The sequence below is a fragment of the Piliocolobus tephrosceles genome, chromosome Y (assembly GCF_002776525.5).
Source record: "Piliocolobus tephrosceles isolate RC106 chromosome Y, ASM277652v3, whole genome shotgun sequence".
NCBI classification, from domain to species: Eukaryota; Metazoa; Chordata; class Mammalia; order Primates; family Cercopithecidae; genus Piliocolobus; species Piliocolobus tephrosceles.
In genome coordinates, this window is record NC_045456.1 from 6,148,520 (window position 1) to 6,220,608 (window position 72,089).

Here is a 72,089-nt window from a genome sequence, read left to right on the forward strand (position 1 = left end):
GTGTTTTTAGGGTTTTCTACATATAAGATTATGTCATCTGCAAACAGAGGTAATTTTACTTTTTTCTTTCCAATTTGGATGCTGATATGATTTGGCTGTCCCCACCCAAATCTCATTTTGAATTGTAGCTCCTATAATCCCCACATGTTGTGGGAGGGACCCTGTGGGAGGTAATTACATCATTCCCGTGCTGTTCTCATGATAGTGAATAAGTCTCACAAGATCTGATGGCTTTATAAAGAGGAATTCTCCTGCACACATTCTTGCCTACCGCCATGTAACACGTGCTTTTGCTCTTCCTTCACCTTCTGCCATGATTGTGAGGCCTCCCCAGCCATGCTGAATTGTGAGTCAATTAAACCTCTTTCCTTTATAAATTACCAAGTCTCGGGCATATCTTTATTTGCAGCATGAGAACAGATTAATACAGATGCCTTTTATTTATTTTTCCTGCCTAATTTCTCTGGCTAGGCCTTCCAGTACTATGTTGAATAGAAGTGGTAAGAGCAGGCATCAAGGTCTTTTTCCAAATCTTAGAGGAAAAGTTTTTAATTTTTCACCACTGAATATGATGTTAGCTGTGAGTTTTTCATATGTGGCCTTTATTGTGATAGTTAAGTTCTTTCTACACTTAATTTATTGAAAGATTTTATCATAAAATGGTGTTAAATTTTGCCAAATGCTTTTCCTGCATGTATTGAAATGATCATGTAATTTTATCCTTCATTTCTTTTCTGTTAATGCAGTGTATCACATTGATTGATTTGCATACATTGAACCATCTTTTCATCCCGGGGCACAAGTCTCACTTGGTCATAGTAAATGATCCTTTTAATATGCTGTTGAATTCTGTTTGCTAATATTTTGTTGAGGATTTTTGCATATATGTTCATCAAGGATAATGACCTATAGTTTCCTTTTCTTGTGATGTCTTTGTCTGGCTTTCATATCAGGGTGATGTTGACCTCATGAAATGAGTTTGGAAGGGTTCTCTGTTCTACTTTTGGAAGAGTTTAGAAAGAATTGATATTAATTCTTCTTTAAATGTTTGACAGAATTGACTTGTGAAGCCATCTGATTCTGGGCTTTAATTTCTTGAATGGTTTTTTATTATTGATTCAATCTCATTTGTTACTGGTCTGTTAACAATTTCTATTTTTTCTTGATTTAGTCTTGGTAGGTTTTATATTTCTGGGAATTTATCTATTTCTTCTAGATTATCCAGTTTGTTGGTGTATAACTGTTCATAATAGTTCCTTATGATCTTTTTATTTCTATGGCTTCCATTGCAATGTCTTCTCTTTAATTTCTGATTTTTATTATTCGAGTCCTCTTTTTTTTTCTTAGACTAGCTAAAGTTTTGTCAATTTTGTATTTTCAAAACACCAACCTTTAGTTTCATCACATTTTCTATTGTTTCTCTATTCTCTATTTCATTTATTTCTCTTTAATCTTTATTATTTCCTCTTTCTGCTAACTTTAGACTTAGTTTGCCCTTCTTTTTCTAGTTCCTTGAGGTGTAAAGTTAGGTTGTTTATTTGATGTCTTCTTTTATAATGTAGGCATTTACCAGTATAAAATTCCCTCAGTACTACTTTTACTGCATCCCATAAGTTTTGTTACATTATGTTTTCATTTTCATTGATCTTGAGATATTCTCCTTTGATTTCTTTTTTGACCCAATGGTTGTTTAAAAATGTTTAATATCCACTTATTTTTAAATTGTGCTGTTTTTCTTTTGTTATTGATTTCTACTTTCATTCCATTGTAGTCAGAAAATATACTTGAAATGATTTCAATCTTCTTAAATTTGTTAAGACTTGTTTTGTGACCTAGCATATGATCTGTCCTGCAAAATGTTCCATGAGTGCTTCAGAATGTATACTCTGCTGCTATTGGGTGAAATGATCTGTATATGCCTGTTAGGTCTGTTTGTCTATTTGGTCTATACTGTTGTTCATATCTGATATTTCCTTATTGATTTTCTGTCTGGGTGATCTATTAATTATTAAAAGTAGTGCCCCGTTTTAACAAAAAAATTAAAAATTAGCTGAATGTGGTGGTACGTGTCTGTGGCCACAGCTATTCAGGAGGCTGAGGTGGGAGGACTACTTGAGCCCAGGAGGTCGAGGCTGTAGTGAGCCATGATCATGCAATTCCACTACAGTCTGGGTGACAGAGTGAGACCATGTCTCAATAATAATAATAAATAAAAACAAAAGTGGGGTATTGAAGTCTCCTACTATTATTATATTACTGTCTATTTCTTCCTTCAGATTTGTAAATGCTTGCATTATGTATTTTGGTGTTCTGATGTTGGGTGCATATTTATTTATAATTGTTATATCTTCTTATCAAATTGACCTTTTATCATTGTATAAGTTTCTTTGTCTCTTGTGACATTTTTTGACTTAATGTCTAATTATCTAAGTATAGCCGGTTATACTTTCTTGGTTACCATTTATATGGAATATCTTATTTAATCCCTTCACTTTCAGCCTATGTGCACCCTTAAATCTAAAGTGAGTCTTTTGTGGATATCATATACTTGGACCGTGTTTCTTGTCCATTCAGTTACTCCTTATCATTATTATTATTATTATTATTATTATTTTATTTATTTATTTATTTTTTAGAGATTGGGTTTTACAATGTTGCCCAGACTGGACTTGAACTCCTGGGCTTAAACAATCCTCCTAGCTCAGTCTCCTGAGTAGCTGGGACTACAGATGCATATCACTGCACCTGGCGATATCTTTTTATTGATAACTTTAATCCATATACATTTAAAGCAATTATTCATAGGTACAGACTTATTATTGCCATTTCATTATTTGTTTTCTGTCAGTTTTGTGATTATTTTGTTCCTCTCTTTTTCTTTTGTTATCTTTCTTTTGATTTGATTTCTTTGTAGTAATATATAGTCTACGTTGAAACAACACAGGGATGTTACATTAATCTATATTTGTCTATATATTTACTTTTACCAGTGAGAGATATACTTGCATTTGCTTTCATGTTTCTCTTTAGTGTTCTCTCATTTCAACTCGAAGAACTCCCTTTACTCTATTTAGCGTTTCTTGTGAGGCAGGTCTAGTGGTGACAAACTTAATCAGTTTTTGTTTTTCGAGGGAAGTCTTTGTCTCTTCCTCATTTCTGAAGGACAGTTTTATCAAGTATAGTATTCTTGGTTGGCCAGGATTTTTTCCTGTTGGCTCTTTGAACATGTCATTCTACTCTCTCTTGTCCTGCAAGGTTTCTGCTGAGAAGTCCGCTGATAGTCTTATGGAGGCTCCTTTGTAAGTAACAAGTCATTTTTCTCTTGCTGCTTTCAAAATTCTTCCTTTGTCTTTGACTTTTGACAATTTAATTATAATATATCTCAGTGTAGACCTCTTTAAGTTCAGTCTTTTAGGGTTCTTTAGATTTCATGAATCTGGATGTTCATTTTTCTCCTCAGATTTGGGAAGCTTTCATCCATTATTTTTAAAAATAAGCTTTTGCCTTTTTCTCTTCCTTCTTTACTTCTGGAATTGCCATAATGTCTAAATTAGTTCACTTGATGGTGTTCCATAAGTTCCATAGGCTTTCTTCACTCTTTTTTTTTTTTATTCTTTTTTCTTTGTTCCTCTGACTGACTTCACAAAGAGCCAACAAAAAATTTTCAGCACAGGAATCGGGTAATAAATCCCCACTTGAAACAAAGAGCCAGAAAGAAGGACTTTCAGCCCAAGAGTCAGGGAGTGAATATTTACTTGAAACAAGGAGCCAAGAAGACCTTCCAGCTCAGGAGGTGCCTTTCAAATAAAAAATGCTGAGATTCTATCCTAGCCTCAGAGCGTATATTCAGAATCTTAAGAATTCAAAATTGGTCCATACCCTGCTTCAATGAACTGGTATTCAGAGCATTAGCTCAGGAGTTGGAATACCAATGAATCTCTAATCTATCTTTACTTGGGGTCCTGGTGAGAGACTTAGGGATCCAATGATGATTCTGATCCTGTTTCACTCATAAGTCACCATAACTATTAAAGAAAAATTATTCTGATACTTGCTAAAATGGTAAGGAAGACTATTTAGGCCTATTGAGACAGTCATGAAGACTATCACAATAGGGGAGAGAGGTCAGGTTCAACTCGGAATACAACAAAGACAGATGGGGATTTGTAGCCGATGAGCAGAGCTGCAGTTGGGGAGTTAGTGGATGGAAAATTACTAAGAGGAAACATCAACAGTATGGGGATTTTTGCTAATCCTACTTAATAGTATTCTTGCTGAAGGCAGGCCAGGGTGATCAGATATCAAAGGTGGAGAATGAGGAATTTGATCAGATATCAAAAGTAATCAGATTTCGAGGAGGGGGAGATTCTCACTAAACTGACTTAGCAAGATTCTTGCTAAAACTGGGCTAGGCAGGTTGAATAAAAGGCCCAAGAATGAGGCCTAGTTGAAAAGAAGTTTCAGAGGAGCCTGTCTAAAGTTTGGTCAAAGAGAGAGTCTTTATCAACATGTGTTCACTTTACATCTGTATGAAAGTCATGATTGTACTTTCTTTGACAATTATCGCTTAATACAGCCAATGTTTTTGAAGATATTAGCATAGCACCTGGCACATTGTAAGCATTCAACAAAGTTGTTGTTGAGTTATTACGGGTGTTGCTGTTGTTATGTTGATGTGAATCTATGTTCCAACAAGAAAAAGAGCTCAGCCCAGATGGTTCATATGAAGAGACTTGAATGAAGAGATTACTTTATGAGCAGGGTAAATGAACCAACAAGGGATATTAAAGCACCAAGAAACTATAATGAGCAACCAGTATCTTCCCTGTGCTAAAGGAGATGGGGAGGAAATAGTGTCACTGGATCCCAGTGAAAGCTTGAGCCATAGAAAAGGGGCCACCTATCAGGATATGTTGTTATGAAGAGATCCAGCTCTCGCCAGAGATGGAGTACTGAAACAGGGAGAGACCAGGGGAAAAAAAAAATTCTAAACTTTCTCTCTTATTGCCTTCTTTATCACCTGCTAGGCCCTCTCATTGGCTGAATCCAATTAGAAATCAGCTGGCAGGGGAGTGTGGGCGATGCTGTCTGCCTCTCCTGGCACAGATCAGGGCAAAGAAGTATAGAGAATGCATCTTGGGGTACGGGGCTGAAGAATGATCAGCACAATTATTACTACTATATTTTTATAATGCTCAAAGTCTATGGAATATGCAACACCAAGAATGAACCCTAATGTCAACTATGGACTTTCGGTGATAATGGTGTGTCAATGTAGGTTCATTGATGGTAACAAATGTACCACTCTAGTAGTGGATGGTGATAATGGGGGAGGCTGTGCCACTGTAGGGGCAGTGGGTATATGGAAAATCTCTGTACATCCCACCCAATTTGGCTGCGAACCTAAAACTGCCCTAAAAAAATAAAACCAATGATCATGGCGGATGGGAGGCAGGACTAGATTCAGCTCTGACTCGGATGGACAGAGCAGTGTGTGGAGGCTCGTATTGTGAATTTTGGCGCCAGATCAACTGCATGAACAAACCAGAAATCCAGAGAGGACCCACAGACCCTCTGAAGGAAGTGGACTGCTCCTGCAGGACCCGGGAGACACCCCAAATACTGAGTGCCCCAACTGTGGAAGTGGGAAAGGGAGAGCTTCCTCTCCTGACACACACCCACTGGAGAAACTGAAGGTCTGTTTGCAGGAGTTTTCAACCTTACCTGGAACTGAGTAAATTTAGAGAGCCAAGTGAAATACAGGGGTAGAGGAAGCAGAGGAAGGCCCTGGGAGCTTGCTGGGTCCCGAAGCAGGCCATTCCTGCCTGGCACCACAGGGATCCATTGGGAGGGCGGCCAGAGGAGCAGGGAGTAGGGAAACACCACAGGGAGAAGGAAATCTCCAGCTGAACTTTGTAACAATTTGAATGGGGCAAGAAGCCTCCTGGCCAGAACTCAGGGCATGAATCCAGTGTGTAGACTCCACAGGCCGGGGAAGAACTAAGCCCTTTTCTTTCACAGCTGGGAGGTGGGTAGCCTGGGGCAAGTTCTCAAGCCCGGCTTGCCCACTGCCTGGAAGCAGACTCAGGGCTGTTAGAGGGGGCACGGTGGGAGTGAGACTAGCTCTTCAGTTTGCATGGGAGCTGGGTGAGACCTGTGATTGCCGGCTTTCCCCCACTTCCCTGACAGCCTGCATGATTCAGCATAGGCAGCCATAATCCTCCTAGGCACACAACTCTATTGACCTGGGAACCTCACCCCCATCCCCCACAGCAGCTGCAGCAAGGCCCACCCAAGGAGGGTCTGAGCTCAGACACACCTAGCCCTGCCTCCAACTGATGGTACTTCCCTAACCCATCCTGGTAACTGAAAACAAAGGGCATATAATCTTGGGAGATCTAGGGCCCCACCTAACACTGGGAGGCCAACTAGCACAAAAATAGAGCATTAAACCACCAAAACTCAGAACCCTGACAGAGTCCTTTGCACCCCCCTGCCATCTCAACCAGAACAGGTGCTGATATCCATGGCCGAGAGACCCATAGACAGTTCACATCACAGGACGCTGCAGACAACCCCCAGTACCAGCCCGGATCCAGGTAGACTTGCTGGGTGGCTAGTCCCAGAAGAGAGACAACAATCACTGCAGTTCAGCTCACAGGAAGCCACGTCCATAGGAAAAGGGAGAGAATACTACATCAAGGGAACATCCCATGGGACAAAAGAATCTGAACAACAGCCTTCAGACCTAGATCTTCCCTCTGACAAAGCCTACCCAAATGAGAAGGAACCAGAAAACCAACTCTGGTAATATGACAAAACAAGGCTCTTTAGTACCCCCCAAAATCACACTAGTTCACCAGCAATGGATCCAAACCAAGAAGAAATCCCTGATTTACCTGATACATAATTCAGGAGGTTAGATATTAAGCTAATCAGGGAGGCACCAGAGAAAGGCAAAGCCCAATGCAAGGAAATCCAAAAAACAATACAAAAAGTGAAGGGAGAAATATTCAAGGAAACAGATAGCTTAAAGAAAAAAACAATAAAAAATTCAGGAAACATTGGATACAATTATAGAATTGCAAAATGTTCTGGAAAGTCTCAACAATAGAATTGAACAAGTAGAAGAAAGAAATTCAGAGCTCAAAGAAAAGGTCATCAAATTATCCCAATCCAACAAGAAAAAGAAAAAAAAGAATAAGAAAATATGAAAAAAAAACCTCCAAGAAGTCTGGGATTATGTTAAATGACCAAACCTAAGAATAAGCAATGTTCCTGAGAAAGAAGAGAAGTCTAAAAGCTTGGAAAATATATTTGGGGGAATAATTGAGGAAAACTTCCTTGGCCTTGCTACAGACCTAGACATCAAAATACAAGAAGCACAAAGAACACCTGGGAAATTCATCACAAAAAGATCATCACCTAGGCACATTGTCATCAGGTTATTCAAAGACGAAGGAAAGAATCTAAAGAGTTGTGAGACAGAAGCACCAGGTAACCTATAAAGGAAAACCTATCAGATTAATAGCAGTTTTCTCAGCAGAAACCCCACAAGCTAGAAGGGATTGGGGCCCTATCTTTGGCCTCCTCAAACAAAACAATTATCAGCCAAGAATTTTGTAGCCAGTAAAACTAAGCATCATATATGAAGGAAAGATACAGTCTTTTTCAGACAAACAAATGCTGAGAGAATTCGCCACAACCAAGTCGCCACTACAAGAACTGCTAAAAGGAGCTCTAAATCTTGAAACAAATCCTGGAAACACATCAAAACAGAACCTCTTGAAAGCATAAATCACACAGGACCTAAAATAAAAATACTAGTTAAAAAGCAAAAACAAACAAGCAAACAAAAAACAAAGAATGCAGGCAACAAATAGCATGATGAATGCAATGGTACTTCACATCTCAATACTAACATTGAATGTAAATGGCCTAAATGCTCCACTTAAAAGATATGGAACCACAGAGTAGATAAGAACTCACCAACCAACCATCTGCTGCCTTCAAGAGACTCACCTAACACATAAAGACTCACGTAAACTTAAAGTAAAGAGGTGGAAAAAGACATTTCATCCAAATGGACACCAAAAGCAAGCAGGGGTAGCTATTCTTATATCAGACAAAACAAACTTTAAAGCTACAGCAGTTAAAAGAAACAAAGAGGGACATTATACAATGGTAAAAGGCCTTATCCAACAGGAAAATATCACAATCCTAAACATATATGCACCTAACAATGGAGCTCCCAAATTTATAAAACAATTACTAATAGACTGAAGAAATGAGATAGACAGCAACACAATAATAGTGGGAGACTTCAATACTCCACTGACAGCACTAGACAGGTCATCAAGACAGAAAGTCAACAAAGAAACAATGGATTTAAAATATACCTTGGAATAAATGGACTTAACAGATATATACAGAACATTTCATCCAACAACTGCAGATACACATTCTATTCCACAGCACATGGAACTTTCTCCAAGTTAGACCACATGATAGGCCATAAAACAAGCCTCAATAAATATAAGAAAATTGAAATTATATCAAGCACTCTCTCAGATCATAGTGGAATAAAACTGGAAATAAACTCCAAAAGGAACCTTCAAAACCATGCAAATACATGGAAATTAAATAATCTGCTCCTGAATGAGCATTGGGTCAAAAACTAAATCAAGGTGGAAATTTAAAAATTCTTTGAACTGAATGACAATAATGACACAAACTATCAAAACCTCTGGGATACAGAGGTGCTAAGAGGAAAGTTCATAGCCCTAAATTCCTACATCAAAAAGACTAAAAGAGCACAAACTGACACTCTAAGATCACACCTCAAGGAACTAGAGAAACAAGAGCAAACCAAACCCAAACCAAGCAGAAGAAAGGAAATAACCAGGAGCAAAGCAGAACTAAATGAAATTGAAACAAACAAATACAAAAATACAAAAGATAAATGAGAAGCTGGTTCTTTGAAAAGATAAATAAAATTGATAGACTATTAGCAAGATTAACCAAGAAAAGAAAAGAGAAAATACAAATAACCTCGTTAAGAAATGAAACAGGACTGGGCACAGTGGCTCATGCCTGTCATCCAGGCACTTTGGGAGGCCGAAGCAGGTGGATCACTTGAGGTCAGGAGTTCAAGAGCAGCCTGGCCAATGTGGTGAAACCCCGACTCCACTAAAAATACAAAAATTAACTGAGCATGGTGGCGGTTGCCTGTAATCCCAGCTACTCAGGAGGCTGAGGCAGGAGAATCACTTGAACCTGGGAGGCAGAGGTTGCGATGAACTGAGATCATGCCACTGTACTCCAGCCTGGGCAACACACCAAGACTCTGTCTCAAAAAGAAAAAAAAAAAAGAAAAGAAACAGGAGATATTACAACTGACACCACTGAAATACAAAAAATAATTCAAAGCTACTATGAACACCTTTACACACATAAACTAGAAGAGATGAATAAATTCCTGGAAAAATACAACCTTTCTAGCTTAAATCAAGAAGAATTAGATACCTTGAACAGACCAATAACAAGCAGCAAGATTGAAATGGTAATTTAAAACTTACCCACAAAAAAAGTCCAGGACCAGTTGGATTCACAGCAGAACTCTACCAGACATTCAAAGAATTGATACCAATCTTTCTGACACTATTCCACAAGATAAAGAAAGAAGGAGCCCTCCCTAATTCATTCTATGAAGCAAGCATCACCCTAATACCAAAACCAGGAAAGGACATAATCAAAAAAGAAAACTACAGACCAATATCCTCGATGAACATAGATGCTAAAACCCTGAACAAAATACTAGCTAACCAAATCCAACAACATATCAAAAAGATAATCCACCATAATTAAGTGGGTTTCATACCAGGGATGCAGGGATGGTTTAACATAGACAAATCAATAAATGTTATACACCACATAAACACAATTAAAGACAAAAATCACATGATCATCTCAATAGATGCAGAAAAAGCATTCAACAAAATCTAGCATCCATTTATGATTAAAACTCTCAGCAAAATCAGCATATGATGGACATATCTCAATACAATAAAAGCCATCTATGACAAACCTACAGAAAACATAATGCTGAATGGGGAAAAGTTGAAAGCATTCCCTCTAGGAACAGGAACAAGGCAAGGATGCCCACTCTCACCACCCCTCTTCAACATAGTGCTGGAAGTCCTAGCCAGAGCAATCAGACAAGAGAAAGAAATAAAGGGCATCCAAATCAGTAAAGAGGAAGTCAAACTGTCACTGTTTGCTGACAACATGATCATTTACCTTGAAAACTCTAAAGACTCCTCCAGAAAGCTCCTAGAACTGATAAAATAATTCAGCAAAGTTTCCAGATACAAGATTAATGTACATAAATCAGTAGCTCTTCTATACACCAACAGCAACCAAGCGGAGAATCTAATCAAGAACTCAATCCCTTTTATAATAGCTGAAAAAAAATACTTAGGAATATACCTAACCAAGGAGTCGAAAGACCTCTACAAGGAAAACTACAAAACACTGTGGAAAGAAATCACAGACAACACAAACAAATGGAAACACATCTCATGCTCATGGATGGGTAGAATCAATATTGTGAAAATGACCATACTGCCAAAAGCAATCTAGAAATTCAGTGCAATTGCCATCAAAATACCACCATCATTCTTCACAGAATTAGAAAAAACAATTCTAAAATTCATATGGAACAAAAAAAGAGCCCACATAGCCAAAGCAAGGCTAAGGAAAAAGAACAAACCTAGAAGCATCACACTACCTGATTTCAAACTATACTATAAGGCCATAGTCACCAAAACAGCACGGTACTAGTATAAAAATAGGCACATAGACCAATGGAACACAATAGAGAACACAGAAATAAACCCAAATACTTACAGCCAACTGATCTTCAACAAAGCAAACAAAAACATGAAGTGGGGAAAGGACACCTTTTTCAACAAATGGTGCTGGGATAATTGGCTAGCCACATGTAGGAGAATGAAACTGGATCTTTATCTCTCACCTTATACAAAAATCAACTCAAGATGGATTAAGGACTTAAATCTAAGACCTGAAACTATAAAAATTCTAAAAGATAACATTGGAAAAACCCTTCTAGACGTTGGCTTAGGCAAGGATTTCATGACCAAGAACCCCAAAACAAATACAATAAAAACAAAGATAAATAGTTGGGACTCAATTAAACTAAAAAGCTTTTGCATGGTGAAAGGAACAGTCAGCAGAGTAAACAGAAAACCCACAGAGTGGGAGAAAATCTTCACAATCTATACATCTGACAAAGGACTAATATCCAGAATTTACAACAAACTCAAACAAATCAGTAAGAAAAAACCAAACAATCCCATCAAAAAGTGGGCTAAGGACACGAATAGACAATTCTCAAAAGAAAGCATACAAATGGCCAACACACATATGAAAAAATGCTCAACATTAGTAATGATCAGGGAAACGCAAATCAAAACCACAATGTGATACCACCTTACTCCTGCAAGAATGGCCATAATCAAAAAATCAAAAAACAGCAGATGTTGGCGCAGGTGCAGTGATCAGGGAACACTTCTACACTGCTGGTGGGAATGTAAACTAGTACAGCCCCTATGGAAAACAGTGTGGAGATTCCTTAAATAACTAAAAGCAGAACTACCATTTGATCCAGCAATCCCCCTATTGGGTATCTACCCAGAAGAAAAGAAGTCATTATATGAAAAAGATACTTGCTTACTCATGTTTATAGCAGCACAATTCACAATTGCAAAATTGTGGAAGCAACCCAAATGCCCATCAATCAATGAGTGGACAAAGAAATTATATATATATATATATAATGGAACATTACTCAGCCATAAAAGGGAATGAATTAACAGCACTCACAGTGACCTGAATGACATTGGAGATTATAATTCTAAGTGAAGTAACTCAGGAATGGAAAATCAATCATAGTATGTTCTTACTGATATGTGGGAGCTAAGCTACGAGGATGCAAAGGCATAAGAATGATACAATGGACTGTGGGGACTTGGGGGGAAGAGTGGGAAGGGGGCTAGGGATAAAAGACTACAAATATGGTGAAATGTATACTGCTCGGATGATGGGTGTACCAAAATCTCACAAATCACCACTAAAGAACTTACTCATATAACCAAATACCACTGGTACCCCAAAAACTTATGGGAAAAATTAAAGACACAAGTAACATCAAAAATAAAATCTCTTTTAAAATGTTATGCATTTTTACAACGCTTCATATTTTCTAAAACTTTTGCATAAAATTTGTTGTGAAGAAATAGGGCAATTATAGTATAACCATATTACAGACAAGGAAAGTACAGCTTCAGATACTTCAAGTTCAACTGACAAGTGGGAATGTCTAAGTTCAATGTGTATAGAATAGAGGTCAGGCTTTGCTGGGATAAAATTCTAAGGAAGACAAGGAAGAAAGCAAAGTATGGTTGCTTTCTTTTTCTGATTTTTCTGGTTCACATATTGTGTCCCCAGTAGAAACAAGAGGGTATCTTACTTCTTGCCATCAAAGTCTGTCCAAGTTTGAAGGGGTGTGTGTGTGTGTGTGTGTGTGTGTGTGTGTGTGTGTGTGTAGGGGGGACAACCTCATGTGCTCATTCTCTATAACTTCTCCCAGAACTCTTGTTTGTTGAATTGATTATGCCTTGAGAGATGCTTTCCCCTTTCACACACCTACCTCAACTAGTTTCCTGAGGGCGGAGTGGTCCACAAGGATGCTCAGTGTAGGGTGTGTCCAAAGTTCAAGGGTAGGATAGAGGGCTATCGGTGTATCAGCTTTAGAACCTCCCTGCCAATCTATTCTGTCTACCTGAAAAAACTCATTGACCTCTTCCCCTGGCTGACTAATCTGCCTCTTTAGACCTTTAATTTAAATGTTACTTCTGCAAGAGATGCCTTTTCTCTCGACATAAATTAGCTTTCCTCCATTATTCTTTTTCCGAGGCCTTGTTTTTTTTCTTCAGAGTATATCACCATGTGTTGTCATTTAGGCATTTTCCAACCTGTTTATTGCTTGATTTCCTCTCTATAAACTACAAAGTTCATGAGAACTGGTAAACATCATTTTCTAGCAATAACCCAGTGTTCATCACAGGCCCTGATGTGGAGGTGATAACTAATAAATTTGTGTTGAATAAATGAACACATGGATAAATAAAATTCACTAAATGAAACTAGTCTTCTCATGCAACAGCCTTCAATATCTCCAATCAGAGACTATGAATATCAATATACTAGAGGGATAGTAAAGCATTTTGCAATCAGGACAGATCTGACAGAAGATTATAAGGACTTGGATTTGTATTCTGATGAGGTGAGAAGAAGCCACTCGAGGGCTTGAGACAGCTTTTGTTCCACCTTGTATTGCACCTAGCACCCCTTCCCATTCCTAGTGACTTATAGTAGGCACTCAGTAAATTTGTTGATTACATTTATGAATGAATCAATAAAAATATAGTCTCTAATCCTGAAGAGCTTATGAGTGTTGTGATGAAAGAGACTTGGTAATCACCTTTATATATTTTAAATAGGTTTATTGTCTGCCTTGTCTCCACCATTTCATTTAGAAACAACTTCAGAGGAGAGCACAAGTCTACAACAGATTTCAGATCCTTGGGGGCCTAGCACAGAGCGCAGCATCATAAGACCATAAGGGTATACCAGAAATACTCTTCTGGCTCTCATGCTGTTTCACCATATTGGACTTTTTTTTTTTTTTTTTTTTTTTTTTTTTTTAGATGAAGTCTCACTCTGTCGCCAGGCTGGAGAGCAGTGATGCGATCTGGGCTCACTGCAACCTCCACCTCCTGGGTTCAAGCAATTCTTCTGCCTCAGCCTCCCAAGTAACTGGGATTACAGGTGCATGCCACCACGCCCAGCTAATTTTTGTATTTTTAGTAGTGGCAAGGTTTCACCATGTTTGCCAGGCTGGTCTCAAACTCCTGACCTCAAGTGATCTATCCACCTTGGCCTCCCAAAATGCTGGGATTACAGGCAAGAGCCACTGTGCCCAGCTGGATTATTTTTAATGCAGTGTATTTCACATGCCAGCCCTCTAGCTGGACCCTGGGTACCCTCCCGGAGGAACTACCAAATGTGGTTTCCATCATTTTGCACAGCCAAGAGATGGCTCTGAGAATTCTAGTCTTTCCCTTGGTTGTCCTGACTCTCCAGTCCTCCCTGGTTACCAGCAATGGTTGCTGGTCTGGAATCATTGTTTTTTCTCTATAGACTAGGGGATAATGTTTTGGGGTTGTAAAAAAGAAACCGGTCTTGGTTTTAGTTTCAGCTCATTATCAGTGTGTGTGTAGGCTCATCATTTCACCTCTCTGGGCTTTCATTTTTCTCACTCATAAATTTCGAGAGTGAAGGGTGGATAAGAGCATTCTCAAGATCTCTTCCTGCTCTTCTAGGATTCTAATCTCTCATGTGACATAAGAAAATGATTATTTAATTGGCCACAAGCTGTCTTCCAGCTTCCAGAATACTCCTAAACCATATATTTGCTGAATCTCTGGACCATTTCCAGAGATTTCACATTTTGTTCATCCTGAAAGCTCTCTTATTTCTGAAATACCAGACCCTAATCAGTTTAGTAACTGGAGTTTATTTTTATTTTTTTGGCGCTGGATTTCTGACATCTGGAACAATTTCCTGTCAGATCCCGGAAGATTCTCTCCCAGCGTGTCTTCAACAGCAGCAAACAATTTACACCCACCCAGGACCCATCATGTTTAAGATGCCTTGTGGCATCTTATTATAATTAGGAGAAAATGAAACCAGGAGCTCAGTCTGATGAAAATTGAGGTTGGAAACTATTATTAAAATAGAAGTTATTAATACAGGCAAAATGTAGCTGAAAGTGCCAACTCATGTGAGGTGGTATGTTTGGGAGGGCAAGGAGAGAGTACCAAGTAATTATGTCTGCAGTTCTGTGGGATAGGACAAACTGGAGAACAACACAAAGCAATCTACTTGTTGGTTAATGTGCAAGAGATCCTGATGAACTGATAAAACAGTAGAAGCCATTCAAAGACTCCTGGGACAGTGCCTCTAAACATCACTACCTTTCAGGACTAGTCAATTGGCTATTTTAGGTTGAGTTCACCCAGATGCAGACCCTAAGAAAAGAATGGGAGTGCAGTAGCTTATTTAGGAGGTGACCCCAGGAAGCACCTGTAGAGGAATGGGGAAGTGAAATAGGGAAGGGAAGGAAGCCAATAAAGGGAGTATTGTTGTGCAAGGTACCACTGTGGGTTGCTGAGGCTCAACCCTTCTGGAGAACTCTAAGAAACTATGTGGGAAATACCTTAGAGTGTGCCACTTGAGGGGCATGGAAACTGGGGTATTTATCCTCCAACATTTATTTATTATATGCCGAGAGTTCTTTTTTTAAATTATTATACTTTAAGTTCTGGGGTACATGTGCAGAACGTGCAGTTTTGTTACATAGGTATACACGTGCCATGGTGGTTTGCTGCACCCATCAACCAGTCATCTACATTAGGTACTTCTCCTAATGCTATCCCTCCCCTAGCCCCCCACCCCCCAACAGGCTCCTGTGTGTGATGTTCCCCTCCCCGTGTCCATGTGTTCTCATTGTTCAACTCCCACTTATGAGCGAGAACCTACAGTGTTTGGTTTTCTGTTCTTGTGTTAGTTTGCTGAAAATGATGGTTTCCAGCTTCATCCATGTCCCTGCAAAGGACATGAACTCATTTTTTTTTTTTTTTTTTAGACGGAGTCTCACTCTGTCGCCAGGATGAAGTGCAGTGGCGTGATCTCGGCTCATTGCAACCTCCGCCTCCCAGGTTCAAGCGATTCTCCTGCCTCAGCCTCCTGAGTAGCTGGGACTACAGGCATGTGCCACCATGCCCAGCTAATTTTTTGTATTTTTAGTAGTGACAGGGTTTCACCATGTTGGCCAGGATGGTCTTCATCTCTTGACCTCATGATCTGCCCACCTCCGCCTCCCAAAGTGCTGGGATTACAGGCATGAGCCACCACGCCCAGCCAAATGCATCCTTTTTCTATGGCTGCATAGTATTCCATGGTGTATATGTGCCACATTTCTTTATCCAGTTTACCATTGACGGGCATTTGGGTTGGTTCCAAGTCTTTGCTATTGTGAATAGTGCCACAATAAACATATGTGTGCATGTGTCTTTATAATAGCATGATTCATTAATCATTTGGGATTGCTGGGTCAAATGGTATTTCTGGTTCTAGATCCTTGAGGAATCACCACACTGTCTTCCACAATGTTTGCACTAATTTACACTCCCACCAATAGTGTCAAAGCGTTCCTGTTTCTCCACATCCTATCAGCATCTGTTGTTTCCTGACTTTTTAGTGATTGCCATTCTAGCTGGCATGAGATGGTATCTCATTGTGGTTTTTATTTGCATTTCTCCAATGACCAGTGATGATGAGCTTTTTCTTTCATATGTTTGTTGGCTGCATAAATGTCTTCTTTTGAGAAGTGTCTGTTCATATCCTTTGCCCACCTTTTGATGGGGTTGTTTTTTTCTTGTAAATTTGCTTAAGCTCTTTGTAGATTCTGGATATTAGCCCTTTGTCAGATGTGTAGATTGCAAAAATGTTCTCCCATTCTGTAGGGTACCTGTTCACTCTGATGATAGTATTTTTTTGTTGCGCAGAAGCTCTTTAGTTTAATTAGATCCCATTTGTCAATTTGGAGGCATTGCTGGGCTCCCTTCCTGCAGGCTGATCAAGGACCATAAGGGGAAGAGCTACAAGTTCTTGAAATAGGATGACTTCAGCATGTTCTAGAATGGCAAGTGCTGAGAGGCTGGGGGTGGGGCACTGACAGCACCTTGACCACAGTTCCCACTGTCCAGTAGTCAACTCACAATGGGTCAGGTGTAGGGAAAATTACAGCAATTTTGAGATAAGAGCATCTTTTCAATCTCTGGTCTAGCCCCCTCATTTTCCAGATAAGTAAACCAAGGTTTAGAACAGTAGTGTTCAACAGAAATATAATGCAAGCCAAATATATAAAATTTTCTAGTAGCACATTTAAAAGTAAAATGAAACAGGTGAAATTAATTTTAATAGCATATTTAACTCAGTATACCCACATGATTATACTTTTAACATGGAATCAACATACAAATTATTACTAAGACGTTTTGCATTATTTGGGATGAGGGTACTTAGGCTTTGAAATTCAATGTATATTTTCCACTTGCAGCTCATCCCAATTCCAACTGGCCACATTTCAAGTGTTCAATAGCCACCTGTGGCTACTGTCTATTATATTGGACAGTGAAAATACAGAACATTTCCATAATTGCAGAAAGTTTTATTGGACAGTGCTGGTCTTGTTAGTTTGTATCATTTACCCAGTGTTAAGAGCTTACAGTTGACAAGAAGTCAGAAGAGAACCCTAGGCTCTCTGGCTAGGCTAGAATCTTGAACTTTAACTCTCCCAAAAATAGGAGAAGCCCGGTTCTTATGGGGCTTCAGGTTGTTGATGCCAAGATTAACTTGACTGGTTGCACATCCTCCCAGACATAAGAAGGTCCAGAGGTCAAGCTCAGGTAGATCTCTTAAGGTAAGGACTAGATCACTGTTATTCATCACTGTGTCCCCTACCCAGTTGCTGCCCCATGGAAAGCCCTCACGAGAGTTCTGTTGAATGTAGATTAGAAGGTCATGTGAGTAAGACCTTCCTACCATGCATAAACTGGTAAAGGGACAGCTGGACCAAGGAACCTAAAGGGAAAAAAAGTATCTTCCTGATCACTAACCTTTTCTTATCAGACCACTTACCATGCCATCATACAAAGAGAGAAAGAGAGGTGCAGAGCAGTGAAGAGAATTTTCCAGCAAGACCATTGTGTTTGCCTGGAGTGAGCTGCTTTGACAATGGTCCCAACACCCACATTTAACAAGAGGCAATTTGCTCAGGGTTTTATTCCCACAATAAATCTTACCATTTTCTGCTCCTTAGCCTGCCTGTCTTCTCTTCTCTATATTACACTAACAGCTCCTTTTCCCAGCAGCAGTGGTAATAAATGGTGTGCTCTCAATGTAGAAGTTAAGGTTTCAAGGTGAAGCCTTTGGAAGCGATTCCTTTGTAATTTCATTTATGGCCATGCCATATTTTATGATGCAACTTACTAACTCTGTGGGTGGCTTTGTGTGTGTTCCAGAGAAAGGGAGAGTGAGACACATCCCTGCCCTCCAACTTCCACACACCCTTCCCAGTGGAATTTGGAGGTTAAAGTACCTCCTGGGTTTTTAATTTTTATTTTATTTTATTTTTAATTCTAGGTTCAGGGAGTACATGTGCAGGTCTTTTACACGGGTATATTGCATAATGGCGAGGGTTGGGCTTCTAGTGAACCCATCACCCAAATAGTTAACATAGTACTCGACAGGTGGTCCTCCTGGGTTTTTGGAAGGGAGACTTTAACCTCTCCTCTCCTCTTCATGCTTGCTATCTAGCCAGCCATGATAAGAGATGTTTGAAATATCACTGCTCCAGGAAGCATTCCCCGGTCTCTTCAGTCCACCATAAGTCCCCTTCCCTAGAACTCCTACAGCACTGATTGTCGAGCCTGGCCTATGTCTTCTGTCCACAATTAGGCAGCCATTTTTTTGAGAGTGGCAACTATGGAAGAATGTTACTTTCCTGTCACCTTGCCCACTTCATACACAGAGCCCAACCCCACCAGAGCTGGTAATTGGTTGACCCACTTAATGAATGATTGGCAACCTCCATCTCCCTTTTGGGGGTTTTAAAATCGTCCAATTAGTATGGCTTCTCTAGGGGGCACACAATGCAACATGCTTGGTCCACATCCTCCAAGAAGGGACCAAGAGTCCTACAACCAAGGAGGGAAGAAACTATTATAAAGCTATATATAAAAATAGATATAAACTATATATAAAACTATATATAAAAATTGGGGGTCTAGATCAGTTTCAAGTTCTCTCTGAAGTCAAAGCAAAACCTGACTCTGCACACAGATTCCATCAATACACACACACACACACACACTTGTGAGGGTTCTTAAAGCGCTTCTTGAGAATACAGTCAATGTATTCTTTATTGGGTACATAGTGGATGCTCAATAAATATCTGTTAAATAAAACCAGTGAAAGTGGCCACCATGACTTTGTTTATCATGGGGAGGTTGCATGATAAAGTGGGAAAAGCATGGGGAACAGCTCTGAGCTCAAATACTGCCTCCACCTCAAGCTATCTGAATGGCCCTGGGCAAATGCCTTACCTCTGAGAGTTTCAAGTTCTCATCTGTAAAGTGAGAGTAATAATACCCATTGCCAAGAGTAGTTTTGATGGCTACATGAGACATTTCCAGTAAAACTCTTGGGCACCTAACAGGCACATGGGAAACATCAGTTACTTTCTCCTCTGTCTGGAATGTTCCTGGCCACCTAGCTGACTCACAGACACCTTCTGAGGCTCACATTGAATAAAACAGGCCAGGGAAAGGTGATCACTCCTTCTGCCCTGCTTTCCTTTTATCTCTGCAGGCAGCTATTATTACACTTCTCACCCTATACTTCAACAATTTCAGTCATTGCTCTTCATTCTTGAGTTTGAGACCAAGCTTACACCATTTATTTCATTTTATTTTTTTATTTCCATCTTTTAGTTTAGGTTCAGGAAGTATATGTGCAGATTTCGCACATGTACTTTACATGGGTAGATCACAAGTCTCAGGGGTTTGTTATACATGTTATTTTGTCACCTAGGTAATGAACATAACTCGATAGGTAGCTTTTTGATCCTCACCTCCTTCCATCCTCCACCCTCAAGTAGGACCTGGTGTCTCTTGTTCCCTTCTTTGTGTCCACATGCACTCAATGTTTAGCTCCCACTTATAAGTGAGAACATGCAGTATTTGGTTTTCTATTCCTGCATTAATTCCCTTTGGATAATGACATCCAGCTTCATCCATGTTGCTGTAAATAATATGCTTTTGTTCCTTTTTATGGCTACACAGTCTTCCATGGTGTATATGTACCACATTTACTTCATCCAGTTCACTGTTGATGGGCATCTAGGTTGATTCCTTGTCTTTGCTATTGATTTACACCATTTTGTATCCTCAATGCTTAGCATACTGCCAGGCATGTAGTATGCACCTAACCAAAACTTCTTTTTCTTTGCAATAAAAGACATTAAAAGGACACACACTGAAATTTAACAGTGGTTTTATCTATGGTTAGTTGGATTACGGGTGGTTTTCTACTTCACGGGAGTGGGACTCATTTGTATTTTTCAAAATATTTTTCCCTACAATTACCACATTTTATTTGAGTAACAAAATGATTCTGTAAGAATAAATAAATATATGCTCAGTGGGCAGATGAATAGATGGATGGATTGACAGATAGAAGGATAGATGCAGTCAATAAATTTAAGCAGTTTCCATTCCTCTATATTCTCAGTATCTGGGACTGAGACTGAATTTACTGCAGGGTGAGAAAAGTGATTTCCACTCCCCATGAGCCTGTTCCCTGCTTCCTAACACAATTACTTTGAAGATCTCTGTCACCTGACCCCATCCATTCTGTTCAAACTCACATTCTCTGAAACCCCATTCTGATCAGGAAAAATCCTAGACTCCACTTCCACCGTGGTCTATGTTAGGACTTAGAAAACTTTTTCTATAAAAGGGCTAGATAGTAAATATTTTAGTCTTTGGGGGCCATACAGCCTCTGTCACAATTACCCAACTCTACTGCTGTAGCATGAAAACAGCCATAGGCAATACATAGATGAATGAGCATGTCTGTGTCCCATTAAAACTTTATTTACAAAATCACTGCAGGCTGGATCTGGTTTGCAGGCTGCAGTTTGCCATCCCCTGTTCCATGACTTTACCATTGTTGTTCTCCTTCTTGGAAGGCCCTTTCTCCTGCTTGCCTATTTAAATTCTATGCATCTTCTGCCTTTCAACTATAATGTGACTACTTATGATCTATTTCCTTAGCCTGCTGCTGTTGCACTGTAATTATGTGTATTCTAATAGGTACTAAATAAATATCAGGCAGTTTGCTGTGAAGTTTTCTACTTTTGGGGGGACTTTTGAAGGGTGTGTTCTGGAATTATGCTTGGAAAGGACTGGAATGGGAGGATGTGAATATTTTATCAATATTTATAATAATAATGTACAGGGCATTAGTCTTATAATTATGTAGTCAGCATAGTGATTCCTACTTTAGAAGAAAAACATCTAACAAAAAAAAAAAATGTTAAGTAGGTTGCTAAACAACAACCTAATGGCAGAACAAGAAAGAAAAGCCAGGTATTATGACTTATGAGGTGTCCTCACTCTATTTCTAAAATCTAAACGAAAAATGATAATAGCAACTTCTGTTGGGGAATTTAAGACCCAAACGTTTAGGAGTTTTTAACATCCTTGGACAAGCTGGGATGGTAAATCAAACCTCACCACTGGAGATATTGAGGTTTCCCCCTCTAAATTAGCCACCATTTAGCAGTTTATGCAGAAATCTGACTTCAACTTTCATTTCTCATTTTTTTTTCTGATCTCACGAACACTGTGCCTGCACTCTTGGCTCTGTGAGACAGGCTAAAGTTTATGCTTAGAATCACGTGACAGCCCCAGCTAGCTCTCAGCAAATGTGACCGAGTAGTCCATAAATGGTCCTTATTTGGTGGCAAAATGCTTGGGTCCCTCTCCCTAAAAAGGAAATAATACAGAAAATGTGCATTACAGTCCCACGCCGCCGAAAACTCAATTTCTTGGCTTTTAGAACCACTTGCTGACAGAGCAGACCCTTAGAGAGCAGAGATGCAAAGCCTGTTGACTCACACTTGGGGCTTTTCTGAACATTTCACGGTCCCGTACTTTTCACCAGCAGCAGCTCTATTTGTGAGCACACACCATCTGGCCCCAGAGCCGCTGGAACTAAATAAAAGGAATACATTTGAATAAAGCCTTGACCTGGGGTCTTAAAACACGCTTCCTACGGCTCCCCTTGGAATTTTAGACTTAATGACTTCCCCCTTCCTTCCCCTTAGTTCATTCCAATCATGCCACATCTTTTTAAACAGAGCCAGTGTATCCATTAATTGATTCAGTCACTCATTCATTCATTCATGCATTTAGTAAGTAAGCAAAGTATATATTGAGCACTTCACAAATGCTAATACTTCAGATAGAGTAGTGTAAAAGTTAGACGTGGTCCCTATCCACCCAGAAATCACAGCTGAGCAGACAAGAGAGACATTAAACATGTATAATTGTTTATGAGGAAGATTATGCTTGGGACAGTACAGTGTGCTATGGGTAAGCTAAATATGTAATTTACCACCCAAACCTAGATGCTTTTGAGAGTAAAAGGAGTTGCTGTAGAAAACTATTCCAGAACAACAGCTTAACCCAGAATTGTCCTGGGCCAGGCAGGACATATGGTTCCTCTAGCTTTGGCCATTCAGCAGGGGGCCTAACTCAGTTATAGGTCTGTTTCCTCTCCTCTCTCTGTTACCCTGTCCCTACCTTCCCCTATATCCCCCTGCTTTTGCTCCTTTATAGGATAGCAGATATCAGTGGCATGAGTGACGGAACCCATTGATGTCAGTGACTTAAATCCAGTGTCTGGCAGTGTTTCCAAGCATTGGAATGTCATCATTTCCTGCTACCCCAGTTACCTTGAGAGGAATCTTTACCACACTCAGGCTCTACATCTTGACTTCTGCCTTTGAATCCAGCTCCCTTCCCATATATCAAGAATGTGGCTGGACTTCTGCCCAGGACTGGCCTGTGATTTTATACTCTGTAGCAATATGAGGAGCAGGGTGGTTTTGGTGTTCTGGGAGCTGTTTCTTTGGGGATAATGGGCTTACAAAAACCCAAAGCTCAGTCTGGTATGGCAGTCACCTAGAGGGCATTCCAAAGGTGTAAATACCTCACTGACTACCTATCATTTTGTTCCACCTGTAAGTCTGAGCTGTGGAAGAGTTCTCTTTTCATTATCAAGAGCAGACCTGAAAAACTTGTCTCAGCGATGGCATCCTTGGGGCATGTGGAAGATGCTTGTGAGGCTTTGTCCCATAGCTCCTATGGGCCCACCTCTGAGTTTACCTGAAGTCACAATAGATCATTCCTGGAAGGTTGGCAGCTCCTCACCTCAAACACCTACTAACCCTCTGCCTGAGGCTTCTAGCAGTCCTTCCTGGAGCTTACTCAGCCCACACAGGATAACCCTGAACCAATGAAGAACAGGAGTCAATGGATATGGTATTCGGGATTGAAAGCAACCTCAATTATCCTTGCCTTATGGTATTCATGCCTTTGTGCAGTCCTCCTCACAAAACAATAGGGCTGACCTTTGCAACCAATATAATATAGCAGGAAATAATGGTGTGCAACTTTAAAGGCTGGATCACAAAAAGCATTGCTGCTCCCACTTTGTTGTCTTTTGGATCACTTGCTCTGGGGGAAGCCGGCTGCCATATTGTGAGGACACTCAAGTAACCTTACAGAGAGGGCCATGTGATAAAGAACTGAGGCCTCCTGCAACAGCTAGCAACTGAGTTGTCAGCCAGGTGAGTGCACCATCTCAGAAACAGATCCTCCAACCCCAGTCAAGCCTTCAGTTGACTGCAGCTCCAGCCAACAGCTTGGCTGCAATCTTAAAGGGAGACCCCCAAACCAGAACCATCCAACTAAGCCAACCTCAAATTCCTGACCCTTAAATAGTAAGAGAGTATAAATATTAATTGTTGCTTTAAACTGCTACATTTAGGATAATTTGTTACACAGCATTAACGAACTAGCGGGCAGATAAACACCCTAACTTCTGCAGAAGCATGCTCCATGTGGTTTCTCAGGCAATCTTCAGTGGGATTCAGCCCCAGTTGTCCACAGTGGTAATCTTCTCACTGTATGCTTTTTATTTGTTTTGTATTTTCTCCCCTCTGTGTCTCATCCCCACTTCCTCACTTTTGTTTCCTGTGATTATCTCCCAAATAAACTACCTGCCCTCAAGTCCTTGCCTTGGCATCTTCTTTGAGGGAACCTAAACCAAGATAGGTTATCTTACTCATACTCATGGATCAACGTTTCAAAGGAAGAACAACTTTTGTAAACATGTTTATGTCTTTAGCAAATTTTTATCCTAAGTATTATCTTTATTTTAAAAAAACCTCCCATATTGTATGATTCCATTTATATAAAATGTCCAGAACAGGCAAATCTATAGTGACAGAAGACAGATTAGTGGTTTCCTTGGACTGAGAGTGGGAATGGGGACTGACAGCAAATGGCACAAGAGATCTCTGGATGTGATGGTGATATGGTTTGAGTCTGTGTCCCCACCCAAATCTCACGTTGAATTGAAATCCCCAATGTTGGAGGTGGGGTCTTACAGGAGGTGACTGAATCATGGGGGTGGTCTCTCATGGTTTAACATCATCCCCCTAGTGCTGTTCTCATGATAGAGTTCTCATGAGATCTGGTTGTTTAAAAGTGTGTGGCATCTATCCTCTCTCTCTCAGTCCTGCTCCTGCCACGTAAGATGCCTCTCCCACTTTGCCTTCTGCCATGAGTAAAAGCTCCCTGAGGCCTCTCCAAAATCAGATGCTGCGATGCTTTCTGTACAGCCTGCAGAACCATGCATGAAGTAAACTTCTTTTCTTTATAAATGACCTAGTCTCGGATATTTCTTTATAGCACTGTGAGAATGGAGTAATACAGATAGAAATCTCCTAAAACTGGATTGTATTAATGGTTGCACAACTCTATATATTTACTAAAGGCCATTGAATTATACACTTTAAACAGGTAACTTTTATACTTTTTTCCCTTTATTATACCTCAGTAAAGCTGTTTTAAAGAAAGAAAAATGATTTTCATGGCTGAAACATGTATAGAAATGAGGGGGGCAAAGTGGGACAGAGAAGAGTGAAAGAAAGAAATCCTATTGCTAGCCACTTCAGTTTCATAAAAACTAGATTTACTACAGTATCTTCTAAACTAAAATCAACATATTTGATAGAGGCCAAGTAATAATTAGGCCAACCGTGCCCACTCAAATATGGAAAACTAACAGTAAAGACAGGATCTCATGTGGGCTTTGTCTAACCAAGAGTCCTCCACTCCACATACCCAGAAATGCCAAATATGTGGTTTAAGAACCAATAGCCACATCTGACAAAAAAGAATACTCTTTGGGAACTTGCCTTAAAGAATCATCAGCAACAGCCAACCCTTGTGGGGTATGAGGTACAGTGGGAGAGGCTGTAAGATTCTGGTATCTAAACCCCAAGACGAGAAGGAAGAAAGCACCAATAGTAGTCCTTCCTTTCCCTAGGATTGGAAGAACCTAGGGGCATACACATGCCTTCTTTCATCCCTCTTGCTGGGGCTGCCAGGGAGAAGCAATGTCTCCAGGGAAATAAGGAATATAGGGCATTCTATAATAGGTACTGCCTTCCTTCAGACTGGCCAGGCCACGCTCCAAGTTCAGGAGCATGGGACGGGAAAGGAATGAGAGAGGAAAAAGGAGACTTACTCCTTTACTACATGTTTGTTTTCTGAGCTTGAAGGTCCCACAGAGCGTCTAAGTAAAAGTCTTAACTGACTGTACTGATTTCAGGACATGTTGGGAACATTTGTTATGGATATGGGGGAAGATGTAAGAGACAAGAGACACATTTAGAAACACACACATAGACATGCAAACATACACGCACTGGCTGCTCAGTTGTATCAGTTAGCTTTTGCTACATCACAAGCCACCCCAAAACTTACTGTCTTAAGACAGTCTCCATTTACTTAGAACACAATTCTCAGGTTTGTCCAAGTAGCTCTTTCGGTCTAGGTTGAGATATCTCATTTGCCTAGAGTCAGCTAATGAGTAATCGAGAGTCTGGGTGATCTAGCATGGCCTCACACATATGTCCAGCATTGGCAAGCTGCTGGCTGGGGTGATGAAGGCAGCTACATGTTTCTCATCATCCAGCAGTCTAGCTTGGGCCTCAGGGATTCAAGAGCCACAAGAGAGAAAGCCTCAATGCACAAACACATTTCAGGAGTCTGCTTGCTTTATGTTTGCCAATGTCCTGTTGGCCAAAGCAGGTCACATGACCAGCCTAGACTCAAGGGGTAAAGAAATAGATACCATCTCTTAATGGGAAGATTTGTGATGCCACAGGAAGGGGAAATATATGGGGGCTATTGTTAATATAACCTACCACACCTGCTTGTTTTTGCTTTTCCAATTCTAAGATCTGCAGGTTGTCATCCTTCTTCTCACTTGCTAGAGAATGTGTTTTGTTGAACAGCTGTTCTAGCAGCTAGAGAATATAATTTATTTTGAGATGAACCATTTTGCCCTGATAGTAATTAAACTCTAGCTCTTTCTCTTGAAAAGAAAATTCTCCATTTCCCTAATCAACTATGACTGTCATATAGATGTCCCCAGAGTCTGGTTACAAGCCAAATATAGGATGCCATTTCAAGGGACCTGTTAGTAGTATGGACTTGGCTCACAGGCCATGGAGGGCTTGGAATAAAGAAAAACTGAAGAATCAAAGTCCTGAAGGAAGAGAGAGAAAGAGGAGAGGAAGTGCTCAGTTAATAAAATTGGCATTGATGCCACCATGGAGGAACACCTAAGCACATACCACTCAACACCTCAGGAGGAATTTGTAGCCTGGAGACATTAGCTGCATCTTTTTGAAGGTGACTTAACTGCATATGGGATGAAGGTTAACTAATCATATTGGAGGGAGAATACTCTGCATTCAGTTACATACTGTCATAGTCAGTCAACACTATTGGGGTCTGTGAGGGAAGACAGAATAAAAAAGATTATTGGATAATGAAGGTGAGTAGAAAAGGGCACATCTGGCTAGGGAAGATTTTCCAGGAAAGGAGAGAGACTTGAGACTTCAGTTTCAACTCCCCACTGTGAGACAAACATGTGGGGGAAGGCACAGAGCCCTTTAGCTCGCTTCCCTCCTGCTTTACCCTGCTCCTGAAGCACACGCAGCTCTAGCCTAACTTGGTATCGAGCAAGGACTCAAGAACTATAAATATCCCCTTTTCCAAAGCCCATCAGACCATGGTGTGAGTGCACACACATAAGACAGATGCAGGATAGGTCAGAGTAGAAAAAAGTCTCAATGAAGCCTGAAGAATATTGCTATTCCCTCAGGACATGAATAAAATGGTCCCCCAAGCAGTCCCTTGGGGGATTTAAGGGCTTGCTCTTTGCGGTAAAGTCTGCCAGTTGTCCCTTACAATCCACTCTCCCCTTCTTGCTGGGCACACAGCTTGACTACACTTCTGTGTCCCTTGAGATTAGGCTTCATCATATGGTTGAATTCTGGCCAATGGAATGTGAGAAGAAGTAATGTAAGACACTTCCAGAATTAGAATTTAAGACCATAGGCATGTCTCCATGCTATCTTTCTTCTTCCCACCAACTGGAACCCACAGCAATCCAGCTTCAACTATACAGATAATAACAATACCTTAGAGCCACACAATAGAAGGACCTCGGGTTTCTGATTGACTGTGGAGGAGATTTGTTTCACCAGTGTGGATCATGCCCCTCTGAATTGTTACCTGAAAGACAAATCAACTTCCTGGTTCTGTAGGCTATGGTGTTGTTAGGTGTCTTTGTTACAGCAAGTTAGCTTTTATCCTAATACTTTCATTCGTTCAACCTAAATATCATAGGGTCCCTTTGGAAAATTCTCCTCTGGCCTTAAGGTCATTAGAAACATATATCCAAGCCTGAAAGTACTGTAGAATGATGGCTCTATTTCTGCAATTTTCTCAGTAAGTGGGAAAAGAGTTGTTGACATTGATCATGACTCAGCAAAACTGCTTCAAAACATATTTTTTCCCCAAAGTTTACTCCTTGTGGCAACCATCTTCTCTCTGTGTGTTTTTCGTTCTCTTGCTTTTATGCTAGCACCCCCAAAGTACACACACACACACACACACACTGCCTCACATCGATTTGCTATCCTTCTAGAGCCTCCTGGTCCTTCTAGTCTGGTCTCTCTTGGCTCCCCCTATTTGTATCTCTTATCAGCCATCCAGGTCACAAAAACAAAACATCATCTTTAGCACCTGCCCTTATCATAAGGCAGGAAAATAAGTGAAAAAATAACTACATTAATATTTTGTAGTCAGGAGAAAAACAAATAACTTAATACTTTTCCCTCTCCTACATAGGGAAACAAATTCTAATTGAGCATCTATTATGAACTCACAAGACAGGTGTAGAACCATCTGGAAGGAGTCTTGAAGAACGGCCAATGGGGAAGATTAAAGATCAGAAAATTACTTGCCCCAAAATTATTAATGGAAGAACCAAGACTAGACCCTGGTTTCCTAATGACTCATGCTCAACTTCTAGCCCTATGCTATTTCCTGACCTTCCCCTATTTCCTGCTCTGAAACTCGCAGGGGAATGCATGAGGCCCCTCCACAGAATGTGTGGTGGAATCTTAGTACTCTAGACCCAGAAGGAAGGCAGGCAAGGCAGAGGGCTGGGGAAACTGAGTCAGTCACAAAGGCAGCCAGAGCAAAGGCTTCACACCTACCCTATGATCCAGCAATTTCACTCTTAGATATATACTCAAGAGAAATGAAAATATATGCCCATAAGATTTGTAAATGAATACTCACAGTAGCTTTATTCAGAATAGATAAAAACAAAAAGCAACGCAAATATCCAACATGAGAATTTATAAATAAATTATACTATAGTCATACAATGAAACACGATCCAGCAATAAAAAGGAATGAACTACTGATATATACAACAACATGGATAATCTTAAAAACATTGTATTGAGTAAAGAAGCAAGACATAAAAGAGTACATACTGTATGATTTCACTTTTATGAAATTCTGGAACAGCCAATTATAATATATAATGATAGAAATCACAGTAATGATTGCCTCTGGTGAAGAATGAGGAATGACTGCAAAGGGGCACAAGGGAACAATCTGGGGGTGATTGAAATTCTCTATATCTTGATTTGTGAGGGGCTATACATTTGCTAAAGCTCATTGAACAGTACATTGAAGATCTATGTATTTCACTATATGTAAATTATACATCAAACACTCACCTAAAAATGGTATTGGAAGAAAAAAGACTATTAAAAGAAAAATGAACACATTAAACTTGTAACTTTTGTTTCTTGCTATGTAAGAGAAGATCTCTCATTCCTCTCTCTTGTCTCCCAGTTTCTTCCTATCCTTGACCTTCATTCTATCTCTGATAACAATCTCAAAAGCTCTCCCCTCCCAACTTCAAAACCATCATGCTAATTTTTTTGCGTGCAAATGTCCAGCTTCAGCCAGTGACACAGCCTAAATGAGCTATATGTTTCCAAATCAGGCTAAAGATGAATGAGACAAAAGCAGGGAGGTGATGATGGAAGTGCTTTTTAAAAACATGAATCTAGTTTTCTTAAGACAAAAATTGACCGTGTGGTATGAAGTTTACATGTAAACAAAGTTTTCACAGAAACCTAACACATGCCTAAAACGATTTTATAATGTAGCTCTACATGCAAGTCTAGATGATATCAAGAACTGATGGATCTCATGACTCAAGACAGAGCATTTTGGGTATCACCTAATTCTTAGGATTTCTTTTTAAAATATTTTTTGTTTTGTTTTGTGTTGTTTTAAAGTGAATTACTGCCCCAGTATGGAAGTTTAATCTTCTCCTGATACAAAGGTTTTTGAAATCATTTACCTCCTAAATTGATTCAATGAAACTTGTGCTGTCAGTGATTGAAATCTGCCACCAATGGTTTCAGAGTTCAAAGCTCAAAAAACAGAGTTCAAAGCTCAAAAAACAGAGGCTCCAAGAGTTCTCCATCCTAAGAGCATAGACCCTTGTCTTTCCCATCTCCTCTATCACCTTCTTCCCCTTCCCCAACACCTCAGCCTGTGGCTTGGATGGCAAAGCTGATATTTATAACTCCATAATTGGAAAATAAAGGGTTTTCTTTTTAATTTCAGGAATTAGCACCTCTAAGACTGAATGATCTACCTGTGTATAGGCTCCAATAAAAAGTTTTCCCTCCTCAGTCAATTTTCAACTGCAAAATGGCAGCTTTGGTAACTTATGATCTGGCTTAGTTCTTCATGGGGAACAGCATTAAATTCAAGCAGAGAATACCTTGGCTTATAGGTTTCAGACATTCAGGTTTTTTAAATTAAAAAATAATTTTTGTGGGTACGTAGTGAATGTATATATTTATGGGATACACGAGATACTGAGGTATGAACATGCTTAATAACAGCTTTTAAACATTCTCTTACAGTCCTTATTTATGGTACTAATGACATTTTTAATGTAAAATATTCTGGACATAGAAACAAATCATTGCTCTTTCCATTGTTTCACTATTTTCCAAATCTGATCCCAAATGGTAATCAAAATGAGACTACTCATCTCCATTTCTCCCCACTCCATCTCTCCCTCCCCCAAGCATACACCAGTAATAGCCAAAAACTACATAATGCTACACTCTAAAAACGCAGAGTTGACACTATTGGGAAGAAGGTTGAGCGTTGTGGAGATGCTCTTTGAGGATCTACAATATCTTTTTGCTCTCTCACACATCCAATTCTGCAAGTTTTGTCCTTCATAGAGAGCCCTTTGCTTTTCTCAGCAAAGTGCGACAAAGGTTGCCTTGAAACACTTATCCCGCTTCCCCTACACTGGAACCACGTGCAAGCTACACAGCTTGGAACAATTTTAAAGCACTTGGGCTGCTGCAGGACACAGAGACTATACTGGCTCTTCAAAGGACATCTTCTCAAGCCACCTCTGTGATGTCAACACAAGTCTAACTCCTTCTCTCCCGACTTGAAACTCCCAGCCAGATGTGACAGGGGCTGGTGCTCAGGATAAGTAATTCTTGTCATAATTTTTTGTCATTGCCCTCCTGAAGTAGGAATGCCCACATCAGCCTTTCCTCATAGAAGGATATGACAACCTGTGGGCACTTGACATTGGCTTCCCTGACAGGGACCAGGTCAGCCTCATCAGGGTTTTCCCATTTCATCAGGAGCGTGAGCTCTCCACTGGAGTCTGTAGCTCCAGTAATCTGCTCAACTCCAAAGCCCAACAAAGCCTTGTGGCTTTTCTGACTTTTCTTTCTTCTCTGGTTTGCTCTCCTCTCCCTTATATTCAGAAACAGAATAAGCTTTGCATTTGCCTTTTTCTGATCTATCTGTCTCACGTGCTATTTTCTGTGACTGTAGAAACTCAGCAATGAGGTCACACAATCCAGGTTCTCTTCTGGCTCCCAAGAGTCATCCTCATCTAAAAAAACTCTTCCACTTTAGGAGGTGCTCCACTTTGCCCTTTACCAGTTGACAATCGACAATGTTCTCCACCACGTATTTTTCTTCCTCCTCTTCTAGCACCTCCTCTACTTCCTTCTTGTTTTGATTTTTTTCCCCATAGTTTTTGACAGCTTTCTAGTGTAAAGGATGACACTGCTCAGAGCAGCATTCAAGAGCCTGAGAGGAGCATGTCGTGTTGGACTTACTGGGGGGAGTGGCACCCAGGAAGGCAGCAAGCAGGGTGGCGGCAGTGGAGCCCCTCACTGAAGCAGTATACCGAAGGCCCTGGCCAGCAGTCCTCCCCTCTGCTGAACGTGGAAGCTCTTTACCAATTCCTGGAGTGCAATCCCATTGGGGAACTCCAGGAGACAGTTTGGAACAAATTGTTCATTTTGCAAGTTATTGGGTTATATATACATGAACTCCCATTCATCACTGGTTGAAGGCTGCTCATAGTAAATGTCAATTCTCCGGAACTTCTGGCCCACTGTGTACACAGGCAAGGTGAGCTCTGGTGCCCAGAGAAAGCCCTTTGGCAAAAAAAAAAAAAAAAAAAAAAAAAATGCAGAAATTGGCAACAGGGAGTCAGGTAAGCATGGACAGAAACAGTGAGGCCTAACCAATTAAGAGTGGGGCATTAACACTGTCAGCTACAAGACCTAACCACAAAGGATCATGTATTATTCTGATTGACTCTGGTTTCTTAATCGAGGCCCCCTGTACTGATTAGCTTTGTTGTGTAACCAACCACCCCAAACCACAGTAACTTAAATCAATAAATATTTTATTTAGCTCACAATTCTGTGAGTTGACCAGGTGATTTTAAAATCTGGGCTGACTCTGCTGATCTCTGCTCAGTTCTCTCACATGTCTATACTCAGCTGGTGGATCAGCTGGAAGCCAGATGATACAGGACAGCCTCACTCACATGTCTGGTGATTGGCAGGCTATTAGCTAGGGCACCTCAGTTCTCTTCCCTGTAGCCTCAATCTCCAGCAGGCTATCCTAGGCCTTAGGGTCCCAAGCACAGTGAGAGAGCAAACTCCAATATACAAGGGCTTTCCAAACCTCTACTTGTGTTCTCTTTTCAAGAGGTGAAGTCTTTCTCTTCCCCTTCAATCTGGGGTGGCCTTTTGATATGCTTTGGCCACTGGGATCACAACAAATACAATGTAGGCAGAGACCTGAAAAGTGTTTACATTTAAGGACTTATACTCTTGTTCTTGGAACTCTAAGATGTTATGTGAACAAGCCTGGGTTAGCCTTCTGGAGAATAAGCAATATATGGCCCTGTTACGCCCATCACCCCAAGTGACAGCCAGCCAACCACTAGACATGTGACTGAGGTCATCTGGGATTTCACCAACTCACCAGCCAGGTTCAGACCCATGAGTGAGCCCAGTTGGGCCCAGGAGAATCATGAGTTAAATAAATGCTGGTTGTTTTAAGCCAATAAATGTTGAGGTGTTTGTTACATGGCAAAAACTAACTGATACATGGGATAAAGTAGTGAAGTTATATTAGGTTACCGAGTAAAGCCTCACTGAAAAGAGAACATTTAAGCTGAGACTTTAAAAATGCCAGGGAGATGTTGATGCTAAGAGGGGGTAGGGCATTCAAGGCATAGAGAACAGCAAGTGCAAAGGTCATGAGATAGGAAAGGGCTTGGTGTTCTGAGAGAATTGAGAGAAGATAAGAAGAAAGGCTTCCAGGACTGAGGACCAGAGAGAGGGAGAGAGAAAATTGAGGGGTGCATGGGAAATCTATTCATATGCTTATCAGGGGAATGGGGTCATGATAATATGTTCTTTTTTAGAGTCCTTCATTAATAGAGTCTTATTCAACAATACATTCTGAATATATCTGAAGCATTTTAATTATATGTTATTAATAGAGAAGATGCTAAGAGAAATTATTCACATTCTTTATCCAATCTTTTCATGCTCTTCATTTTCCCCTTTCTCTTCTCCCCAGACTCAGCTGCAGTAGGAGAAAGCTGGGGCAGAGGTAAACGTAACAATCCTTAAAATGAAGACAAAATAAAAACCCATAAACTAAAGAGTTCACAAAAGCAAGACTGGGTTGTGCATTGGCCATTCAGCAAACTGGCCATTTTGCGTACTGGATCCTGGAACACTGGCTTCAAGCTCTGCCCTCTCTGAGCCTTAATGTCCTCAGAAGACAGACTGGATGAAGCCTAAATCCATTCTAGCTCCAGTGAACAAAGGTTTTGTGGGAACCTCAAGTTTCATGGGTATAGAGGTGTGTGTGTGGTGGGGGCAGGGGTGTGCATATGAGTAAACAAATTAATTAATCTCAGGTGCCTGAAAAGCATTAAAATAGAAAGAGAACAAGAGGACTTGAAGGTTGAGGATGGAGAGAAAAGGAGGAGAAAAGGAGACTTTTACTGGGTTTTCTTGAATTGAACTAGATTTTAGTTCAGCAATGAGCTAGTCCTCTAAGCTCAAAGTCTAATGCTTGGGCACAAATGTGTCATAACCAGAGGGTGAACATGGAAATGGAGCAGAGATGAGACCCTTCTTTCAACAATCAATTAAATTCACCAGGCAATCCCTGAATAAGCTTTGGTTAATTTTGTTTTCTTAAATGAAAGAAGAAAACTATACCATGTCTGGCGTGGAAGCAGACTTCCAGAAAAGACAGGGGCAATGTAGAAAGAAAATTGAAAAACGTATTTTGCCTGAGAATAAATGGTAACAAAAAATATGGTTCTTTAACTGGCTTAGTGTCATGGAGAAAGCACTAATCAGGACATCAGGGATCTAGGTTTGCTTCTACTATTAACTCACTTCATAATAGGAAGAAAATCATGCCAACTTTCTTTCCTGCAATTTCTTCTTATGAAGATATGACTGTATCAGAGATAGAAAACATACTTATTATCTATGCCACCACCATCCTTGTCCAGACCAGTGAGAGAGATCAATAATCACTCATAGCTATCTTTTCGGTTAACATCTAGACGTGTCCTCAGAATCCATCTCAACACAGTGCTTCCAGTAATCACTACCAAATTAATAGAGTTGGTCTCAAAATTAAACCTATCTACTCTTCAGGACTAGACCCCCAGTTCCCAGCCTATGGGCTGCAGACTGCCGAGAGGCAATGAGGTTACTGCAATATGTTTTTCAAGATATGCTCGCTAAGCCTTGTCTATAATATCAACAAAGTTCTATCTTATCTGTGTCCTCATTCCCAAAAGATGCTGGGAATATCTGGCCTAGGGGATTTTAAACTTCTCCTCTGCTCCAATATTTTCTACTCCTAGGCTAAATTTCCCTTTCTTCTACCCACTTGCCTTCTACCTCCTTCCTTCTAACACTAACGCAGATTCTTTGGTCAGAAAGGAATTTCCTCATCCTCTGTGGAAAGGGAAAGAACCAGGCAACATACGATATCAAATGAGTCACAATAATCATCACTGCTTTGCCCTTGAGATGAGCTGTGACCAACCTGAGGGTCATCTGCCAAAACTGGCTCTGGGCATCACCCTCATATTTCAGGTAAGAATGCCAGGTTCTTTCTTCCCATGTCATTTATCAGACCTTCTTAAATATTTAATTTCATCTTAGCTTCAAGTTTTGTTTCTCCTTCAGAGTTTCAGGCAATCCAAGCTTAGTTTGCATCCTAAGACATAAGGAAGTAGGGAATGTGAGCTTCGGTACCATCACTTATTAATCAAATGGCCTTCAGTAGTTTTCTTTATCTTTTTGAGCTTCAGTTTCTTCATATGTAAAATGAAATAGTTGTAGTAATTAAATAAGATAATATATATAAATTGCCTAGTACAGAGCCTAACATATAGTAGATATTCAATAAATGATAACAATAATAATGAAAATAATCTATTGGGAACTTACTGTGATGTCACATACTCTGTTAAACAAGTTATAGACCACCTGCTTAATTAAACATATTTCCTCTTTTTGATAGGTTGCAAAAATGGCCACAATTCTTTGCAGCTTACATATCTCTACTCCTTGATTCTGGACAATAATGTGAGAGAAGCTACCTTGTGTGAGTTACAAGCTTAGGCCTCAACAGGCTTTGCAGACTTTTGCTCTTGCTCTTGGGAGTCTGCCTACCTGCCATATAAACAAGACTGGCCTAGCTTACTGGAGAGTGAGAGACAAATGGAATAAAGACATGCTTTTCCAGATAAGGCCATCCTAGATGAACCAGTCCCCAGCCAACATGGCAGCTGACCACATTTGCCATGAGTAAGCCTTGCTGAGATCAAGTGAGTCTGACTGGGATCAGCATAACTTCCTAGCTAATCCAAGCCCAAATTGCTGCCCCACAGAATTGTGAGCTACATAAAGAGCTGTTGTTTGAAACTACTAAGTTTTGTGATTGCTTGTAATGAAACAAAAAGTGATACATGTTTCTTCTTGAGCACACAACTACATGTCTCATATTCCCTTGCTTCTAGACTGGCCATGTGACTAGAAATGGCCACGTGTCACTTTCATGCCAAAGTGGTTTAGGAGCTGGTGTGCCTTCTCACTTTCTCTTCCTCTGTCTGTTGACTGGATGCAGAGGTTCTAGCTGAGGACTCTACAATATAGATAGAACCTGGGTCCCCGAATCACCATGTGGAGAGGAGCCACTCACCAGACCAGAATGTCCATTTGCACTTTATGTGATCTAGTAATAAACTTCAATTTTAGTAAGCCAAGAGGTTTGAGGATGTCTATGGTATGGTATCTGACATTACCTTAACTAGCACACATGGATTACATAATCGAGTTATCTCCGTTTACTGATGAAGAAAGTGAAGAGAAATTAAGCTAGTAAGAGTTAGAATATAAACCCAGTCTGTGTGATTCATAGCAACTCCACATCCTGCCTTCTCAAGGTAATTGTTACAGCCATTATTATTAAAATTCCTTGAGGCTTTAATTTATTTGAGTGATGACTGATGATATGACAATGCAATCCCTTGTCATATCTTGCCTTTCCCTCATTCCTCAAACTCCAAAGACATTGAGGTTGGTGTGGAGGGAAGAATTCATATTGGAGTCTCTGTCTCTTCAAGGTACAGCTGCTCAGCCTGCTACAGTCAAAAAGAATGACCTGAAGACCTTGCACCTACAGAACTAACTAATGGGAGGGTTTTCTCCAGAGCTCTGGGTCCACCATACACTGTGATCACATGCATTTTAGTTTTCTCCTTTGGTTCCCATGCCTCTCACTTCATTTCCACCGTAGCCTCTCCCAGTATTAGAAGGATCAACGAGAAAGACATGTTTGCTTCCTGTGCTTTCATTCAACAGCACCTATGTGCCATGCACTATTCTGGGCAGTGGGGCTACAGTGACCAAAATAGATAGGATCTCTGCCATCACTGAGATTATAATTGAGAAAAAAAGGAAAATGAGTAGATAGGACATTGATACAGGTTTGCATCTACATAGACATAAATGAATACCTAGAACGGATGACTGATGGTGTATTTGGTGATTATTTTGCCAACATCTAGGACAGTGGTTGTTCACCTTAGTTTGTATGAGAATCATCCAGAGGCTTCTTAAAATATGCACTATGAGGCCTCATCTCAGATTTTCTTTTTTTTTAAAGTCAGAATTAAATTTTATTTCACACTGATAGAAACCATGAAAAACATTTACACTTTCCCGTGTTACAGCACAACATTTCAACGGAATATTTCTTGCCATAAATAATGTCTTGCTGATTTGTAGAACTGAAATAACAGTTTATGTTCTTCAAGGTAAAGAAAAATGACATAGTAAATGATTGTTTAAAATTTTAAAATCCAGACATAAACATATGGCTTCATTATTAACATCCTATATATTTTAGGATTACTAAATTATTTCCATTATCGATTAGCACCCATTTATAAAGATGCATTCTTAATATTGTTTTGGTCAGCTGGAATACAGCAGAAAAATTAACACAGTTCAGAAATATCAAGCATAGAATTATTCCTGTTACCTGGGTTGAAGATCCTAATAGCTAGGTGTAAATTTGGATAAGGTACAGTAATTTGAAATAAGTAGTGCATGAAGTTGTAATGTCTGGTTTCTCTATAAAGCATAAATAGATTTTAAATACCATATACCTGTGACCCAGAATGTCAAATTATAGCATGCATTGACAGTAGCTATCTATGGCAGAGAGGCAATACTTGGTCTGCTATGAAGAATAATAAAGAAAAAACAAACCTTTTTTTTTCTTGAGAGAAAAGAGTATTAAGTAGAAATAATATCAGGGAAAATAAAAACCTGGTCCCAAAATAAAAGGGCCATTAATTGAAGAGAACAATTTTACTCTTTCTTGACAATGAACAGCATTATCCCTATTATTAGGAATAATGTAATACCACCTCATTCTTATTATGCATTACAATCATTACACATATATGAACACATATATAAAAATACAGACATTGCATGGTGACTAAGCAATTTTGGAATAAATCCATAGACTAAGTCACAGCATGCATAAATTGTTTATATCTTAACTGCTCATTTCTACCTGAACAAATTGTCATTAAGCATACTGCTAATTTTCAAATGATGTAATACAAAATCTGGTGGCAGGATTGTATTATTTTGCTGAATTACATTTGAGAAAAAAGAAGCCACCTGCTTCATCTATTTTAATATAGTAGATTCTGGATCTTCTTCTAAGAATACATGTATAGAAACTTAAAAGATCATAAATTTCTCATGAGGAGACATTATTTGATCTGTGCCATTGGCATATATTTGCAAAACATTTTAACACTGCAAAACATTAGAAATTTGAAGACTGGGCATGGGAAAAGGTTTATACTCTACTACAATGATGCTGGTGTACTTCTACACAAGGCCTCTTAGTGATGTCAATCAATTGGGGGTAGGAGTTTATCAATGAATTGCTTGACATCCATCATTTCCTGTTGACACGAACTGTGCATCATACCTTCATAGGTTTTAAAGGTCACATTGGCTGGATTCACCAATGTTTTTAGTTTTTCAACTGTAAGAGAACCAAACCTCAGGGAAACTAAAGGGTCACAATCCCCGTGGCACTGGAGAATAGAAACATCTCTAGTAGCACCACCGACAGGACCCTGTGGAAAGGAAGCCCGAAGTGGAAGCCAGCAACTGAGTGCAGTGACACCCGCTAGTTTCTGCTGTGTGGTAAGGGCAGTATATAAAGATAAAGCTCTTCCCTGAGAAAACCCTCCCAAAATAATTCTGTTAGAAGGAATGCTATTCTTCACTTATTGATCAATCAAAGCTTTTATATTTTCTGCTGCCTGTTTAATCCAAGATTCATCCTCCTGTGAATCTGGTGAAAGCTCAATAATATCAAACCATGAAGGCATAGCCATGTTCATATTTAATGTAACAGGCCTAACAGGCGCATGCGGGCAGATATATTTGATATGTGAACTTCTGATACCTGCAAAGGCTTCTGCCCATCCGTGCCCAGTATCTCCCAATCCATGCAGGAAAACCACCGCAGTGATGGCCTTCCAGGCGGCGGGCATGACGGCGGGGAGCGGGGTTGACATGTTATTGCCACACATACACGGCTCAGCTCACAGCGCAAGCGGAAGGAAGAGCGGGCGCCCGGCCGCAGCCCAAGGGCGTGCGAGCGGCGAGTCCCGACCGGCCCCACCAGACGCCTCATCTCAGATTTCCACCTGGAAGATCAAGAGTAAGAGTCCAGGAATCTGCATTTTTAGCCAACTCACTGGGAGATTCTAATGCAGAAGATCCTTTGAGAAACTCTAGCCTGTGCTAAGGTGCAGCATTTCCACAGAACTTTGCAGATGTGGTACCAGAACTCACGGGCAGATCTAGGCCAGGCCTCTTCAGCCAAAGGCTGGGGCACTGAGCAGTAACATGATAGTGCACAGAACTGCTAGCAAACAGAATGCCCAGAACAGAGAACAAAGAATCCAATGAAATCCATTGAGTCTGCATGAAAAGGTGGAGGGAAAGGGTAACTGTCATCATTGAAGTGACAAATAATGTGCTGAATGTAACTACTTTGCTTGAATTAAGGTAGCAAAATGTTTTCAGGAAAACAGATTTTGGGGATACACTAAAATAGCATAACAGACTGAAACACTTTACAAGAAACTCAAATTTTTTTCTTACCTTGAATAAAATATTCATTGAAAAAGAAGAATTCATACCTAAAACAAGCAGTCCTAAATTGTTTCAAAAAGAACTACCAGTTACAGCTGTGTCTCTGGCCAAAGCCCAGTTTGGGGAGCAGATCACTGTCTTTTAATAAGAGATTTAGTCCCTAAGGACAGAACAAGGACAAGTGGTTAGAAATTACCGGGAGGCAGAGTTCAGCTTGCTGTGAGGAAGAACTTTCAAATAATGTAAAAATGTAACAGGTTTTCTTTGAGGTGGCAAACTGTTACTTGAAGAATTTAAGCCAAGCCTAGATGCACTTGTATGTATTTATCAAGCTTTCTTTGTATCTAGTGATGAAAAAAGAACACAAGTTTAAGACCATCCTTGGCCTCAGTGAACTCATATTCTAGTGGGGGAGATGGACAAGTAAACACACAATTATAATATAGCACAATGAGACCATGACTATAGTATATCTGGCTACTGCAAGAGTCCAAGAGCGGAGGTTCTGGCTCAAGTGAAAAGGTCAGAGAAGGTTTCCTAGTAGAAGTGACATAAGATCAGAATGCTAAGCCACTCAGAAGAAGAAGGAATGAGGTTTTGGGCAGATGCAACTGCATGTGTGAGGGTCTGGAGGCATGAAACGGCATTGTGGAGGAGGAGAAAAGGTGAGAAATTCAGTGGGATATAGGAGGAAGGAGGCAGGACTAAACGCTAGAGAGCCAGGCATGGATCAGATCATGAGGAACTTCTTGAACTAAAGTGAAGGGTTTTAGTTTCATCTACAAAAAATGGTGAGATGCCACTGAAAACTGACCTCAATGATTTCTGAAGCCCCTTTCTATCAAAAATTCTTCGAGCCTAGTAAACTGTTTGCTTCTTCCAAGATTATGCTCTAAATTGGTAATATGTATATAAAATCAATGCAATTTTAGAAAGTGGTTGAATAAATAAATGGAGCATTTACATGAGGGAGTACTATGCAAATGTTAAAAAAAAAAAAAAAAAAGAATAAGAAAGCTGATGAGTGAGTTCCAAGACATAATGGTGGGTGAAACAAAAAACATGGGAAAGTACAAAAGAGTAGTCACAATCAAGCATTTGTAGGGTCTTGGTATGTAAATGAGATGCTATTATAAATCAGTAGAGAAATAACACACTTATTAATAAACAGTATTGAAGGAAGTAGGGGATAAGGGGTTACTGTTTAATGGTTACAGAGTTTCTGTTTGGGATTATGGAAAAGTCTTAGAAACAGAGAGTGGTGATAGTTGCACAACATTGTGAATGTACTTAATGCCACTGAATTGTGTACTTAAAAATAGCTGGGACAGTAAATGTTGTGTTATACCTATTTACCACAATAAGCATTTTTTTTTTAATCTTAAAAATACTTGAAGAACAAAGGGCAAAAAGATGAAATAATTGAAAAAAGACATGAACAGACAACTCACAAAGAAGTTCTAAAAATGGGGCCGGGCGCGGTGGCTCAAGCCTGTAATCCCAGCACTTTGGGAGGCCGAGACGGGCAGATCACGAGGTCAGGAGATCGAGACCATCCTGGCTAACACGGTGAAACCCCGTCTCTACTAAAAAATACAAAAAACTAGCTGGGCGAGGTGGCCGGCGCCTGTAGTCCCAGCTACTCGGGAGGCTGAGGCAGGAGAATGGCGTAAACCCGGGAGGCGGAGCTTGCAGTGAGCTGAGATCCGGCCACTGCACTGCACTCCAGCCTGGGTGACAGAGCGAGACTCTGTCTCCAAAAAAAAAAAAAAAAAAAAAAAGAAGTTCTAAAAATGGCCCTTAAACATATGAAAAATGTTCAAACTCACATAATTATAGAAATACAACATAAAGCAACACTGAGATGCCATTTCCTACCTGTCAGATTGGTAAACTTTAGAAGTGTAAGAACAAACTGTGTTGGCAAGGCTGTGGGCAACAGGCACTCTCATACTTTATTGGTAGGCATGCAAATTCGTACAATCCTTCTGAAGGGACATTTAACAACATGTACAGAATTGCATATGCAAGTTACTTTTTGATACAGCAATATTTCTTCTGATGTATGTTTGTCAAAACAAAAATACATATGCAACAAGGTTATTTATTGTGGCATCATTTGTAATCATAGAATATTGGAAACAACCAAATGCTGATACATAGGAGAGTGGTTGAATAAATAAATGGAGCATTTACATGAGGAAGTACTATGCAAATGTAAAAAAAAAAAAGAATGAGAAAGCTAATGAGTGAGTTCCAAGACAATGGTGAGTGAAACAAAAAACATGGGAAAGTACAAAAGAGTAGCATGCTACCCTTCATGTAAAAAAGAAGAGGATATAAGAAAATATACATGTATCTGCCCAATTGTGCAAAAGAAATACAGAAAGGATAAACCAGAAACTGAAGAGATTGGGTAACTACAGGAGGTGCATGGTAAGAGAGTGGAAAAAATTGAGGGAATGGAGAATATGTAATAGACATTAAAGTGACACTTGTATGTGTATACATTTTTGGTTAGTTCTGGCTTTTAGAACTATGTTGATGCTTTGCATATCCTAAAAAATTAAAACTAATATGTAAGGAGAGCTCAAAATGGAATACATTCAGTAACACATGAGTCTAACTGTATTGCAAGTGAACAATATAACCACACTGAAAAGAAAAGAACTAACCTAAGTAACTTTGGTTAGCAAGACTGGTTGTATACTGTATGTTAAGACAGCAAACGGTGTATGTTGTTCTCCAGTTACAAAATTGTTTTCCACAGGGATTTAGATTAGCAATTCTGAAACTGCTCTATGTGTATAGTAGGGCTTAGCAAATACCTAAATTTATCATGAATAATGAGAACCGAGTTTCTCACTGTTAGGAAATGGAACTACAAATAAAGAAAAGAGAAAGGCTAAAAGGAACCCTGTAGTGCTGTGTTGAAGGAATTATCAGTATGAACTCATAGTTTTAAACATATGTACATATGGAGAGGTATAGAAATAGATATAGGTGTATGTTATACATGCATGAACATATATGCATATATTCCCTAACTCTGTTTACTGAGAGCATGAGGAAGTAATGACACCCTAGTAGCAATGAGCACGCTTAGTGCTCGCATCTTGATTTCTAAATACAATTCTCCACAAAAGAAACCAGGTCTACTTAGAGAAATGATTATCTCAGGACTGGGGCAGGGAAAATACAAGATAAGCCTGAAACATCTTATGGTACCAGAAAGTAAGGAAGTACTCAAAAAATGATGAGGGCATGTCGAAAGGACATGGAAGTAACTTGAAGGAGTTCCCAGTGGAAAAATCTGGAACAATTTGAACAAGAAAATAATAATAGTAACAGTTTATAATCCACAGGAAAAAAAATCTATACTGATATAAATAAATAAATAAATAAATAAATAAATAAATAAATAAATGGAGATTTAAGGAGCAGCTCTTTCTTAAAGTAGAATTATAATTAATACATGTAGAAGAAATGATGTAAAAATTGAAAGACATCACCATTTGGCAAAGACCACAGTAATAGTTGTTACCTGCAAGAGTTACTGATGCATGCTGTTGGACGGAATGGTGCCCCCCACCCCATTCCTATGTTGAAGCCCTAACCTCAAATGTGACTATGTTTGGAGAGATGGCCACTAAAGAAGTAATTAAGGTTAAGTGAGGTCATATGAATGGGCTCTAATCTGATATGACTGCTGTCCTCATAAGAAGAGGAAGACACACCAGGGATGCACACTTAGAGAAAAGGCCATATGAGGACACAGTGAGAAGGTGATCATCTGCAAGACAAGAGGAGAGGCCTTGAGAGAAATCAATCCTGCTGATACCTTAATCTAGGACTCCCAACCTCCAGAACTGTGAGAAAATAAATTTCTGTTGTTTAAGCCAATCAATGGTATTCTGTTATGGTGGCCCTAGCCAACCAATACAGATGCTAAAATTAGTGGGCAAAAGTATGTTTAGAAACAAGATATTTACATAGTCTCAAAGCCTCTCCTCACAACATGCTTTTTAATTACAAAGCTTAAAATAATAACTTTAAAGTAGTAGAGAAACCTTGCAGACACCACCTCAACCAATGATCAAGGTTAACATCACAAGTAATAAGACATATTGACATCATGAACCACTGACAGGATGACTTAAGACAGACAAAACATCATTTCTGTGAGATTCATGCTAAAACTGCACAATCTCAATATAATCATAAGAAAACATTAAACAAGCCCAAATGGAAGGACATTCTACAAAATAACTGATCAATATTCTTCAAATGTGCAAAGGTAGTAGAAGACAAGGAAGAACTGAGGAACTACCACAGATTAAAGAGACAAAGGAGACATGACAACTAACTGCAATATGGAATTCTGAATTGGATCCTGAACCAGAAGAAGATATTAGTGACAAAACTGACAAAATCCTTATAAGGCCTACAGATCAATTAATGGTATTTTATGAAATTTAATTTCCTGATTTCAATATTGTACTACGATTATAAAAGACGTTAACAGTAGTGGAACCTGGGTTGAAAGCATATGGGAAATCCATACTATTCTTGCAATTTATCTGTAAGTCTAAAATGATTTCAGTATAAACATTTTTTCTTTTTTCCCAAGATGGAGTCTTGCTGTGTCGCCCAGGCTGGAGTGCAATGGTGCGATCTTAGCTCACTGCAATCTCTGCCTCCTGGGTTCAAGTAATTCTCCTGCCTCAGCCTCCCAAGTAGCTGGGATTACAGGCATGAGCCATCACGCCCAGCAATTTTTTTTTGTATTTTTAGTAGAGAAGGGGTTTCACCATGTTGGCCAGGCTAGTCTCAAACTCCTGAACTTGTGATCCGCCCACGTCAGCCTCCCAAAGTGCTGGGATTACAGGTGTGAGCCACTGCGCCTGGCCCAATAAAAAAATTTTAAAGAAAACAATATTGAGTAAAATATCCACATGCAGGGCTGGTTCTGCTGGCTCATGCCTGTAATCTCAGCACTTTAGTAGGCTGAGGTGGGAGGATTGCTTGAGTTCAGGAGTTTAAGACCAACCTGGGCAACATAGTGAGACCCCCATCTCTACAAAATTTAAAATAAAATTAGGCAGGCATGGTCGCATGCACTTGTAGTCCCAGCTACTCAGGAGGCTGAAGTGGGAGGATCGCTTGAGCCCAGGAGGTTAAAGCTGCAATGAGCTACGATTGAGTCACTGCACTCCAGCCTGGGCAACAGAGCAAGACCCTGTCTGCAAAAAAAAAAAAAAAAAAAAAAAATGCAGGTGCATAACATTACATTATGATCTCATTTACATATTTTTCTAAAATACATACACAAGCAGGCCAGGCACGGTGGCTCATGCCTGTAATCCCAGCACTTTGGGAGGCCAAGGTGAGCAGATCACTTGAAGTCAGGAGTTCGAGACCAGCCGGGCCAACATGGTGAAACCCTGTCTCTACTAAAAGTACAAAAATTAGCTGGGCATGCTGGTGGGCTCCTGTAATCCCAGCTACTCAGGAGGCTGAGACAGGAGAACTGTTTGAACCCAGGAGGCAGAGGCTGCAGTGCGTTGGGATTATACCACTGCACTCTAGCCTAGGCAACAGAACGAGACTCTGTCTCAAAAAATAAAAAATAAATAAAATACACCCAGGCAATAAAATGCATTTTTCATAGATACACATGTACTAAAAGTATACAAACATGGGCTAGACAGCGGTTGGTTCTCAGTCTTGGCTGCACATTGGCATCACCTGAGGAGCTTTAAAAACTACTGATGTGGGGAAAGAGGGTAAGTCTCAGTTCTTCCCTCTGTCACTCTGGTGATCCTTAGTTTCAAGAAGTAAAACTACATATCCATATCTACATTAAATACGGGGTGAAAAACATACACAAAAATATTATTAAGAATCTGTGAAAATCATATGAATAAGTGAATAAAAATCACTTTGATTTAGAAAAAAAAACTAACTGATGCTTGAGTTCTCTCCTTCCTACAGAGATTCTGATTTTGTTTTTCTGGCATTGGTCCAGAAACCAGGGATTTTCTTTTTTTTTATTTATTTTTTATTTTTTATTATACTTTAAGTTCTAGGGTACATGTGCACAACATGCAGGTTTGTTACATATGTATACATGTGCCATGTTGGTGTGCTGCATCCATTAACTCATCATTTACATTAGGTATATCTCCTAATGCTATCCCTCCCCCCTTCCCCCAGCCCACAATAGGCCTTGGTGTGTGATGTTCCCCTTCTTGTGTCCAAGTGTTCTCATTGTTCAATTCCCACCTATGAGTGAGAACATGCGGTGTTTGGTTTTCTCTTCTTGCCATAGTTTGCTGAGAATGATGGTTTCCAGCTGCATCCATGTCCCTACAAAGGACATGAACTCATCCTTTTTTGTGGCTGCATAGTATTCCATGGTGTATATGTGCCACATTTTCTTAATCCAGTCTGTCACTGATGGACATTTGGGTTGATTCCAAGTCTTTGCTATTGTAAATAGTGCTGCAATAAACATATGTGTGCATGTGTCTTTATAGCAGCATGATTTATAATCTTTTGGGTATATACCCAGTAATGGGATGGCTGGGTCAAATGGTGTTTCTAGTTCTAGATCCTTGAGGAATCGCCACACTGTTTCCACAATGGTTGAACTAGTTTACAGTCCCACCAACAGTGTAAAAGTGTTCCTATTTCTCCACATCCTCTCCAGCACCTGTTGTTTCCTGACTTTTTAATGATTGCCATTCTAACTGGTGTGAGATGGTATCTCATTGTGGTTTTGATTTGCATTTCTCTGATGGCTAGTGATGATGAGCATTTTTTCATGTGTCTGTTGGCTGCATAAATGTCTTCTTCTGAGAAGTGTCTGTTGATATCCTTCTCCCACTTTTTGATGGGGTTGTTTGTTTTTTTCTTGTAAATTTGTTTGAGTTCTTTGTAGGTCCTGGATATTAGCCCTTTGTCAGATGAGTAGATTGCAAAATTTTTCTCCCATTCTGTAGGTTGCCTGTTCACTCTGATGGTAGTTTCTTTTGCTGTGCAGAAGCTCTTTAGTTTAATTAGATCCCATTTGTCAATTTTGGCTTTTGTTGCCATTGCTTTTGGTGTTTTGGACATGAAGTCCTTGCCCATGCCTATGTCCTGAATGGTATTGCCTAAGTCAGAAACCAGGGATTTTCAAAAGACTCTCAGGTAATCCTGATACGCAGCCAGGGTTGAGAACCACTGGGCCTGAAGGAGACATACAAAATCTGTGATAGTGATTGCCTCTGGGGAAGGCAATGAGGGAGAAGTGTGAGATTAGCAGGAGGAGTCTTCAACTTCGCTTCAAATCTGAAGCAAAAATGGCCAAATGTTAAGGTTTGTCATTTTGGAAGGTGAGACCACAGGCATTTATTACACTCTTCTCCATCTTTCTTGTATTTATTTAAATGTATAACATTTTTAAGAAGACTAAAAATAAGCTTACTTGTGAACATATAAAAGTGTCATTTTAACGAAAGTAAATTATAACCAGGAAATATTGTTAATTTGGTTCTACAGAGAAAAAGGAATAAGGAAATAAAGAAACGCAGGTTTCAGATGTGTGGCTGTTGAAGCCCCATTGGGAGCCCCATCAATAATTTTAGTGTCATCTCCAGCCCTCCTGCTTATAGCAGAAACATATTAGTCTTTGCTCCAGTTCACCCTTGATTACTTTTTGGAAATGTTACAATTTAGCAGTTCAATAAATTAGGAAAATAATTGGCTCAATGGTAATAACAAGAATGATCCTTACAAATAGAAATTATTTTTAAAAGATAAGTGCTTGCAATTTTTAAAAATAATCCTGGACAGGCTGGTATTCAACCTGTTTGTACAGTTTTAGTCATGCTGGTTGTCTGCAGACTGATTAGTGGGGTTCCATGATGCACCAGGTGATAAATCCCTGCATATCCAGCTGGGCACTGTAGCGCACACCTGTAGTCCCAGCTACTCGGGAGGCTGAGGTGGGAGGATCGCTTGAGCCAAGGAGTTCAACACCAGCCTGGACAACATAGTGAGACCCTGTCTCTAAAAATTTTTTTTAAAAATATTTTAATATCCACCTTGGTCTTGCTGACCAGTTTGAGCTGATCTATCCCTTCTCTCTCATCTTGCTCTCTAGTGGGAACACTAGCACACCACAGCAAGAATTCTGCTAAGGGTACATTCTTGTGGCCAGGGAATGGAGCAAGGCTGATTGTGTCTCAGAGGGGATCAGGTCCATGGCCATCAGGAGATTTCACCTAACTAAGTATAGACAGTGTGCTCCAGTAAAGAGAATATCAGTTAATGGAAGAAAGGTACTTAGTGGGAAGGACTGGGCAGGGAAAATTCAGTGCTTCAGGGGAAAAAAAAGAACTCTGGACTGAGGATAGAAAATGTGAGTTCTAGTTTCACCTTTGCAAAAGTGGCTATGACATTGTCTTTACTACTTCCCTTATTGTTGCCCACCATCCCTCCCTCTTCCCCTTTTCAGATTTCAGTCATCAAACATTTATTTATCCAAAAGAAAATGCAAATGTTTTTGAAAATAATTTATCTGATACTATTGACAATTATTGCACTTTCCTGAGTAACAGCTCAGGAGAAAAGCTCTTCTCCATAAGAATAGGAAAAAGGAAACTTCAAGAAATGGTTGTTTTTCTTTTCCTTTTTTTTTTTTTTTTTTTTTTTTGAGACAGAGTTTCACCATCGTCACCCAGCCTGGAGTGCAGTGGCACGATCTCAGCTCACTGCAACCTCTGCCTCCAGATTTAAAGTGATTCTCCTGCCTCAGCCTCCCAAGTAACTGAGATTACAGGTGCTCACCACCACGCCCAGCTAATTTTAGTATAGATGGGGTTTCACTATATTGACCAGGCTGGTCTCGAACTCCTGACCTCAGGTGATCTGCCCACCTCAGCCTCCCAAAGTGCTGGGATTACAGGAAGGAGCCATCACGCTTAGCCAAGAAATGGTTGTTTTTCTAAAGTGTAGCATATATTAGTTTAGCTGGCAGCTCCTTCTGCACCCCATTCTACCTGTTCAGTGCCTTTATAATCATGTTGATTGGTGGTTAATTTCTGATACACCTATCTTTCCAGCAGACTATGGGTTTCTCAGAGGGAGGAATCTTGTCTTGTTCATCTGTGTATCTCCAATGCCTAGACTCCAGTAAGCACTCAATTTTTTTAAATTGAAACTAAAAAGGGATAAATTAGTATGACATCTTTATTACTTCCCTTATTGTCACCCACCTCCCCTACCCTCCCTTTTCTTTAGAAGAGAACCAAATTCTTGGTTGTTTGTTTGTTTGTTTGTTTGTTTGTTTGTTTTGAGACGGAGTCTGGCTCTGTCGCCCAGGCTGGAGTGCAGTGGCGCGATCTTGGCTCACTGTAAGCTCCGCCTCCCGGGTTCATGCCATTCTCCTGCCTCAGCCTCCTGAGTAGCTAGGACTACAGGTGCCCACCACCACGCCCGGCTAATTTTGTGTGTGTGTGTGTGTATTTTTAGTAGAGACGGGGTTTCACCATGTTAGCCAGGATGGTCTCGATCTCCTGACCTCGTGATCCACCCATCTCGGCCCCCCAAAGTGCTAGGATAACAGGCATGAGCCACCACGCCCAACTGAGAACCAAATTCTTTAGCTTTCTTTCTAGCTCACTGTAGTGGATGCTCTGACATGCTACCCTGATCCTCCCTTCAGAATTGAACTACTCATTCCCCCAGCTGCCTGGAGTGTTGGAGACTGAGCATTTTTCCCTTGGTGGAAATATCTTCCTTGGCAAAGGTCTGCCCCTTTACTGGAGGTGCCCTCATCTGATGATGGGCCAATGCTTTAGAGCTCTCCACAGGATCCACAGAGACTTCTGTTGCAACTTCACTGTAGCTCAAATTCTCCCTTCCTAATCCTGCTACTTTTTCCTCTTTCACAGGTGTTGATCCTGAGAGCACTCCTAATAAACTCTCTGCACACGAATCTCTCCATCAGAATCTACATCCTGGGGAACACAGCAGGCAAAACTCTGTAACCTCTGTTTTAAATGTGCTTTTCTCAGGCTTGATCCATAAAACATCAAGTACCTTTTGGAACCGAGATCCACTTCTGAGCTGAGTCTTCACTTAAGAGGCCTAAAGGATAAGGAGATAGGGCTGCAGCCTCATTCACAAGACACTACTCTATTGCCCTGCCCCCCTCCTTCCCACTCCTCTATATATTGTCTATGCATCTCTACTCAGAGAACTTGTTACAATCCAAACAGACAAAAATTCCTTCTTTGGGTCCAAAGTAACTGTAAACTGAACATTATTTAGTTGAAACAGAATCCTTTTACAGGAAGTGCCTGTCCAATATCTTATAACACCTGAGTACCTCCCAAGTTCAAATCTCAGCCTCCCTGTCAAGAGGCTGTCCTGTCTCACACAGCAAAACCCTCAGCTCAGCAGAGGTTCCTTGGCACAGACCAGGTGCTCTCCCAGCATCCTTTGCAGAGTTGCTGCAGCTCAGGTTTGCTACCACCAGGTACTCCTTTCGGCTGGGGATGGCCTTTGGGTTCCCGGCGTAGAGATGGCTCCCACTGCCCCTCAGCAGAGTGCAGCCTGGGGTTTTTCCAGGCTAGTCCAGCCCCAAGCCAACTAGAACTAAGAATCATTTAGAGGAATGAGAGAATGATGGGAACAATCAAACACAGATTTGACCTCACTGGTTTGGGGTCAATAGCTAGGGCAACTATGCAGCTACATCCCTTGACATCAGCCCTGGTGATGTCCAACTTACTCATGTGTCAGATGCCCACAGCAGACACTGGATCTCAGTCACATCATTGTCTGGGAATCATTGTGCAAAGGTCTCTTTATTAGCTTCTTAACAGTACAGGCCTTTTCATCTCTTTCTCCCTCTGCCTGTGGAACATTCTCTCATTCTCACAAAAGAAAAAAGGCTTTTCAGGAAACTAACGTTCTTCTTTCAACCATGCCTCCTCCTCCAGCCAATAATTTTTCATTGTATTTAATAGAATCTAAATCAGATGCATTGCCATCAGACTTACAATATAAACTCTATTATTGGTGTTTCATCATAATAGGAGATTTGGGACCAAAGTCAAACAGTGGCAATTTCTTCCCCTCAGAGGAAAATTGCTTTTAAGAATTAAAGAAAATTCTTCTTCTTTAAACTATCCTCAACAGACCCTTCCCCTACTCATGATACAATATTTTATGAGGATAATCTTTTAGTATTTTTCCATATTTCAAATTGATTCATTTGATGTCTTCAGCAAAAATAAATAAATAAAGTGGAGGCTTTATCAAGTAATTTTAGAGTCACAGGCGGCCAGACAAAATTAGAGTGAAATCTGGCCTTAAAGAGGAAAATTATAAAAACAAAAACAAAATCAAGTAGAGGTAAGAGAAAGACTATACTACCTTACTCTTTCAGCAGAAAGAACTGATCCAAAGTAGAGGTTTGATGGACTTTCATCTTATCTCTGGTATTTGGGAGCCTTCCAGCACTCACACATTTTTGTCAAGCAGTGTTTACAAAGAACTGGAGAAGCAGTAATGATTCAGGGAAAGATTTTGCTTCAGGGTGGAAAAGATTAATAAAGGAGTCACATGGCCCATTATTATGCAACAAGATATAATGAACTTTAAGTGGCCAAAGAAAACAACTTAGTAAACAACTTTTTTCCCTCCAAAAGGATAAAGGAAAGAGGAAGTGGAGAAAGTTTCACTATCCCTTAGAAGTTACAATTGGAGGTTTGACAATCTCTGCAGACCTCCAAAAGAGTGAGTGACATTTCTGAAGCTATAGTAAATATTGATTGTATAATTGTCACATATTTATTCTGGGGCTCTCAAGAGAAATAATTTTCTCAGATTGAGGGTTTGATTTTAAGTTTTATTTCAGTTTCAGGGATACACATGCGGGTTTATTATATAGGTAAATTGCATGTCATAGGGCTTTGGTATACAGATTATTTAGTCACCCAGGTAATAAGAATAGTACACTGTATTAGTCTGTTCTCCTGTTGCTAATAAAGACATACCCGAGACTGGGTCATTTATAAAGGAAAAGAGGTTTAATTGATTCACAGTTCCACATGGCTGGGGAGGCCTCACATTCATGGCAGAAGGCAAAGGAGAAGCAAAGCCACATCTCACATGGCAGCAGGCAAGAGAGCTCGTGCAGGGGATCTCCCATTTATAAAACCATCAGATCTTGTGAGATTATTCACTATCACAAGAAGAGCATGAGAAAGACCTACCCTCATGATTCAATTACCTCCCACTGGGTCCCTCCGATGACATGTGGGAATTCTGGCAGCTATAATTCAAGAAGAGATTTGGGAGGGGACACAGGCAAACCATATCATCCCACCCCTGGCCCCTCCCAAATCTCATGTACTTTTCACATTTCAAAACACAATCACGCCTTCCCAACAGTCCCCCAAAGTCTTAACTCATTTCAGCATTAACTCAAAAGTCCACAGTCCGAAGTCTCATCTGAAACAAGGCAAGTCCCTTCCACCTATGAGTCAGTAAAATCAAAAGCAAGTTAGTTACTTCCTAGATACAATGGGGGTACAGGCATTGGGTAAATATATCTGTTCCAAATGTGAGAAATTGGTCACAATGAAGGGGCTACACGCACCATCCATGCAAGTCTAAAAATCCACCAGGGCAGTCAAATCTTGAAGCTCCAAAATGATCTCCTTTGACTCCATATCTCACATCCAGGTCATGCTGATGTAAGAGATGGGTTCCCATGGTCTTGGGCCACTCCACCCCTGTGACTTTGCAGGGTACAGCCCCACTCCTGGCTGCTTTCATGGGCTGGCATTGAGTGTCTACAGCTTTTCCAGGCACATGGTGCAAGCTGTCCATAGATCTACCATTCTGGGGTCTGGAGGACAGTGACCCTCTTCTCATAGCTCCACTAGGCAGTGCCCCTGTGGGGACTCTGTGTGGGAGCTCCCACCCCACATTTCCCTTTTGCACTCCCCTAGCAGAGGTTCTCCATGAGAGCTCCACCCTTGCAGCACACCTCTGCTTGGACATCCAGGCATTACCATACATCCTCTGAAATCTAGGCAGAGGTTCCCAAACCTCAATTCTTGACTTCTGTCTACCCACAGGCCCAACACCATGTGTAAGCTGCCAAGGCTTAGGGCTTGCACCCTCTGAAGCAATGCCCTGAGCTGTATGTTGGCCCCTTTTAGCCACGGCTGGGATGCAGGGCACCAAGTCCCAAGACTGCACAAAGCAGCAAGGCCCTAGACCTGGCCCACAAAACCATTTTGTTCTCCTAGGCCTCTGGACTGTGATGGGAGGGGCTGCCATGAAGACCTCTGACATGCCCTGGAGACATTTGCCCCACTGTCTTGGTGATTAATATTTGGCTCTTTGCTACTTATGCAAATTTCTGCAGACAGCTTGAATTTCTCCCCAGAAAATGGGGTTTTCCGTTCTATCGCATCACCAGGCTGCAAATTTTCCAAATTTTTATGCTCTGCTTCTTCTTGAACACTTTGCCACTTAGAAATTTCTTCCATCAGATGCCCTAAATCATCCCTCTCAAACCAAAGTTCCACAGACCTCTGGGGAAGGGGAATGCTGCCAGTCTCTTTGCATAGCAAAAGTGACCTTTACTCTAGTTCCCAACAAGTTCCTCATCTCCATCTGAGACCACCTGAGCCTGGACTTTATTGTCCATATCACTACCAGCATTTTGGTCAAAGCCACTCAACAAGTCTCTAGGAAGTTCCAAACTTTCCCACATTTTTCTGTCTTCTTCTGGGCCCTCCAAACTGTTTTATCCTCTGCCTGTTACCCAGCTCTAAAATTGCTTCCACATTTTCAGGTATCTTTACAGCAGCACTCCACTACCCAGTACCAGTATACTGTATTTGTCTGTTCGCACACAGCTAATAAAGACATACATGAAACTGGGTAATTTACAAAGGAAAGAGGTTTAATTGACTTACAGTTCAACATGTCTGGGGAGGCCTCATAATCATGGTGGAAGGCAAAGGAAAAGTAAAGTCATGTCTTACACTGTGGCAGGCAAGAGAGCTTGTGCAGGGGAACTCCTATTTATAAAACCATCAGATCTCATGAGACTCATTCACTATCATGAAAACAGCACAAGAAAGGCCCGCCCTCATGATTCAATTGCCTCCCACTGGGTCCCTCTCATGACACCTGGGAATTATAGGAGCCACAATTCAAGATGAGATTTGGGTGGCGACACAGCCAAACCATATCATACCTGCTAGGTAGTTTTTGACCCTCTCCCTTCTGCTCCCCTCCACCCTTAAATAGGCCTTGGTGTCTGTTGTTCCCTTCTTTGTGTCCATATGTACTCAATATTTAGCTCCTACTTATAAGTGAGAACATGCAGCATTTGGTTTTCTGTTCCTATGTTAGTTTGCTTAAGATAATGGCCTCCAGCTCCATCCACGTTGCTGCAAAGGACATGACCTCATTCTTTTTTATGGTTGCGTAGTATTCTGTAGTGTATATGTACCACATTTCTTTATCCAGTCTACTGTTGATGGGCATTTAGATTCATTGCACTCACATTGAGATTTTTTCATTGCAGCTACCCTACTGGGACAGAATGATCATTTATTTTGCTTCCCATACTGCAATTCATTTGAGAGCTATGTGGAATAAGTACTGCTGTCCATCATTACTATATAATGGAGATAATGTTAATAATAATAATGATGGTGGTGATGGAGATGGGAGTAATGAAGATTATAGTGGTAGGCATGGGATGGTAATGACTGTGGTGATGGCAGTGTGTTGGAGGTGGTGATTGTAGTGACAGTAGTGGTGGTGCTGATCATGGCAGAAGTGAAATGGTGATTGTGTTGATGGTGATGCAATATAGGTAGTGATGGTGGTGATAGTAGTGATTGTGTTGGTGCTGGTGGTGATGGTGACAGTGACAATGGCAGTGGTGAGGAAAATGGTGGTAATAGAGATATTGATGGAGATTATGATGGTAATGGTGATGATGGTAATGATAATTATTATAATAATAGGGGTGGTGAGAAGAATGGTGTTGATGATGGTGGTAATAGAGGTAGTAATGTGGTAGATATAATGATAAGACCAGTCTTTTACAGAGAAAATGTCTCTATTCAGAAGGTTTTAAGAGCCTAGAACTTATTTCTGAACTTCTTTGAATGTGCCCTCAGTGACAGTGGGTGGACTTCTTTACTGTCATTCAACAAATATTTATTCAGTATCCACTAGGTTCCAGGCAGTCTTCAAGGCACTGATGATACACCAAAACAAACAAAAATCCTTGCTCCATTTAAAAATGGAGAGCCTCTACATATTGGGTACAGTGTATACTGCTTGGATGACCAGTGCACTAAAATCCCAGAAATCACCATTAAAGAATTTATCCATGTGACAAAAAATTGCCTGTACCCCAAAAACTATAAATAAATAAATAAATAAATAAGTAAATAAAAATGGAAAGTCTCCATTTTAACCAATGAGACAGAAAATAAATAAAGTAGATAAGTAAAATATGTCATATGTAGGGTAGTGATAAGCCCTAAGGAAAAAGGCAAAGCATGGAAGGGAGATATGGAGGTGGGCGGGAGGTGTGTGTGTATGTGTGTGTCTGTGTGTGATAATTTGGGTGACTGTTCAGCAAATATTCTTTCCCTTCTTTCTCTCAGTGTGGGCAGAGTATAGTTCTCTGCCTCATTAATATTGAGTTTGATCATGTGATTTCCTTTGACCAATATTGCTTATATTATTTGGATTGACTCTTATGCTGTGATGATACACCATGAGAAGAGCATATCCGGGGTACCTACTTCCCCTTAATTCTGTGCCTGAACACACATATAGAGCAGACCTAAACCAAACCCACAGCCTAAAGCAGATCTAAGCCTAAGCAAGGCCTACCCTAAATGAATCAAGTCTCAGATGAACTCATGAGTATGGAAATAAATGCTTGTTAACCACTGAGTTTTTCATACATGTATACAATGTGTAATGATCAAATCAGAGTAATTAGCACATCCATCACCTCAAACATTTATCATTTCTTTCTGTTGGAAATATTCAAAATCCTTTCTTCTAGCTGTTTTGAAAGATACAATAAATTATTGTTAACTATAGTCACCCTACTGTGTTATATAGAACATTAGAACTTATTCCTCCTATCTACATTGGGTACAGTATACACTGCTTGGGTGATGCGTGCAACAAAGACTCAGAAATCACCACTAAAAAACTTATTCATGACACCAAACACCACCTGTTCCCCATAAACCTCCTGAAAATTTTAAAAACCTTTTAAAAACTAAAACTAAAAAACTGAATAAAGCCTCTGAAAAATTGAATTAAAAAAGAACATATTCCTCCTATATAGTTGTAATTTTGTGTTATTAACCAGCTTCTCCCTAGCCCCTGTACGCTCCCCCTTCCAAAACTCTGATAACTACTATTCTATTCTCTCCTTCTATGTGATCAATTTTTTTTAACTCCCACATATAAATAAGAACACGTGGTTATTTGTCTTTCTGTGCCTGGCTAATTTCACTTAACATAATGTCCTCCAGGCTCATCCATGTTGCCACAAATGACAGAATTTCATTCTTTACGGCCAAATAATATTCCATTTTGTATATGTATCACATTTTCCTTATTAATTTGTCAATAGACACTTAGATTGATTTAATATCTTGGCTACTGTGAATAGTGCTGCAATAAACATGGGAGTGCAGGTATCTCTTCAACATGCTGATTTTCTCTCTTTTGATATATCCTCCATGGTGGGATTGCTACATCATATGGTATTTCTATTTTTAGTTTTTTGAGGACCCTCCATATTGTTTTCCATAACGGCTGTACCAATTTACATTCCCATCAAGAGTGCGTAAGAATTTTCCTTTCTCTACTTCCTTACCAGTACACTTGGGGTGAGATGAAACTTAATTGTGGTTTTTATTTGCATTTCCCTGATGACTAGTGATATTGAGCAATTTTTCATATACCTGTTAGCCATTTGTATGTCCTCTTTTGAGAAATGTCTATTCAGAACATTTGTTGATTTTTAAATCAAATTATTTGTTTTATTGTTTGTTTTGCTATTGAGTTGAGTTCCTTATATATTTTGGATATTACTTCTTGGTCAGTTGAATTGTTTGCAAATATTTTCTCCCATTCTCTAGGTTATCTTTATTTTGTTGTTTCCTTTGTTGTGCAGAAGCTTTTTAGTTGGATATAATCCCATTTGTCTACTTTTTATTTTATTGCCTGTGCTTTTTGAGGTCTCATCCAAAAAATCTTTGCTCAGACCAATGTCCTGAAGCATATCCCCTGTGTTTTCTTCCAGTAGTTTCATAGGCTTTGGTCTTACATTTAATCTATCTTGAATTAATTTTTGTATATGGTGAGAGATGGGATCTAGTTTCATTCTTCTGCATATGGATATCCAATTTTCCCAGCACTATTTATTGAAGAGGGTGTTCTTTCCCCAGTGTATGTTTTTGGCACGTTTGTCAAAAGTCAGTTGGCTATAAAGATATATATTCATTTCTGGGTTTTCTCTTCTGTTCCATTGGTCTATGTATCTGTTTTTATGCCAGTACCATGTTGTTTTGGTTTCTATAGCTTTGTAGTATATTTTGCAGTCAGATAGGGGGATGCTATCAACTATGTTCTTTCTTACTCAGGAATGCTCTGGCTGTTCAGGGTCTTTTGTGGCTTCCATCTGAATTTTAGGATTGTTTTTTCTATTTCTGTGAAAAATGTTATTGGAATTTTGACAGGGATTGAATTGAATCTGTAGATCACTTTGGGTAGTACAGACATCTTAACAATATTAACTCTTACAATCCATGATCATGAGATATCTTTCCATTTTTTAATGGGTACCCTGTTCAATTTCTTTCATCAGTGTTTTATAGTTTTCATTGTAGAGATCTTTCACCTCATTAAGTTTATTCCTGGGTATTTTATTTTTGGTAGCTATCATAAATGGGATTGCTTTCTTGATTTCTTTTCATATTTTTCATTATTGGCGTATAGAAACAATGTTTCTATAGTAATATCACTGTTTCTATAGATGTTTGTAAGTTGATTTTTTTATCTTGCAACTTTACTGAATTTATTTATCAGCTCTAACAGTCTTTTAGTGGAGTCTTTAAGTTTTCCTCAATATAAGATTATGTTAACTGTAAACAGTGACAGTTTGACTTTCTCCTTTCCAATTTGGATGCCCTTTATTTCTTTCTCTTGCCTAATTGTTCTGGCTAAGACTTCCTCTCTTGCTTTGTACTGTGTTGAAAAAAGTGCTGAAAATGGGCATCCTTGTCTTGTTCCGAATCTTAGAGGAAAGGCTTTCCATTTTTCCCTATTCAGTATGATGTTAGCTATGGGTTTGTCATATTTGGCCTTTATTGTTTTGAAGTACATTCTATATCTAATTCGAAAGGAATTTTTTTTATTATGAAGGGATGTTGAATTTTATCAAATTCTTTTTCTACACCTATTGAGATGATCATATGGTTTTGTCTTTTCATTAGTTAATGTGATGTATTATGCTTATGGATTTGTATATGTTGAACCATGTTTGTACCCCTGGGATAAATCCCACTTGATCATGGTGTGTAATATTTTTTGGCGTGCTATTGGATTTCCTTTGCTATTATTTTGTTGGAGATTTTTACATCTGTGTTCATCGAGGATAATGTCCTTTAGTTCTATTTGTTGTTGTTGTATCCTTGTCTGGTTTTGGTATCAGGATAATGCTGGCCTCATAGAATAAGTTTGCAAAACTCCCATCCCCTTCTTTTTTTTTTTTTTTTTTTTTTTTTTAATAGTTTGAGAAGAATTGGTGTTCTTCTTCAGTAAAATTCAGCAGCAAAGCTATCCAGTCCTGGGCTTTTCTTTGTTGGGAGACTTTTTATCATTGACTCAACCTCATTACTCATTATTGTTCTTTTCAGATTTTCTATTTCTTCATCATTCAAACTTATTAGGTTGTATATGTTTATAAATTTCTCTGTTTCTTCTAGATTTTCCAGTTTGTTGATGTGTAGTCAGTGGTTCATAATAGTCTCTAATGATTCTTCATATGTCTTTAGCATCAGTTGTACTGTCTCCTTTTTCATCTCTGATTTATTTGGGTCTTATTTTTTTCTTAGTTCAGCTAAAGGTTTGTCAATTTTGTTTATCTTTTCAAAAAACTAACTCTTTGTTTTGTTAATTTTTTTATTTTTAAGTCTCAATTTCAGTTCTTTATTCTCTGATCATTATTATTTCTTGCCTTCTACTAATTTTGAGTTTGGTTTATTCTTGCTTTTCTAGTTCCTTGAGTGCATAATTAGATTATTTAAAATCATTCTATTTTTTGGAGGTAGGCATTTATTGCTATAAGCTCTCTCTTAGAACTGTTTTTGCTATATCCCATAGGTTTTTGTATGTTGTTTTTCCATTTTTATTTGTTCAAAAAAATGTTTTAATTTCCTTCTTACTTTCTCCATTCAACATTGGTCGTTCAGGAGCATGTTGCTTAATTTCCATGAATTTGTTCAGTTTCCAAAGTTCCTCCTGTTATCGATTTTTAGTTTTATTCCACTGTGATCATAAAAGATACTTGACATTATTTCAATTTTTAAAAATTTGTTAAGGTTTGTTTTGTGGCTTAACATATTGTCCATCCTGAAGAATGTTCCATGTGCCAATGAGAATAATGTCTTTTCTGTAGCTGTTGAATGAAATGTTCTGTAAATGTTAGGTAGGTCCATTTGGTCTGGGGTGTAGTTGAACTCTGATGTTTCTTTGTTGATTTTCTGTCTGAATGATCTATACATTGCTGAAAGTGGGGTGTTGAAGTCCCCTACTATTACTGTATTGTTGTAAATCTCTCCCTTTAGATCTATTAATATTTGCTTTATATATCTGGGTGCTCCAGTATTGATTGCATATTTATTTACAGTTGTTATATCCTCTTGCTGAATTGACGTCTTTATCATTTATAATGACCTTATTTGTCTCTTTTTACAATTTCTGACTTAAGTATAGCTACCCCTGCTCTCTTTTGATTTCCATTTGCATAAAATATATGTTTCTATCCCTTCACTTTTAGTCTATGCATATTCTTAAGGTGAGGTGAGTCTTGTAGGCTACATATAGTGTTTTGTTTGTTTGTTTGTTTTCAAGATGGAGTCTCACTCTGTTGCCCAGGCTGGAGTGCAGTGGTACAGTCTGAACTCACTGCAACCTCCGCCTCCTAGGTTCAAGTGATTCTCCTGTCTCAGCCTCCCAAGTAACTGGGACTACAGGTGTGCACCACCACATCTGGCTAATTTTCATATTTTTAGTAGAGATGGGGTTTCACCATGTTGGTCAGGCTGGTCTTGAACTCTTAGCCTCAAGTGATCCATCCACCTTGGCCTCCCAAAGTGCTGAGATTACAGACATGAGCCACCATGCCCAGACCAGTTTTTTTTTGTTTTGTTTTGTTTTGTTTTTTGATTCGTTCAGCCACTCTATATCTTTTAATTGGAGAATTTAGTACATTTACATTCAAGGTTATTATTGATAGGTACTGCCTTACTCCTGCCATTTTGTTTATAGTTGCTTTTTAGATCTTTTGTTCTCTTCTTCCTCTCTTGCTTTCTTCCTTTGTGATTGGATGGCTTTCTGTGGTGGTATGCTTTGGTTCTTTTCTTTTTATCTTTTGTGGATCTATTACAGGGTTTTTGCTTTGTGGTTACCCTGAGGCTTACATAAAACATCTTATAATGGATTAATTCACTCTGATAGCATAATTTTGATTGAATACACAAACTCTCCACTTTTACACCCCCTTCTCCCACATTTTATGTTTTTATGTCACAGTTTACATCTTTCAATAGTATGTATCCCTCAGCAAATTATTGTAACTTTAGTTGTTTTTAATAGTTTTGCCTTTTGACCTTTATACTAGAGATACAATGGATTTACCCACCACCATTACAGTATTAGAGTGTTTTGGGTTTGACAATGTACTTATTTTACCAGTGAGTTTTATACTTTCATGTAATTTTATGTCACTAATTAGTGTCCTCTTCCTTCAGCTTGAAGAACCTCCCTTAGCACTTTTTGTAATGCATGTCCAATGGTGAAACACTCTCTCAGCTTTCGTTTGTCTGAGAAAATATTTATCACCCTTGTGTTTTTGAAAGACAGAATTCGTAGGTATAATATTTCTGGTTAACAGTCCTTTTCTTTTAGGACTTTGAATAAATTATCCCACTCCCTTCTGGCTTGCAAGGTTTCTGTTGAGAAGTCTTCTTGTGGCTTTATGCGGGTTCTACTGTATATGACAATTCACTTTTCTCTTGCTGCTCTCAATACCTTCTGTCTTTAAATTAGACAATCTGCCTATGATGTGTTGTGGTGTGGCTCTCTTTGGATTCATCTTATTTGATGTCCTACAGGCTTCCTGGATCTGGCTTTTAATTCATTCCATAGACTTGGGAAATTTTCTGGCACTATTTCTTTGAATATGTTTTCTGTCCTTTTCTCCATTTCTTCTCCTTCTGGTACACTGATAATGCATAAGTTGTTCCACTTGGTGGTGTCCCATTGGTCTCTTAAGCTATCGTCACTCTTTTTCATTCTTTTTTCTTTTTGCTCCTCAGACTGGATGATTTCCAGTGACCTGTCTTCATGTTCACTGATCCTTTCTTCTGCTTGATCTACTCTGCTATTGAACCCCTCTGTTGAATTTTTCAGTTCAGTCATAGCATCTTCAGATTTATGATTTCTGTTTGGTACTTTTTTATACTTTCTATCTATTTATTGAAGTTCCCAGCTTGTTCTTACATTGCTGTCTTGTCCTTTCTAAGCATCTTTATCACCATTACTTTGAATTCCCTGTTGGGTAAACTGCAGAATTCAATTTCATTCAGGCTGCTTTCTGGAAATTTATCTTGTTCTTTTGTTTGGAATATATTCCCCTGTTTCTTCATTTTCCTTGATTCTCTGTATTTGTTTCTGTGCATTTTATAAGCCACTTACTTCTCTCTGTCTTGTTAGACTAGCCTTGTGTAGGAGAAGGTTTTCACCAATCCAGCTGGCCAGAAATGTTAAGATACCTCTCTAATTTTTGCGTTTGTCCAGACTACCATCTCTGTTTTTGGTGGTCCCCTGGAGCTTAGGATGTGCTATGCCTTGTCAGTACCCCAAGACTGATATGACAACATCCAGGGTATTTAAATGTAGCTGGAAGGGTTGGGGTGTTGGAAGTGTTCCATTTTTTTCTATCTTTATGATGAGGCTGGTTGTGAGCTTTTATCTCCAAGTCTCTCTACACTAAGCTAGGGAGAAGAGCTGTGGTAAATAATCGGACTCACTTTCAGGTTGCACCTTCTTATCCTGGAGGACTAGCTACTGGGGGTGAACTTGATATATTCCACCTCTTTGTCTTCTATGATCTTGGGTCACTCAGGATCACAAAGCCCACTTGACTTCCAGAGCTAGGTCATGACACTCTGTGCATAGCCAAATTTCTTCCAAAAAGAATAGATAGGCCTGGATTTATCTTTGAGGTGATCCAGGTGGAGGTCCCATGAAGTGCCAAGCTCTGACTCTGGCTACCAAAGGGCTATTGTTTGTTTGCCTTGTTAATTCCCCAATGCAAGTTCATTGGAGACCAGCTCATCAAGTAGCCACTGGAAGTGTGTGTCATAAGCCCCTTCTGGAAAGGTGAGAGCTGCACATTCCTGCTCCTTTCCTGCACTGCTCCAAGGAGACATAGCCCCTGGGAATGTTTGGATTGCCCTTTAAAACCATCTCTTTGTTCTTGGATCAAGGGATACCAGCATATGCCTAGTCCCTTCTGTTCCCAGAGCTACTAAGTTGACGATTGAGTCCTTCAGGAGGCAACTTTGAAAACTGGGGCTCCTGATGTGTGTCATAAACCCTTACTGGGGAGAAACAGGGAGTTGTGTTTTTGGTGGCTCCTTCTCTGCATCGCTGCAGGGGGATAAATTCCCTGAAGGTACTTGCTTACCTGTTTAAAAATGCTTTTTTTCCTGTGACCTAGAGATACATATGTATGCTGGTCCTTTCTGCTCTCAGAGCTAGGAGATTTATTATAAATGCAGGTAAGAGTTGGGGCTTTTATTATGAATGCAAATCCTTCCTAGGCTGGTGGTGGGTTATTGACTGTCCCTTTAACTCTCCAATGTCAGTTAGTTGGAAGTCAGACCACCAGTTAGCTACTGGAGGGATGCTTTATAAACCCCTTATGGAGAGAAACAGGCCGCTTCTCAGCATTGATCCCAGTGGGGATGGAGTCTCTTTAAAGGCTTGCAGGCTGGCATAAAGCCACTGCTGCTCTCCCTGCAGTCTAGAGAGACACATGTATGCTAGTTCCTTCTGCTCCCAGAGCTAGGACATTTAGTATGTAATCTCTTAGGTGGACATTGTAAGAGTTGGGGTGCTTGATGTGAGTGCAAACTCTTCCAAGGCTGGCAGCAGGTTAATACTTGACTGTCTCTTTAACTTCCTGATGCAAGTTAGAATCAGGCTGCCAGGCAGCTGCTAGAGGGATGTTTCTCAAACCCAGACAGATGGCTGTGTTTTTTTAAGCCCCTTCTTTACACTGTTCCCAGGGGGATGAAGTCCCTGGAAGTGCTCGTGCACCAGTATAAACTCACCACTTTTTTTTTGTTATGGTCTAGGGGACATGAGTGTGTCTAATCCTCTCTGCTTTTGTAGTTGGTGAATGAAGAGTCAAACCATGGGGAAACTTAGGGCTTAGGCCCTATATGTAAGATCCAGATCCTCCTCTCCGCAGGAAGAAACTGGGTGTTGGGGATTCCTTTCTCAATTTTTTGGCACGGTGCCTGAGGTGGTGTCCATACCCAGGCGTATCATTTGAGGTGAATGTTTTCTCAGTTGCCTGGTGGGGTAGGAGTCTCTTGACCAGTCTCTGACTTTCTCTCAGAGGGAACTGACCCATGGATAGATGTTTATTTGGTGTGTCCATTGGTGGAGGGAGAGTTAGGAGCTTCCTATTGCACCGTTGGTGACATCAATTTTAAATAAGGCACAATTTTAAATAAGGTAATAAGTGAAGGCCTCATTGGGAAGATGGCATCTGAGAAAAGATCTGAAGTAGATGAAGCAACAAGTAATGCAGGTAGCTGCTGAAAGACCATTCAAGGCAGAGGAAACAGCAATTGCAGAAGCTCAGAAGTGTGAATTGAAAGTTCAAGTGAGAATGCCAGTATGTTTGGAACAAAGTAACAGAGGGAGAAGGTAATAGTTCATGAGGTTAGAAAAGTAATGGAGGTGTGGGGCAGATTGTGTAGGACCTTGTAAGTTATAGTAAAAATACCAGGAAGCCATCGGAGGGGTTTGAACAGAGGAGGGACATAATTTGACTTGTATTTTGTGAGGATCACTCTGGCTTTGGTGTGGGTAGACAGTAGGCTATAGGGAGGTAAGAGTGGAAACAAGGAGACCAAGTGAAAGGCTGCTGCTAAAACCCCAGTGAGAAATGATAGTAGCTTAAAGTGGAGGGGGCGGCGTATCACACTGTGACTTACTGTCTTGGACCACCCCCACCCGAGTAGCCAAGGAAGCTGAAGCCATTAGCGTTGGGTTCAGTGGTGGCTGTAACGGAGCAAAGATAAAAGCTCCCGCTCCCACTCCCCCATCTCCAATCTGTTGCTTAGCACAGGGAGCGTCGCCACTCCATTTCTCTATTGTCTGGGGGTCTTAGTGATTCAGAAAAGGAGGATCTTTTCAGAACAGATCAGGCAGACACAAATACAGTCTGACAGCCTAGGAGTAGATCCTTTCTGCTCCTAGGCTGTGCATGGATCCTTTCGGCTTTGTCACAGTTAGCAACACGCCTTTTATTCCAAGCCTCAAACGGAGAGCTCGCCTGAATCCCGGGGCCCCGGGTGCTCCTAATGTTTCATGATGGCACCTAAAATGCTGGAATTCCTACATTCTAAGCCTCCTTATTTTCCATTATTGTAGGCTGTACTTGAAAAGAATTTGCCTGGCTCAGGCATTCCATAACCCTCCAACTCCCCATGGTACCATATTGTCCTTAACCAACTGCTTCTATACTCGGCCTTGGACCTATGTGGAATAATCAGAAAGGCAGAGCTAACCCAGCATTTTCCAAACTCTATGGAGTCATTACTTTTTTTTCTTCAAGTTTCATCTGATTATATGGGGAGGTAGTTAGAAAAGGGTATAGGTATGTGTATATGGGTGTGGCTAGAAGAGGATACTGCTCAAAATATTTATTTGAATAATATCTGATTAATATTATCTGATATTATGTTATTTAAGCTCATGTTTCCTGCATTTCTTTTTTCCTCTTGGGTAACGTTCAAGAGAATATGCTTTAGAGAAGAAGATAATTTTTTCAAAGGCAAAAGAATGGCCCGAGATGAATGCATCTATCTATAAAAACATTCAAAAAGATTAGCAAATTGAACTAAATTGGCCCCCGTCCTCTCTTATTTGTCAAGTGACTCCTAGAGAAAAGAGGGAAAATTTTATGAAAAGTTGTCAGAGCAGCTAAATACTGTGTTTTTTATGAGCAAATCTTCAGTTTTGGAGAAACATTCTGTCCTGACCTTCTGCAACCATGTATATGAGTCCATCTGGCTGGATTTAGTGTCAACCTTAGAACCTTTGGCTGTAGGTTACCATGACAACAATCTCCACCCCAGTGAAGGGAAGAGAAGGTATTCAACAAGAGGAAAAACTCCAGGCAGTTCATCCTTTGCTTTGAGGAAGTAAAGGGAAAGGGCAGACGTGTACATGAGGCAGCTGAAGAGAAAGAACAGTGAGAAGACAAAGGCAAGCTGGACACTGGATGACAAAGAGAGGCCTCGACACATGGGAACTCATGAAGGAAGCCCTGTTTGTGGTCAAGTTGTTGAAATCATGTACCCAGTGTGCAAAACATCTGCATAGATGGCTCATCTAAGACACAAGGCAGAGGAGGCTGAGCTAACTCCATCTGGAGTCTAAGCAGATGTTCAGGAGTCACAAGATCGTGTTCCAGCACCACAGTGCACTGGGACCCCAGACTGAACCCTGGGGGCTTCAGTTTAGCTACCCCATTTTGCAGATGAGGAAACTGAGGCCCAGTGTTAGAAGGAACCAAATCTTGTCCCTAGTACACCTTGGGAGGCAGAGGTGGAGTTTTTAATGCAGTTCAGTTCCAAATATGAACAGCTAATCAGAGATGTTGCAAAAGAATTTGTAATTGAGAAATTAAATTGAATGATGTAAAAGATAGCTGTGGGGTATCAAATTTATCTTGTATTCACTGTGTGTAAGGAGTGGATAAAATGTTGAAGCAGGGCCACTGCTCATCTTGGATTCTCTTCAGGAGTGGTATTTAAGGAAGAACCAAAAGTATAAAGTCAGCTGAAAAAGGAAAACGTAATTGTGTAGTTCCCATCAGCTGGTGGCAGTCTGCATGTACCAACGAATAGTCCCTCCTTGATTCCTGGCCCTCACTTCCTGACTTCGCAGGCAAGGTCATAGATTTCCTGCCTTCATACTTTCCTACCTTCTCTCCAACCGTATTGCTCTAGCTAGTTAGCTTTTAATTAACTGCTGTCATTGTAACTAATCTGAGATTTTCATATAGTTTTTTATTCTAATACTTCGCAAAACAAGTCTCTGGGACAGTCAAGTTCAATGATTTGCCCAAGGTCACATATCTTGTAAGTAACAGAAACAGGTGTCTAAGACAATGGGTTCAGTGCTTTCTCTGCCAACTATGCCCGTCTACCATCAGAAAAATGTTACAGATTGCTAATTGGATGGTACAACTCAATGCTAGAAATGGTTAACAAGTAGAAATGTCATGAAAATGCGTAGGTGAGGACAATTTGTAAGTAAGGCAAGAGAGGAAAATAATTGCTGAAAGCTGGGACAGAGACCAAACTGTCAACAAAGGAAAAAAATAAATAATCATTTGATTACTGGACAGGCAGTCAATGAAAGGAGGAAATTGAGAGGTGCCAACTTCAACTGCTGTTAGATCATGAAACTAAGGTAGTAGGGCAGAGTTAAATGCTGAGATAAATACAGAATTTTGTAAGGGAAAGCCTTCACTTATTATGCACCCCAAAGTGATTACAAGCAAGAAAAGAACTCTGATTATTTTAAGCGAAGGGGAAATTAATTTGCTGGCTATCAAGAGCTAACAGAATCAATGAGAAGCTGGAGGACAATGCTTAGACAACCAGCAGGACCCAAGTGTGCTCCTGAAGTAGCAGAAACCTCAGCCAAAGCTCAATTGCCATAAGCACCATATTTTCCTCAAGTTTTTGTTACCACTGTTAAATGTTTGATTCTTAACTTTCCCTGCATCTTTGTGTCCCGTATTTGAGACTCAGTATCCCAGGAGCAAGTGTCTAATTGCCTATTTAAATGTAGGCTGAACCAGGGAGCAGCTGAACCAGGCTGGACCCCTTCAGCTTCTGTAATGAGAGCATGAGCAGGTGGCTGAGATGGCTATGGCCCTCCTACTGAGACCATGCACAGTGGAGGTGTATCAGTTAGGGCAATGCTAACTGCAGCAACGAAGGAACCCCAAGGTTTAACAGCTTAACACAATGAAAGTGCATTTCTCAGTCATGTAACTGTACAACACAAGTATTTCTGGTTGGTGGTCAACATTCCACATGATTATTCACTGCCCAGATCCCTTCCATATTGTGGCTCCACCCTCCTCTTGGGCTTTAGAGTCCTTTGTATTCAACTGGAGAATGAACAAAGACAATGAAGGTATACTCACTGCTTAAGTTTCTTGACCCAGATGTGATATATATCACTATTGCTACTGTTCCCTTGGGGAGAACAAGTCTCTGGCCTCAACTACATGTAAGGAGACTTAGGAAATGTAATTCCTAGTAAGCAGCTGCTTCCATCAATAATTCTACACTCCGTGGCCGGGTGCGGTGGTTCATGCCTGTAATCCCAGCACTTTGGGAGGTGAAGGCAGGCAGATCACAAGGTTAGGAGGTTGAGACCATCCTGGCTAACACAGTGAAACCCCATCTTTACTAAAAATACAAAAAAATGGCCAGGCGTGGTGGCAGGTGCCTGTAGTCCCAGCTACTCGGGAGGCTGAGGCAGGAGAATTGCTTGAACCCGGGAAGCGGAGGTTGCAGTGAGCCGAGATCACACCACTGCACTCCAGACTGGGTGACAGAGGAAGACTCTGTCTCTAAATAAATAAATAAACAAACAAACAAACAAATAAATCTATACTCTGGAAGTTCAAATCTTCAGTGGACAAAGAATTGTCTCTGTTACAGGAAACTTCCTACAAATGGAAATGGAGGCAGGAAGGGAGGAGGTCAGATGTGTAACTGCCAAAATCCAACACATGATTGTAACAAAATGGATTTCCAGACACTTGTAAGGAAGCCTATGTTTTAATTTAAATGAAGTTAGCTGTATGTCCTTTACCAGAGTTTATGAGTCTCAGAGTTGGATGTATGTACCCTGAGAGGCCCGCCTACTTGCCCGTGCCCGAGGTAGAATAACCCTCCAACAGTTCTGATAACAAGGCAATATTTAACCTGTATTCCTCAACCTCTTCAGGATCCATGTATCAGTTAGAATGTTTCAAACTAGAAATAACGGAAACTCCAACTCAAAGTGAAATCAAAGGGTAGAAGAGCCTTCAGGCCTAGGATGATCAGCAGCTTAATGGACAGGTTCTTTTCATCTCTCTGCTCTGCCATCCTCAGTGCTGGTTTCATCCTAAAGCTGGTTTCCCTCATGGCCACAAGATGGTTGTCAGTGACAGTCAAGACTAATGAGTTCTGAGGAATGTCCAGCAGGAGAGGGGGAAACCCTCTCTCCTAACCATGAAATACAAGACCTTCCTTTAAGTCTGATTGGGTTGGCTTAGGGTATGTACCAACCTTTGGACAAGCAAGAGCCACTAAAAGAATGCCATGTGCCGAATGGCTTGGACTGATCAGGATCCATCCCTAGAACTGGGCTTGGAGTTCCCTCTCCCATAATCACATGAGGACAATACTTCAACAAAATTGGGGTTCTGTGGTCAGAGAAGCAGGGGTAAATGGATGCTGAATGGTTAATCAACAGCCTCCACCAAAGATGAAGAAGGCTTTAAGAAAGGCCAGTTCACTTTGGGAAAGTGATAATTATTGGAAAGTTCTTTTTTTTTTTTTTTTTTTTCGTTTTTTTGAGATAGAGTCCCACTCCGTTGCCTAGGCTGGAGTGCAGTGGTGCAATCTCGGCTCACAGCAACCTCCGCCTCCCGGGTTCAAGCGATTCTCCTGCCTCAACCTCCCGAGTGGTTGGGACTATAGGGATGCACCACCACACCTGGCTAATGTTTTTGTATTTTTGGTAGAGAGGGGGTTTCACCATGTTCGTCAGGCTGGTTGCGAACTCTTGACCTCGAATGATCCTCCCGCCTCAACCTCCCAAAGTGCTGGGATTACAGGCATGAGCCACTGTGCGCTGCTGGAAAGTTCTTTATATTGAGACCAAATCTTGCTCCTAGCACTGCTCTCTGGAATGCTTCAGCATAAGTCTAAACCTTCTTCCTTGTGACATACTTCTAAAACTTTAAAGATATATATTACATGCCCTTATTATTCTACACCAAAGTTTTCTTTAGGCTGAAGACCCTTGCTTTTAGACTCCCCAGTAGATCATTTCTCACTTCCTTATCATTCTTGTTTTTCATGTATATGCATGTTTCACCAAGTCCCTCCTACAGAATAGCAAAACTGCACCCTCCTTTGCTCTTCCTACAATCCCTCTATTAATACAGTCAATGACTATATATTTAATTAATGAAACAGATAAACTGCAATATCTCAACACCTTAATAAAGGTTTATTTCTCTCTCACATAAACTTCTGATTGTCAAGCAGCTCTACTCCAAGCAGTGGTCTCTTCCATCTTGTGGCTCTGTTATATCTAACACACAGCTTCCCAAGTCACCTGTTTTATTTGTGTCAAGATAGGGAGAGCCAGGTGAGGTGGCTCATGCCTATAATCCCAGCACTTTGGGAGGCCAAGGCAGGTGGATCACTTGAGGCCAGGAATTCAAGACCAGACTGGCCAACATGGTGAAACCTCATCTCTACTAAAAACACAAAAATTAACCGGGGGTGGTAGTGTGCACCTGTAATCACAGCTACCTTGGAGGCTGAAGCAGGAGAATCGTTTGAACTCGGGAGGCAGAGATTGCAGTGAGCCAAGATTGTGCCACTGCACGCCAGCCTGGCTGCAGAGCAAGATCTGTCTCAACAACAAATATAAAAAAGGAAAAAATATAGAGGAGCATGTGTGGACAATATTTATGGACCAGATCTGGAAACAGAGGACCTCACTTCTGCTCACATTCTGTTGGCCAGAACTCAGTCACATGGCCACACTCAACTGCTAGGGAGGCTGGGAAATGTAGTCCAACTACTTCTGCCACAGATATTTAGCCATTGAGCACCTGCATTTCATTGTTGGTTTCTTGAGATTGTCTGAACCCTCTTAGCTTTTTCTTTTATGGGCTGCTGCTAAGCTGGCCTCCCCATTCTGTAATTATAGAGTTTCTCTTTTGAACCTCAAGACAGGGCTCCTCACTTATCCCATTCACTGCCCATTTGGGTTTCTCATTGTGCCTGCTGCTTCTACCACTGTCTTCCCTTTCTTTCTATTATTATTATTACTAGTATTATTATTTGAGACAGAGTCACTCTGTCACCCAGGCTGGAATGCAGTGGCATGATCACAGCTTACTGCAGCCTCAACCTCCCAGGCTCAGGTGATTCTCCTGCCTCAGCCTCCCAAGTTCCCTTTAGGAAGATCCCTTTGGCTGTCATATAACTGAGACCTACCTGGAGAAGAGCAATTTTTAACTGAGTGTAATCAAGTTTGTATAAAGTCAAACCAAGCAATGGTGCTGACCTATTTCAAGGACAGCAAGGGCGCAAGAGAGTTACTAATTAATAAAAATTACATGTTAACATAGTCACTTTCTATAATTTTTTGTCACTTTTTTTCTGGATTTGCAAGTTGATTTTCAGATCTTCAGCTGGTTTATTCTTTTGTGTCTTAAGTGCCACGTTAAAACAAGAGGAAAAATCATATAGCTGACGCTGCCCTGCATTGCTGGGAATTTTGAAAATGAATTTGAAGTCTACGTTGCTTTCATTGCGTTTTGGGGCTTTGTGGGCCACAGCATTTGCTCTGTGTATCTATTTCCAACCCATAATGCAAGACATGTAATTAGTGGTGCCTCCGCCTCTCCCAGGCAAGCTCAATCAGGCAAAGCCCATCCAAATGTACTCCACAGACTCCTCTTCCATGGCAAACCAGGGCAGATGTTTCTTACTCCAAGGTACCTTTTCTTTCTTTTTCCTTTCTTTTTAAAAATTTATTTCTTTATATTTATATATATATATTTTTGAGACAGAGTTCCACTCTGTCACCCAGGCTGGAGTGCAGTGGCACGATCTTGGCTCACTGCAGCCTCAAACTCCTGGACTCTAGTGATCCTCCCACCTCAGCCCCCCAGGTAGCTGGGACTACAGGCGTGCACCACCACACCCAGGTAATTTTTGTATTTTTATAGAGATGGGTTTCACCATATTGCCCAGGCTGGTCTCGAGCTCCTGAGCTCAGGCAATCCACCCACCTTGGCCTCCCAAAGTGCTGGGATTACAGGGGTGAGCTACTACGTCCAGGCTAAAGCACCATTTCCAACCATTTCTTCTGCCAAAGAATAGTCATTTAGACGTCACTAAATGGTACTTGCCCTGGAGCAGCTCTCATTACTTAATAGAGTTATTAAATTCTGGACATAGAGTTGTATATGGCTAGAATTCCATTACAATAAAACCTCAAAGGGGTTAGTACCATATAGATCAAAAAATATCTTGAAAGACACTTTTGAAAAGGCAGAGTGTAGCTCAACCTCATGTGTAGCATCGCAATTTTTTTAGAGCTAAGAAATCCATAGTCTCATGCACACATTCAGGGATTTACTAAGCATCTAATATGGGCCAGGCACTATAGTGGGTGATAGAGATGTAGATGAATCCCTGTTTAGAGAAGCTTCTAGGCCAATGGGGAAGACAGATATTAGTTGGCAATTTGATATAACAATATAATAGGTTTATATAAAATGCAGTATAAAGATATTAGACCTGAATGAGGTCTTATGGATCTTCAAATCCAGTCTTTCTCAACCTTTTAGAACTAATACCTTCCTTTATGTGAAAATGAAAATCTCTAGGTCACCTTCAGGAAACCAGGAGATGTGGAACTGGAGTTGCGCTCTGTGGATCTTGGCCAGCTCAGAAGATTTGTTCTTACTTTACTTTTTTGTAGTTAAAAAAAAAAAAAAAAAATCTCAGTGTTTTCTAAATATTGAAATGCCATTTTTAAAATTCCTCTCTCCTATCCTCCCAACATCCACTATCCCAATTAGGAATAGCTCACCTAATCTAAGTCCCCCATTCTGAAAGTC

The 72,089-nt window shown here is 40.2% G+C and overlaps 2 pseudogenes across 1 annotated transcript; both read right to left on the reverse strand.

Annotated features, from left to right (window-relative positions):
* Window positions 1-30,988: 30,988 nt before the first annotated feature.
* Window positions 30,989-34,795, reverse strand: LOC111531699 (annotated as a pseudogene).
* A 3,347-nt stretch (window positions 34,796-38,142) lies between these two features.
* On the reverse strand, window positions 38,143-38,979 carry LOC111531662 (annotated as a pseudogene). The gene has a single exon (XR_002728349.1). The product of XR_002728349.1 is annotated as an acyl-protein thioesterase 1 pseudogene (transcript).
* Between the last annotated feature and the right edge of the window lie 33,110 nt (window positions 38,980-72,089).